Source organism: Bufo bufo, chromosome 7 (genome assembly GCF_905171765.1).
Source record: "Bufo bufo chromosome 7, aBufBuf1.1, whole genome shotgun sequence".
NCBI classification, from domain to species: domain Eukaryota; kingdom Metazoa; phylum Chordata; class Amphibia; order Anura; family Bufonidae; genus Bufo; species Bufo bufo.
This window is the reverse complement of record NC_053395.1, coordinates 12043543-12115631: the sequence shown is the minus strand read 5'-3', so window position 1 is coordinate 12115631 and position 72089 is coordinate 12043543. Positions and strand designations below refer to the sequence as shown.

Genomic DNA, 72089 nt, shown 5'->3' with positions numbered 1-72089 from the left:
GGGCTGAGTAGCCACCCCCATCATCAGGTCGTTTTGGGCTGATCCAAATTATATCTCCTCCCCCTCCCTGTACAGGTGATATACGTGGCCAGGAACGCCAAGGACAGCATGGTGTCCTATTATCACTTCCAGAGGATGAACAGAGGCCTCCCGGACCCCGGCGACTGGGGTTCTTACTTCTCCACCTTCCTGGCTGGAGATGGTGAGTGTCAGTCCTCAAGAGTAAAATAAAGGACAACCCCTGGCAATGGACTATTCCTATATGACGTGAGTGGCACCGCTGATCTCCGCCAGGACATGATCCTCCTCCTACTAGGCAATCGGCCCCAGTAACAGATTTCCTTCTTTTAACAAGTATTCCCTATAAAATTGAGCCATTCCTCTCTTATTCCTCTTGGAAATGTACGAATAAACTGAGGTGCTACCATTCCGCTTGTCAAAAGGGCGCTGTACAATAAGAGTGAACAGAGACCCCCCCCCCCCCCCCCCGTCAACAAGGGGAATGGTAGTACCCAGTTGTCAATGCAGTCATTGAATTCCAGGAGGAATAACAGAGGAATGGTACAAGGCAGAGTTTTAAATATGTTCCAGTTTTTCTTGGTGAATGCAAGTGTTTAATAAAGCAGAGACATCAGGAGAGTGGACGGGCCACATCTGTGATGCAGAGTCTCCTTAACTAAGCTTTTTTTAAAAAAAAAAACTTAAAGGAGAACTCCACATTTGAAGCTACATAAACTGCTGCAAGGATTTGTCTGCTTCACTGGTGTGAATCCAGCGTTGTCACTCCCAATCTGTGTGTATACAAAAGAAGGAAGAGCAGAATCAGATCAAGGCCTCTGGCTCGTGCCCATGGCGGTCCCTAAAACCCACTGCAATGAAATCATAGAATTATTCAGTGATGTCAGCAACGGGGCGGGGCTGTGACAACACATATGTTTATATGATGGAGGTCCCCTTTAATACTGGATTCCCTCTTGTTGTAGTCACCTGGGGGAGCTGGTTTGACCACGTCTTAGGCTGGTGGGAGGCGAAGGATCAGCACCAAGTCCTTTACATCTTCTATGAGGACATGATGGAGGTCAGAGGTCGCACACCGGGGGGCGGGACAAGTCACTTCCAGGTAAATCTGACAATTCTCGCTTTTGACAGAACACGAGGCGAGAGATCGAGAAGGTGAGGAGGTTCCTGGGGAAGGGGCTCTCGGAGGAAGTCCTGGAGGATGTCTACCACCACACCACCTTCCAGGCTATGCGAGAGAACCCCATGGCCAACTACAGCTCCATCCCCTCCTTCGTCATGGACCATTCCGTGTCCCCCTTTATGAGGAAAGGTAAAAGGTCCAATTTCTTGTTAGCCCTGGAGGCGGAGCTGTGACAACTCCCCTGAAAAAAGGAAGTGGAAGCACAATGGGAGAAAAATAGAAAATGACAACAACCATGCCCCATAACAGTGACATCCACAGATGCCCCCATAACAGTGACATCCACAGTGCCCCCATAACAGTGACATCCACAGTGCCCCCATAACAGTGACATCCACAGTGCCCCCATAACAGTGACATCCACAGTGCCCCCCATAACAGTGACATCCACAGTGCCCCCCATAACAGTGACATCCACAGTGCCCCATAACAGTGACATCCACAGATGCCCCCATAACAGTGACATCCACAGTGCCCCATAACAGTGACATCCACAGTGCCCCCATAACAGTGACATCCACAGCGCCCCCATAACATTGACATCCACAGCGCCCCCATAACATTGACATCCACAGCGCTCCCATAACAGTGACATCCACAGTGCCCCCCATAACAGTGACATCCACAGCGCCCCCATAACAGTGACATCCACAGTGGCCCCCATAACAGTGACATCCACAGTGCCCCCATAACAGTGACATCCACAGTGCCCCCATAACAGTGACATCCACAGTGCCCCCATAACAGTGACATCCACAGTGCCCCATAACAGTGACATCCACAGTGCCCCCATAACAGTGACATCCACAGTGCCTCCATAACAGTGACATCCACAGTGCCCCCCATAACAGTGACATCCACAGTGCCCCCATAACAGTGACATCCACAGCGCCCCCATAACATTGACATCCACAGTGCCCCAATAACAGTGACATCCACAGCGCCCCCCATAACAGTGACATCCACAGTGCCCCCATAACAGTGACATCCACAGTGGCCCCCATAACAGTGACATCCACAGTGCCCCATAACAGTGTCATCCACAGCGCCCCCATAACAGTGACATCCACAGTGCCCCCATAACAGTGACATCCACAGCGCCCCCATAACATTGACATCCACAGCGCCCCCATAACATTGACATCCACAGTGCCCCAATAACAGTGACATCCACAGTGCCCCCCATAACAGTGACATCCACAGCGCCCCCATAACAGTGACATCCACAGTGCCCCAATAACAGTGACATCCACAGTGCCCCCCATAACAGTGACATCCACAGTGCCCCCATAACAGTGACATCCACAGTGCCCCCATAACAGTGACATCCACAGTGGCCCCATAACAGTGACATCCACAGTGCCCCCATAACAGTGACATCCACAGTGCCCCCATAACAGTGACATCCACAGTGCCCCATAACAATGACCTCCACAGTGCCGCCCATAACAGTGACCTCCACAGTGCCCCCATAACAGTGACATCCACAGTGCCCCATAACAATGACCTCCACAGTGCCGCCCATAACAGTGACCTCCACAGTTCCCCCATAACAGTGACATCCACAGTGCCCCCATAACAGTGACCTCCACAGTGCCTCCATAACAGTGACATCCACAGTGCCCCCATAACAGTGACATCCACAGTGCACCCCCATAACAGTGACCTCCACAGTGCCCCCATAACAGTGACCTCCACAGCGCCCCCATACCAGTGACATCCACAGTGCCCCCATAACAGTGACATCCACAGCGCCCCCATAACAGTGACCTCCACAGATCCCCCATAACAGTGACATCCACAGTTCCCCCATAACAGTGACATCCACAGCGCCCCCATAACAGTGACCTCCACAGCGCCCCCATAACAGTGACATCCACAGCGCCCCCATAACAGTGACATCCACAGTGCCCCATAACAGTGACATCCACAGTGCCCCCATAACAGTGACATCCACAGTGCCCCCATAACAGTGACATCCAGTGCCCCCATAACAGTGACATCCACAGCGCCCCCATAACAGTGACATCCACAGCACCCCCCATAACAGTGACATCCACAGCGCCCCCATAACAGTGACATCCACAGCACCCCCCATAACAGTGACATCCACAGCGCCCCCATAACAGTGACATCCACAGCACCCCCCATAACAGTGACATCCACAGCACCCCCCATAACAGTGACATCCACAGCGCCCCCATAACAGTGACATCCACTGGACCTTAATGTCTTTTCATTTAAAATCCTTATTTGTACTGCTTCCAATGACAAGCTGTTATGTCCTCTAGTCACCTCCAGATCTGCATTCACAATTCTGTTACCAGAGCCCGCAACATTGTGGGGGTTCTGCTGTTGGGTCATGGATAGAGAAGAACCTCTGTTTCCAGGAGAACCAGCAGAATGTTGACAGCAGCTCTGGCTGTGACTAGAGAACATGAGCCGGTTACCCAGTGATGTGAGGGTCTTACGCCGGCTACTCTTCCTCCAGGTGTGGTGGGAGACTGGAGGAACCATTTCACGGTGGCACAAGATGAAATTTTTGAGAAGGAATATTGGAGAAGAATGGAGGGGACCGACCTGACCTTCCGCACGCAGCTCTGAGGATTAGTGCCCCCTGCTGACGGACATTCACATACCCCGCTGCCCACAGACACCGTCGGGACACTATAAAGTCTATTAACCCTTTGGGTCTGGGGGGGTTATACAGCAGCAGTGTGCAGCCGGGGCTCTCCGGCTGTTGTGGAACTACATGCATTACACGGAAGCTGCAGACTGTTATGGCATGCTGGGACTTCTAGTTCCACGACAGCTGGAGAGATGCAGATCAGAGTTGTACCTGAATATACTGTACGTACCGCCCTGACTGATCCGTCTGTAAGATGATGTATCAATAAATGTATCCAATCCCATCCTGCGTGATACCGTCTGCTGAGCCGCGTATCTAATCCTTTCCTGTGTGATACCGTCTGCTGAGCCGCGTATCTAATCCTTTCCTGTGTGATACTGTCTGCTGAGCAGTGTATCTAATCCTATCCTGTGTGATACTGTCTGCTGAGCTGTGTATCTAATCCTATCCTGTGTGATACTGTCTGCTGAGCTGTGTATCTAATCCTCTCCTGTGCGATACTGTCTGCTGAGCTGTGTATCTAATCCTGTCCTGTGTGATACTGTCTGCTGAGCTGTGTATCTAATCCTCTCCTGTGCGATACTGTCTGCTGAGCTGTGTATCTAATCCTGTCCTGTGTAATACTGTCTGCTGAGCTGTGTATCTAATCCTATCCTGTGTGATACAGTCTGCTGAGCTGTGTATCTAATCCTGTCCTGTGTGATACTGTCTGCTGAGCTGTGTATCTAATCCTATCCTGTGTAATACAGTCTGCTGAGCTGTGTATCTAATCCTATCAGTGTGATACTGTCTGCTGAGCTGTGTATCTAATCCTATCCTGTGTGATACTGTCTGCTGAGCTGTGTATCTAATCCTATCCTGTGTGATACTGTCTGCTGAGCTGTGTATCTAATCCTATCCTGTGTGATACAGTCTGCTGAGCTGTGTATCTAATCCTTTCCTGTGTGATACTGTCTGCTGAGCTGTGTATCTAATCCTCTCCTGTGTGATACTGTCTGCTGAGCTGTGTATCTAATCGTCTCCTGTGTGATACTGTCTGCTGAGCCGTGTATCTAATCCTATCCTGTGTGATACTGTCTGCTGAGCTGTGTATCTAATCCTATCCTGTGTGATACTGTCTGCTGAGCTGTGTATCTAATCCTGTCCTGTGTGATACTGTCTGCTGAGCTGTGTATCTAATCCTGTCCTGTGTGATACTGTCTGCTGAGCTGTGTATCTAATCCTATTGTTAGAGTACCTTTCTCTTCTGAAAATGAAGTTGTCGAGGGTCAAGTTATTCACCGACTGGGAGACAATAACCACACACAGAGCTGGGGTACAGTAGAGTCGGGGTTCCGCTTCCTCAGTGTTTATAAATAAAGACACATACACAAAGCCAATCAGATGTTTACGGTATAGGATGCTGAGCCAATCCGATGTTTACAATATAGGATGCTGAGCCAATCAGAGGTTTACGGTATAGGATGCTGAGCCAATCAGAGGTTTACGGTATGGGACGCTGAGCCAATCCGGTTTACGGTTTGGGACGCTGAGCCAATCAGAGGTTTACGGTATAGGACGCTAAGCCAATCAGATGTTTACGGTATAGGACACTGAGCCAATCAGATGTTTATGGTATAGGACACTGAGCCAATCAGATGTTTATGGTATAGGACACTGAGCCAATCAGATGTTTACGGTATAGGACACTGAGCCATTCTGATGTTTACGGTATAGGACGCCAAGTCAATCCGATGTTTACGATATAGGACGCTGAACCAATCCGATGTTTACAGTATAGGACACTGAGCCAATCAGATGTTTACGGTATAGGACACTGAGCCAATCAGATGTTTACAGTATAGGACACTGAGCCAATCCGATGTTTACAGTATGGGACGCTGAGCCAATCAGAGGTTTACGGTATAGGACCCTGAGCCAATCCGATGTTTACAATATAGGACGCTGAGCCAATCAGAGGTTTACGGTATAGGATGCTGAGCCAATCAGAGGTTTACGGTATGGGACGCTGAGCCAATCCGGTTTACGGTTTGGGACGCTGAGCCAATCAGAGGTTTACGGTATAGGACGCTAAGCCAATCAGATGTTTACGGTATAGGACACTGAGCCAATCAGATGTTTACGGTATAGGACACTGAGCCATTCTGATGTTTACGGTATAGGACACTGAGCCAATCAGATGTTTACTGTATAGGACGCTGAGCCAATCAGATGTTTATGGTATAGGACCCTGAGCCAATCAGATGTTTACGGTATAGGACGTCTCATTTGAGAGCCAAAATAGCCAGTTCTTTTTGGTGAGCTGAGCCCAATGATCAGGATCACTAAAAAGAGTCAAAATGCCCATCACAGCCTCACACGTCCACTTCTCTCCCCTGAGTCCTGGCTTCCTCCAGGTTGCTGCATACATCTCAGACAGCTCCCTTGGGGATAATCCTGCGGCATTACACAGCTCTTTCTTCTGTTTTTCTAGCATCCTCAACATCTGCAACAGGGTGTGGTTTAAGGGGCTCACACGCCCCATTTCCTTGCAGGTGATACGGAGTTGTCTGGGTCTTTCTTATGTGGTAGAGCCAACATAATTCCTCGATGACTCTACCCTCAAAACAAGCACCAGTGCTCGAAAAGCAACTGTGCAGGACATCTGTATGGCAAAATGAAGTTCTTCCACAGGGCCTGTGCTGCTGACTCTGCTGTCTGATCCTGAGTAGGGACAGCTACTTCAAACTTTGTAAAGTGGTCCACGATGACCAACAAGTGCTCATATCCCCTCAGAGATTCCTTCACAGTCGGGTTATCCATCATCACAAGCTGTAGTGGATAATACGTTTGGATATTACCAACTGGGGCCTGTTGGTCCCTGGCCCTGTCCAAGCTACAGCTCTGGCAACTTTCACAAACGCCCATGGCTACCTTCTGGAGATTAGGATGGTAATAGAACCGTTGTAGCTACAAAACGTTTTAGATGGCCCTAAATGTCCCTTCTTCTCGTTCATCATCTCAACAATCCTTCTCACTTCATCAGTAGATATTACCACCTGCCAGGTGGGTTAGATTTCTGTAGGAAGATGGATTCTTCGGCAAAGGACTCCTTCTCGTATAGCCAGGTGGTCCCTCTGCTGCCACAGCTTCTTACCCTCATAGCTCAGGGCCTCTCGCTCCTCCTGTGTGTGTTGGTAGTTGGACTGCAGCCATCCCTTTACTCTGGCGATCTGTTGGTCCTGAATTTGACGTTACTACCATTCTTCACTGGACCCTTCTACTGGACCAACCATCCCAAGCTCTGTCCCTTGGACTGCGATTTATCATACATCTGGGGTCTCATCTTCCTGTCGGTCATCATCAGTGGGTCCAGTCGGACCTTCCACAGGATTTTGGCACAGGACGTCAGCATTAGTATTCTCTCAGCCTGGCCTGTATTGAGGTTTAAAAATTAATTTGCTGAGGCAAGCCTTCCACCGGTGTTCCAGAGCCCCCAACTTGGCTGTGATTTCGGTGAACCAAAGGATTGTTGACAGTTAGCAAAGTGTACTCTGCCCCAGTTACGATGTCAGCAAACTTCTCGGTCAATGCCCAGACCATAGCCAGCAGCTTTAGTTTGAACAAGCTATAATTCTCAGGAATTTTTCTACTCGCGTGTGCAATCACCCATTCTTGTCCATCTTACACCTAGGTGAGCGCTGCACCCAAACCTCACAAGCTCCCATCTGTCTGTAAGACAAAGGGATTGGTGAAGTCAGCACTGGCCAGTATGGGAGCACTGGTCAACCACTTCTTCAATTCTCGGAAGGCATGGTCATCTTCCATATTCCAAAAGAGGGCTGTTCTTTGTCTCCCGAGGCGAACCCCCAGAAAGCAGGGCATACAAAGGTGCTGCCACCTAAGCAAAGTCCTTGATAAACCTTAGTAATTGCTTAACCCTGGGACAGACTGTAATTCGCTACCTTTGGTAGGCACTGGCCACTGTTACGTGGCTCGGACCTTCAAGTCCATGGGTAGGACCCTCTCTTTGGAAACTCTGTACTCAAGACTCTCCGTGAAAAGGTGACACTTGTGGGGTTTTAGCTTTAATCCATACTCTTCCAACTGGGTAAGGACTCTATTGAGTTGTTCCAGATGCTCCTCAAACATGGAAGAGAAGACAATAATGTCATCAAGATAAATAAGCAGGCACTCATGACTTTGCTCTCCCAGGCACAGCTGCATTAACCTCTGAAACGTGGCAGGGGATTATTCACTCCATAGGGCAATCTCAGAAACTCATACAGTCCCATAAATGTTATAAAACGCTGTCTTCTCCCTGTCCTTTTTTGCAACTGGCACTTGCCAATACTCACTGGCCAGATCGAGGGTGGAGAAGTAGTGGGCCTGTGCCAGTGCTGCCAAGTACTCCTTGATTTGGGCAAGTGGATAGGCATCCCACGCGGTACAAGCATTTAGGTGCAGACAATCGACACAAACTCGTATAGTCCAATCCTTCTTCTTGACCAGTACAATGGGAGACACCCAAGGACTTTCACTGGGCCAAACCATTTGACTCTCCTGCATCTGCTTGAGTAGAGCTTTCACTTATTGATATAGCGCCGGTGGGTGTTTTCAGATGGGTGTTGACTCCCATGTTGGGATTTCATGCTGCAGTGTTGGCATCACCCCAAAATCAGCTTCATGCTGGGAGTAGGCAGTAGCGTGCGCTCCTAGAACCCAGAAAAACTGTTCCCACTCTTTCAGAGACATTTAGGTTTCTTCCAGGTGCTGCTGCTCACCGGTCATTGGCATAACATTCGCCTATACTCGACACCGTGTGAGGATGACCACATCAGCTTCAGTAGGCTTAAAACTTTTCTTGGGCATCAAGCACCTCCTGGATAAGATATCTGTTAGCAATCAGGTCCCTAGGGGCCAGAGTCACATCAAAACTATTAAGATTCATACATCTCACCAGCACCCTTCCCCTTTGGACTGTGCACAGGGTTTGACCTACTGCTACCCCCTATCTTTGCAGCACTGGATCCAACATAACATCAGCACCCTGTATCTAAAAGCAAGTCCCTACCAGGGGGGATTGTGAGATTTCATGGCCAGCCCTTACTACTAAGGATATGGAGGGAGGAACCTTCACTGAGTCCTCTATCCCCATCAGTCCCGAAAGGACAGCCTGCACTCTACACTGCTTAAGTGTCTTCTGCAAGGCTATCTATGGGGGTTTCTGGTTTGGGACCCCCTTCCATCAACTCGTCGAGCTCCCTCAGCACGTTCATGCCCAAGATTACAGGTACATTAGGATTCATAACATCCTCTACCACCACCTTCTCTTTCATGGTCCGGCCTCAAACCTCAATGCCTACACACATAACCCCAGTTTGTGAAATAAGAAGGTTATTGGCACCCTTTAACCTCAACCAGTGCGCATCACCTTGACAAACAGCAGCTGGAAAGTGGGTCTCAAAGGTGGGTCGGGTAATAGAGGTGACCTGAGACCCAGTACCAAACAGGACAGTTCAACTCCATTTAACTTAGCTTTGACAACTGGGTTCCCTCCTACTAAATCCAATGCTTCTATGTTGGGGCACACAATGGTGTCTTCTATGATTCAACCACAGGTGATGTTAGTTTAAATCCTCCTGACGTGTTACAGAACCGCGGTGCGGACAGTTTTTAGTTTGTTGACCTTCCTGGTGGAAAGTCCAACATCCTCCCTCTGCAGATCAAGGTCTCCAGCCGAACTGTTGTCTTCTCAGTCTGGGTGGCTTGTTGTTTTGGATCCGCGTAACCACCCGTTCCTCTCGTTTATTCAAGGTGACAAGTATCCCTTTCATTGCTTCCTCTAGTGAAGCCATCCCAGCTTTATCAGGAGTAGTCTGTCCGCGAGGCCACCATCGATGTTTCAGTCTGTTCCTCCTTCTCTAGGATAATGGCCTCTCGAAGTATCCCATGTAAGGTCAGCTGCGGCTCCAATTTCAGGCTTTCTCTAAGGGTCCTCCTCAATGGTTGGCTTCTGAGACCCAGAATAAATTGATCACATATCACTGGTTCAGCACTGGTGAAGGACGCAGCCTGTTCTGTAATGCAGCCATCAGCTCCAGCAGTCCTTTTGCTTATTCCGCTGAAGTCTCATCCTCTTTCTGAAGGCTGGCGAAGAACATCTTTCTTAATACTGCTTCAGAAGACACATCACCATACATATCCTCTAGGAAAACCTTGGGGGATGGGCACTATATTAGTACACAGGGTACGATACCTCTTGGCGCAAAGACACCACCTCAGTGGATAGATGATCAGTCTTTTTCATTGAAACACAAGTGACAACGCGTTTCGGAGCTGATTGCTCCTTTCTTAAGTCTAAAACACAATTGTCAGAATTCACAAAATAAATAAATAAAAAAATATATATAAGAAGATATATAAAAAAATATATATACAGTCAGGTCCATAAATATTGGGACATGGACACAATTGTAACATTTTTGGCTCTATACACCACCACAATGGATTTGAAACGAAACGAACAAGATGTGCTTTACCTGCAGACTGTCAGCTTTAATTTGAGGGAATTTACATCCAAATCAGGTGAACGGTGCAGGAATTACAGCAGTTTGCATCTGTGCCTCCCACTTGTTAAGGGACCAGAAGTAATGGGACAATTGGCTTCTCAGCTGTCCCATGGCCAGGTGTGTGTTATTCCCTCATTATCCCAATTACAATGAGCAGATAAAAGGTCCAGAGGTCATTTCCAGTCTGCTATTTGCATTTGGAATCTGTTGCTGTCAACTCTCAAGATGAGATCCAAAGAGCTGTCACTATCAGTGAAGCCATCATTAGGCTGAAAAAACACAACAAACCCATCAGAGAGATAGCAAAAACATTAGGCGCGGCCAAAACAACTGTTTAGAACATTCTTAAATAGAAGGAACGCACCGGTGAGCTCAGCAACACCAAAAGACCCAGGAGACCACGGAAAACAACTGTGGTGGATGACTGAAGAATTCTTTCCCTGATGAAGAAAACGCCCTTCACAACAGTTGGCCAGATCAAGAACACTCTCCAGGAGGTAGGTGTATGTGTGTCAAAGTCAACAATCAGGAGAAGACTTCACCAGAGTGAATACAGAGGGTTCACCACAAGATGTAAACCATTGGTGAGCCTCACAAACAGGAAGGCCAGATTAGAGTTTGCCAAACGACATCTAAAAAAAACCTTCACAGTTCTGGAACAACATCCTATGGACAGATGAGACCAAGATCAACTTGTACCAGAGTGATGGAAAGAGAAGAGTATGGAGAAGGAAAGGAACTGCTCATGATCCTAAGCATACCACCTCATCAGTGAAGCATGGTGGTGGTAGTGTCATGGCGTGGGCATGTATGGCTGCCAATGGAACTGCTTCTCTTGTATTTATTGATGATGTGACTGCTGACAAAAGCAGCAGGATGAATTCTGAAGTGTTTCGGGCAATATTATCTGCTCATATTCAGACAAATGCTTCAGAACTCATTGGACGGCGCTTCACAGTGCAGATGGACAATGACCCAAAGCATACTGCAAAAGCAACCAAAGAGTTTTATAAGGGAAAGAAGTGGAATGTTCTGCAATGGCCGAGTCAATCACCGGACCTGAATCCGATTGAGCTGCATTTCACTTGCTGAAGACAAAACTGAAGGGAAAATGCCCCAAGAACAAGCAGGAACTGAAGACAGTTGCAGTAGAGGCCTGGCAGAGCATCACCAGGGATGAAACCCAGCGTCTGGTGATGTCTATGCGTTCCAGACTTCAGGCTGTAATTGACTGCAAAGGATTTGCAACCAAGTATTAAAAAGTGAAAGTTTGATTTATGATTATTATTATGTCCCATTACTTCCGGTCCCTTAACAAGTGGGAGGCACATATGCAAACTGCTGTAATTCCTGCACCGTTCACCTGATTTGGATGTAAATACCCTCAAATTAAAGCTGACAGTCTGCAGGTAAAGCACATCTTGTTTGTTTCATTTCAAATCCATTCTGGTGGTGTATAGAGCCAAAAATGTTAGAATTGTGTCGATGTCCCAATATTTATGGACCTGACTGTATAAGAAGATTATATAAAAATGAGAGAATATATATATATATATAAAGGTTATAAATAAAGATAAAAAGCCAAGGTTATGTAGGGGGTCCTATGATTAAGATTATATATAAAAAGTGTATAATTCATAGTATGTATTTCAATGTAAAATAAAAATAAAAATGGAAAGTGCGTATAATTTATACTATCTTCTTGTCTCCGTTCAGTTCATAATATATAATATGTAATAATGATAGTGTGTTAAATTATATGAGAAATTGGGATGTATAAATGACAATAGAAATGATGAATCAATATAAATTCAGAGCAGACGGCTTCATAACAGAAGGAACATGAATACATGGGAAAATAGATGCATAAGTGGCAAAACCTCTGCGCGCATTAGAATGAAGCATTAGTAATATTTGTAGTTATATTTATAAATATTGAATTTGGATTATATCTGTAAATCATTTTATAAATAATTTTAATGCTGCAAAAGTTGAAAAAGGAAAAGGCAGGTACCTGTAGATGAAAAGAATGCATAGTGAAAAAGCAAGAAGAAATAACGGTGGTGGTACCTGTGGGGTCCGTGCCTCCTCATGCAGATGCGAGGAGCGCGCGCCTAAAAAACAGAGAGGAGGGGCGGGGGCTGAGATTGACGGCTCGGACGGGCGGCCAGCTGCAGGGGAGGTTTCGGATGTGCTGTTACATTGCGTGCGCTAGATATCGGTTGTTGTGATGGTGTGTTATTAATGGGGTGGAGGGGGGGCTGGGTACATGTATGGTGGGTAAATTGCAGTGAACAGTCAATGGATGCAAATGATTAAAATTGTGGGATGGTGATGTATGAAGGATGTTTTAGGGAAGGGGTACAGATATAGATATTAGTAGTAAGAGTTAGTGGATGGATTTGCAAATAAGAATGGAAAACTAGAAGCAATTGCTTTCAAGAGATTTGTTTTGAAAATCCAAAACATTTCCTTACGTCTCAAAATCTGAAGGCGGTTATGGTGAGTAGCTGGGATTTGGTCAATAGGTGTTATAGAAAGGTTTGTCGGATCCTTATTATGAGCTTGCAGAAAATGTCTGGAGACTCCATGTTTGGTGGAACCATTTATTATGCTCCAGCGGTGCTCGTTCATCCTTTCCCTCAAGGTCATGGCGGTACGGCCGATGTGCTGCAGTCCGCATGTACATTCCAGTACGTAGAGAACGTAAGTTGAGGAGCAGTTTAGGAAGTAGTTGATATCGAATTGTTCTCCCGTGACATTGCTTGTGAATCTGGAGATTCGTGTCCGACGGTGTCCACATTTGTAACTTCCGAAGAGTTGGGGAAATAAGGTAGTTGGGTGTGGTGTATTCTTTTTATAATCCCGTAACCGGCTGGGGGCGATGAGATTCTTAAGAGTTTGGGCCCTCCTAAAGGTTATCTGAGGTCTTGATTTGATGTGTCTCTTTAAAAAGGGATCTGCTTGCAGGATGGGCCAATGTTTAGCCAGGATGTTCCGCAATATATTGTGGTTCATGTTGTATGTAGTGCTAAATGTAGATTAGAAATTTTCAGATGCTTTCAGATTGTCTAGTTTAGCTTTTCGTGATGTGAGGCACTCGTCCTGAGTGTGATCTTTTGCCCGCTCGTAGGCTGCCTCTATAATCTTACCGGGATATCCTTTATTTTGAAATCTGCACTTTATGGTTTGACTTTGGTTGTTGAAATCTTCATCATTTGTGCAGTTCCTACTGATCCGCTTAAATTGGAAAAATGGGATATTATTTTTCCATTTCTTATGGTGTGAACTTTGATAATCTAGGCAGCTATTACCGTCTACTTTCTTAGAAAACGTCTTGGTTTCTATATCTCTTCCCTTGGAGAAAAGAACCAGGTCCAAGAATTCAATAGCCACAGTAGAATAATTGGCTGTAAAAGTGAGGTTGAAGGTGTTATTATTCAAATGTGCGGTAAAATTGACGGCATCTTCAATGTTCCCGTTCCAGATCAACAGTAGGTCGTCGATGTAACGTTTGTAGAATATCAGTTTATTGCGCCATGGGTGTCCGTTGTAGATATATTGATTTTCGAATAGTCCGATATATATATATGGGCAAAACTTGGCGCGAAACGCGTGCCCATTGCGGTTCCCTTTGTCTATTTGTATATTTTGTTTTCAAATGTAAATATATTGTGATTTAGGATGAACTCATCTAATATAAACTGGCCTTGTAAGTTGGGCAATGTCACTTCCTGTTGGAGGAGATGCTTTATGGCATTTATTCCTGCTTTGCGAGGAAAGTTAGAATACAAAGCTGAGACATCTAGTGTTGTCCAAATATAAGATTCTTCCCATTCCACCTCTTTAAGGAGCGATATTAGGCTTGCTGAGTTCTTTAGTTATGAGTGGAGGTTAATCACATATTTCTGTAGTAGAACATCTACGTAATGTGACAAGTTGCAGGTCAGAGAAGAGATGCCAGAGATGATTGGTCTTCCCAACGGATTATTGATAGATTTGTGTACCTTGGGTAGATGATAAAATAAAGCTAAATTTGGATGATCTACAGTGATATATTCTTTTTTTTTTTTTTGACAGAATATGTTGGTTTTTGGCTTCTTCCAGCAGATGTGTCAATTTTTGGGTGTCATCTTTTATTGGATTTTCGGTTAGGATTTGGTAGTAATCTTTTTCTTTCAATATTCTGTGAGCACGTTTTAGCGCTTTCTAGCACAGCAACAAGGCAATAAAGTCAATTTTCAGGGTTTTTGTACAATTCTCAGAACTTGCAGTACTGTGAAACATGCAATTTGATCCGGTTCTGTTGTGAAACACACAACTGGATCCGGTTCTGTTGGCACACAGCTCGATCCTGTTGGTACACAGCTCGATCCTGTTCGTGACGCCAAAAATGCAATGAGCAGGACCGTGGTACGGTTAGGCGGACGCCAAAATATGCAGTGCGTCCGGATATGGGTATAATAGTCTATGTTTTTTGTTTGTGACGCCAATTGCAGCGTGCGCAGGGTACAGTCTCAGGGCCCTTTAACCACCTCAGCCCCCAGTGCTTAAACACCCTGAAAGACCAGGCCACTTTTTACACTTCTGACCTACACTACTTTCACCGTTTATTGCTCGGTCATGCAACTTACCACCCAAATGAATTTTACCTCCTTTTCTTCTCACTAATAGAGCTTTCATTTGGTGGTATTTCATTGCTGCTGACATTTTTACTTTTTTTTGTTATTAATCGAAATTTAACGATTTTTTTGCAAAAAAATGACATTTTTCACTTTCAGTTGTAAAATTTTGCAAAAAAAACGAGATCCATATAGAAATTTTGCTCTAAATTTATTGTTCTACATGTCTTTGATAAAAAAAAAATGTTTGGGTAAAAAAAAAAAATGGTTTGGGTAAAAGTTATAGCGTTTACAAACTATGGTACAAAAATGTGAATTTCCGCTTTTTGAAGCAGCTCTGACTTTCTGAGCACCTGTCATGTTTCCTGAGGTTCTACAATGGCCAGACAGTACAAACACCCCACAAATGACCCCATTTCGGAAAGTACACACCCTAAGGTATTCGCTGATGGGCATAGTGAGTTCATAGAACTTTTTATTTTTTGTCACAAGTTAGCGGAAAATGATGATATTTTTTATTTTTTTTTCTTACAAAGTCTCATATTCCACTAACTTGTGACAAAAAATAAAAACTTCTATGAACTCACTATGCCCATCACGAAATACCTTGGGGTCTCTTCTTTCCAAAATGGGGTCACTTGTGGGGTAGTTATACTGCCCTGGCATTCTAGGGGCCCAAATGTGTGGTAAGGAGTTTGAAATCAAATTCTGTAAAAAATGACCTGTGAAATCCGAAAGGTGCTCTTTGGAATATGGGCCCCTTTGCCCACCTAGGCTGCAAAAAAGTGTCACACATCTGGTATCTCTGTATTCAGGAGAAGTTCAGGAATGTGTTTTGGGGTGTCTTTTTACATATACCCATGCTGGGTGAGATAAATATCTTGGTCAAATGCCAACTTTGTATAAAAAAATGGGAAAAGTTGTCTTTTGCCAAGATATTTCTCTCACCCAGCATGGGTATATGTAAAATGACACCCCAAAACACATTCCCCACCTTCTCCTGAGTACGGAGATACCAGATGTGTGACACTTTTTTGCAGCCTAGGTGGGCAAAGGGGCCCATATTCCAAAGAGCACCTTTCGGATTTCACAGGTCATTTTTTACAGAATTTGATTTCAAACTCCTTACCACACATTTGGGCCCCTAGAATGCCAGGGCAGTATAACTACCCCACAAGTGACCCCATTTTGGAAAGAAGAGACCCCAAGGTATTCGCTGATGGGCATAGTGAGTTCATGGAAGTTTTTATTTTTTGTCACAAGTTAGTGGAATATGAGACTTTGTATGAAAAAAAAAAAAAAAAAAAAATCAGCATTTTCCACTAACTTGTGACAAAAAATAAAAAATTCTAGGAACTCGCCATGCCCCTCACGGAATACCTTGGGGTGTCTTCTTTCCAAAATGGGGTCACTTGTGGGGTAGTTATACTGCCCTGGCATTTTCCAGGGGCCCTAATGTGTGGTAAGTAGGTAAATGACCTGTGAAATCCTAAAGGTGCTCTTTGGAATATGGGCCCCTTTGCCCACCTAGGCTGCAAAAAAGTGTCACACATGTGATATCGCCGTATTCAGGAGAAGTTGGGGAATGTGTTTTGTGGTGTCATTTTACATATACCCTTGCTGGGTGAGAGAAATATCTTGGCAAAAGACAACTTTTCCCATTTTTTTATACAAAGTTGGCATTTGACCAAGATATTTCTCTCACCCAGCATGGGTATATGTAAAATGACACCCCAAAACACATTCCCCAACTTCTCCTGAGTACGGCGATACCAGATGTGTGACACTTTTTTGCAGCCTAGATGCGCAAAGGTGCCCAAATTCCTTTTAGGAGGGCATTTTTAGACATTTGGATACCAGACTTCTTCTCACGCTTTGGGGCCCCTAGAATGCCAGGGCAGTATAAATACCCCACATGTGACCCCATTTTGGAAAGAAGACACCCCAAGGTATTCAATGAGGGGCATGGCGAGTTCATAGAAATTTTTTTTTTATGGCACAAGTTAGCGGAAATTTATATATTTTTTTTTTTTCTCACAAAGTCTCCCGTTCCGCTAACTTGGGACAAAAATTTCAATCTTTCATGGACTCAATATGCCCCTCACGGAATACCTGGGGGTGTCTTCTTTCCGAAATGGGGTCACATGTGGGGTATTTATACTGCCCTGGCATTCTAGGGGCCCTAAAGCGTGAGAAGAAGTCTGGAATATAAATGTCTAAAAATTTTTACGCATTTGGATTCCGTGAGGGGCATGGTGAGTTCATGTGAGATTTTATTTTTTGACACAAGTTAGTGGAATATGAGACTTTGTAAGAAAAAAATAAAATAATTCCGCTAACTTGGGCCAAAAAAATGTCTGAATGGAGCCTTACAGAGGGGTGATCAATGACAGGGGGGGGTGATCAATGACAGGGGGGTGATCAATGACAGGGGGGTGATCAATGACAGGGGGGTGATCAGGGAGTCTATATGGGGTGATAACCACAGTCATTGATCATGCCCCTGTAAGGCTTCATTCAGACGTCCGGATGCGTTTTGCGGATCCGATCCATCTATCAGTGCATCCGTAAAAATCATGCGGACATCTGAATGGAGCTTTACAGGGGGGTAATCAATGACAGGGGGGTAATCAATGACAGGGGGGTGATCAGGGAGTCTATATGGGGTGATCACCCCCCCGTCATTGATCCCCCTCCTGTAAGGCTTCATTCAGACGTCCGGATGCGTTTTGCAGATCGGATCCATCTATCAGTGGATCCGTAAAAATCATGCGGACGTCTGAATGGAGCTTTACAGGGGGGTAATCAATGACAGGGGGGTGATCAGGGAGTCTATATGGGGTGATCACCACAGTCATTGATCATGCCCCTGTAAGGCTTCATTCAGACGTCCGGATGCGTTTTGCGGATCCCATCCATCTATCAGTGGATCCGTAAAAATCATGCGGACATCTGAATGGAGCTTTACAGGGGGGTAATCAATGACAGGGGTGTAATCAATGACAGGGGGGTGATCAGGGAGTCTATATGGGGTGATCAGGGGTGATCAAGGGTGAATAAGGGGTTAATAAGTGACAGGGGGGGGGTGTAGTGTAGTGGTGCTTGGTGCTACTTTACTGAGCTACCTGTGTCCTCTGGTGGTCGATCCAAACAAAGGGGACCACCAGAGGACCAGGTAGCAGGTATATTAGACGCTGTTATCATAACAGCGTCTAATATACCTGTTAGGGGTTAAAAAAAAACACATCTCCAGCCTGCCAGCGAACGATCGCCGCTGGCAGGCTGGAGATCAACTCTCTTACCTTCCGTTCCTGTGAGCGCGCGCGCCTGTGTGCGCGCGTTCACATGAAATCTCGCGTCTCGCGAGAGGACGCACCGGCGCGTCCACCCAGAAGAGCAGGGCCGCCGCAAAGACGCAATCCTGCGTACGGCGGTCCTGAGGAGGTTAAGATGTTGCAACTCACGTACCAGGTGAGGAATGCCAGAGTGGTGTAATGTCTCTGTGTGGTAGTGGCAATAGTGTCAACGGTGTCTCCTACCTGGGTACGGCTGGACTCCTGGATCCTGGCTCACTTGCAATCAATGAGTGTGTTGCTAGTAGGAGTAATTGAGGAACTTGGTAGCAGTAAATGAGATCCAGACTTGGAATATAATTCAACCTTTCTTTACTGGAGGCAGCATTAATCCACATGAGATACAGCAATAGTCTTGGGTCCCAGCAGGTATTGGCAATGTATGGCAGGGATCAATATCTCTTCTGCTTCTATCATGTGCCTGGGGAATATGGCAGCAATCTGTCTTCTGTTCTGTCTATCTTCTGCTGTGTTGGGGATTGACTAGCTGAGGAGGAATTTGGCTTCTCCTGGTCTCTGGATGGTACTCACAGTTATGCTCACAGGGAATGGCTCTTCCTGGAGTTCTGGAGGTGGCTGCTTACTTGTCACCAGTTGAGGCTGAAGGGCTCAGACTGGGAATGAAGATCTTTGGTCTCAGCCGAGACTCAATCCTGGGTTGGGATCCCTAGAACTGGGAGATCCTATCAGCACAGCCTTCCCCTAGCCGGGGTGGCTGGCACACTAACACTAACTTCCTTTCCTCCCCATGAGGCAGGATGTGGGAACATTCCACACCTCCTGAAAGAGGGGGGAGCTAAACTGGAATGTACTATTCCAGTCTAGATATGCTAAACTGTTACTAAGGTCCTGCTAAACATTGCTGCCACCTGCTGGTGTACATGAAAATTACAGCAAATACATGTAACAGGCATTGCAGTCCGCAATGCACGGGCACCGTCCGTGGGGCAGCCGCATGGGGATCATGGACCCATTCACTTGAATGGGTCCGCGATCCCTCCATTCCGCAAAAAGATAGAGCATGTTCTATCTTTTTGCGGTGCGGAGGCACAGAACGGAACCCCAGAAAGCACTCCGTAGTGTTCTGTTCCGTGCTTCCGTTTCGCATCTCCAGATTTGTGGACCCATTGAAATGAATGGGTCCGCATCCGTGATGCGAAATGACAATGGAATGTTGCCCGTGTATTGCGGATCCGCAATACGGGAACGGGACACCAATGGTCGTGTGAACGAGCCCTAAGGCCTCATGCACACGACCGTTGTTTTGGTCCGCATCCGAGACGCAGTTTTTGTGGCTTGGATGCGGACCCATTCACTTCAATGGGGCCGCAAAAGATGTGGACAGCACTCGGTGTTGCTCCGTTCCGTGGTCCGCAAAAAATATATAACCTGTCCTATTCTTCGGACAAGAATAGACAGTTATATCAATGGCTGTCCGTGCCGTTCCGCAAATTGCGGAACGCACACAGACGGCATCCGTGTTTTGCGGATCCACAATTCACAGACCGCAAAACACAACGGTCAGCATGTGTGATACAGAAACGGAGCTGTGTATCTGAGCCTATGCAATGATACATTGCAACCTGAAGCTCCTCTCTGCCCATACACTGCGCTTTACTATTCCATTATTTTTTTAAAAATATAATAAAAAAATAATATATACATATATATATATTTTTATATATATATATATATTTATATATATATATATATATATATATATTTAAAAAAAAATAAATAATATATATATATATATATATATATATATATATATATATATATATATATACCAGTAACAAATATGGCGGATACTTGACTTCCGCTCTGCCCGGAAGTGTCTCTCTTGTGTTGTAGCTTCAAGAACTCTATGATTTTGACACGTTGCACGTCAGGAAACGTCACCCGGCTGGAGCACCCTGGGATGTGTAGTGCTCTTGGGCGACGTCATCTTGCTTTACCTGAGGAGAGGTTTGGGCCCGGACTACAAGTCCCGGCAGACAGTTCGTCCCTCTGGTAGCTATTGAAGCCGGCTCCTGTGAGCAGAGCAGTCTCCGAGAAGTCAGCATGTCCGGGAAGGTAAAGGTTCGGGCGGCCGCCAATGCGGACTCTATGGTCGGGGCCGTGTCTGTGAATGAGAGGATCCTGAGAGACTGCCATAACCTGTACACCGACCCGGAGAACGGTAAGGCGCTGCACCGAACCCTCTGCTGTGGTAAAGCATCGTCCGGGGCCCAGTGCTTCTGAGTCTGCACATCACTGCCCCCTGTATGTGTGTATATATCTGTCAGTGCCCCCCAGTATGTGTGTGTATATCTGTCAGTGCCCCCCAGTGTGTGTGTATATATCTGTCAGTGCCCCCCAGTATCTGTGTGTGTATGTCTGTCAGTGCCCCCCAGTGTGTGTGTGTATATCTGTCAGTGCCCCCCAGTATGTATGTGTGTGTATATCTGTCAGTGCCCCCCAATATGTGTGTGTATGTCTGTCAGTGCCCCCCAGTATGTGTGTGTATGTCTGTCAGTGCCCCCCAGTATGTATGTGTGTATATATCTGTCAGTGCCCCCCAGTATGTGTGTGTGTATATCTGTCAGTGCCCCTCAGTGTGTGTGTGTATGTCTGTCAGTGCCCCCCAGTATGTATGTGTGTGTATGTCTGTCAGTGCCCCCCAGTATGTGTGTGTATATCTGTCAGTGCCCCCCAGTATGTGTGTGTATGTCTGTCAGTGCCCCCCAGTATGTATGTGTGTGTATATCTGTCAGTGCCCCCCAGTGTATGTGTGTGTATATCTGTCAGTGCCCCCCAGTGTATGTGTGTGTATGTCTGTCAGTGCCCCCCAGTGTGTGTGTGTGTATATCTGTCAGTGCCCCCCCAGTATGTGTGTGTATATGTCAGTGCCCCCCAGTATGTGTGTATATATCTGTCAGTGCCCCCCAGTATGTGTGTGTATGTCTGTCAGTGCCCCCCAGTATGTGTGTGTATGTCTGTCAGTGCCCCCCAGTATGTGTGTGTATATCTCAGTGCCCCCCAGTATGTATGTGTGTATATATCTGTCAGTGCCCCCCAGTATGTGTGTGTGTGTATATCTGTCAGTGCCCCCCAGTATGTGTGTGTATGTCTGTCAGTGCCCCCCAGTGTGTGTGTGTATATCTGTCAGTGCCCCCCCAGTATGTGTGTATATCTGTCAGTGCCCCCCAGTATGTGTGTATATATCTGTCAGTGCCCCCCAGTATGTGTGTGTATGTCTGTCAGTGCCCCCTGTATGTGTGTGTGTGTGTATGTCTGTCAGTGCCCCCCCAGTATGTATGTGTGTATATCTGTCAGTGCCCCCCCAGTATGTATGTGTGTATATCTGTCAGTGCCCCCCAGTATGTATGTGTGTGTATGTCTGTCAGTGCCCCCCCAGTATGTATGTGTGTATATCTGTCAGTGCCCCCCCAGTATGTATGTGTGTATATCTGTCAGTGCCCCCCAGTATGTATGTGTGTGTATGTCTGTCAGTGCCCCCCCAGTATGTATGTGTGTATATCTGTCAGTGCCCCCCCAGTATGTATGTGTGTATATCTGTCAGTGCCCCCCAGTATGTATGTGTGTGTATGTCTGTCAGTGCCCCCCAGTATGTGTGTGTATATCTGTCAGTGCCCCCCAGTATGTGTGTGTATATCTGTCAGTGCCCCCCAGTATGTGTGTGTATATGTCAGTGCCCCCCAGTATGTGTGTGTATATCTGTCAGTGCCCCCCAGGCTGCATATACAGTGCACCCCCCCTCTGCTCCCTTGTTGCATATATATTCACCCCCCACTGGTTGTGGCTTATTTGTTGGTTTCCTCTTCACCCGGTTGTAGACCTGGCACCACAGCGGGCAGACGGGGACTTTCCACTGATTGTATTCGGTTTGGTGACATAGCGCGGGCATCAATGTGAGGACATAAAGCACCGTTCACACTGCGCCTTCAGTAACTGAAAACGTGAACCCGACCGAACCTGTTCTTATCAGTGATAAGTCTGCCCGGTCTAGTCTGCCTGGTGCGGGGCGGCACCCTCTGCGTGCTGGCAGTGCCAGGTCAGTGCCCGTCTCATTCCCCTGCAGGACGCCCCCTGCTGCTCATTTATTACTGCACATAAAGAAGAAACGGCACCCGCCTGGTACTTCTCCCCCACCCCCGCCATACATCTCTAGACGCCCTAGCTGTGTATATATCCCTGGGCCCCCCCCCCTCCCCCGGTTCGATACCCTTGTGACGTCCTGTGCCTCCTCCGCAGGGCTCATCGCTCTCGCCTCTCACCTCGGCCTCACGTTCTTACCTCCGAGGAAGAAGATCACGGTGATGTTAATGGGGAACCACTCCGCCGGGAAGAGCAGCTTCATCAACTGGTGAGTACTGGGGTAACCCTGTCCTCCCCTCAGTCCGGGGGGGGGCTTTTCGCGTGCTGTCCCCCCTCCCTGGCTGGCGCTCTGCGGGGCTGTCTTGGCCGCTCACGGTGTCCCTTCCTCTGCGCAGGTACATAGAGGAGCACATACAGCGCACCGGCGTCGCCATAGAAACTCAAGGCTTCGCGTTCATTACAAGCGGCCGCAAGAGAGAGTCTCTGACGGTAAGCGGGGGAAGTCCGTACGATGGGGGTAGTGGGAGGTAATAATTGTAATGGCGGTCCGGATTATTGCACAGTTACAGGAGTGATGGCAGGGTAGATTGTGAGCTCTTGGGTTTAGGGGGAAACTTTGTGTCTCACGATGACTTCTTCTGCAGGGCGATGCCACCCTTCACCTTTACCCTCACTTCAAGCCGCTGCAGACCTTCCAAGGTAAGGCGAACCCCTTCCCCATGCAGCCGGTCAGTCACCCCTGCCGGGAGAAGGGCGCCCCCCGGTGTCCGTGCTGCTCTTCTGAGCCCTGTCCTCGCTCCTCCAGGTGTGTCCGAATACCTGTGCACCGAGATCTCCACCTCACGGCAGAAGAAGTTTAGTCTCGTGACCTTCGTGGACACCCCGGGCCTGGTGGATGGCGACATGAAGTATCCCTTTAATGTAAATGGGGCCCTCCTGTGGCTAGGTGAGTGTACTGCACATTCATCAGTGGAGGCAGCGCCAAGGCCTGTGATCCGACCGCTTCAGGGAGGTACGTGTCCTGTAATCCAGCATCAGTAGGACCTGTTGGGTCAGGTATTCTGGATTATTGAATGTCACCGCCGTGGTTATATGGTAGAGGAACGACTACATTGATCTGAATGAAGTAATGAGCCACCTTAAAGCAGTCGCCCCCTCTGTCCGAAATAGCCGATAACCTAGAACAACAGCAGGAACATCCCAAAAATGTGGGACCCCCATTGTTGCTGGTAACCCCATTAATGGGCTAGATTATGAAATATTCCAGTTTACCAGACGTAGTTGGGGTTAGCCCCTCCCCCATGACCATGGGGATCGGGGCTGATCGCGGGCCGTGTCTTTCAGGGGAGCTCTGCGACCTGGTGCTGGTTTTCTTCGACCCGATGGGTCAGGCGCTGTGTAAACGCACCCTGGATATCGTGGAGAAGCTCAACGAAAGCCACGGAGACAAACTGCGCTTCTACCTGAGCAAAGCGGACGAGGCCGGAAGTGAGAGTGACCGCCAGGTGAGGAGGCGGAGCCGGTGACATCACTGCTTATACTCCAGTCACATCCCGAGCTGCTGCGTTCATAGGTCTGGTGTCTGCCATTCTGAAGCTTATATCTGGGCTGCTGATACGCCATAATTCTCTACACTACATCTCCTGCAATGCACCAGCCGGACACTGAACCAGCAGAATTATAAATGCAGCTCTGGGTGTGACTTGTGTCTAAACATTGTGTTTTTTATTTTATTTTTTTCGTGTGTCTTCAGAGAGTTCTGATGCAGATTGTCCAAGAGTTGTGTAAGAGGCCCGGGCTGAACAAGTGTGGGTTTGACATGCCGACCATCTACATCCAGAACCCCAATAAGGTAATATTGCCCATAATCCCCATCGTACGATACTGCCCTCTGGTGTCCGCTGTGGTGTTCATAGTCCGCCTCTTTGCAGCCGAGTCGCTGCGTCAATCAGATTGAAGATGTTTGTAAAGCTATTGAGAAAACCATCACCCAGACGTTGCAGACCACACTCAACACTCTCGGGAGAGACTGCCAGAGACTGAGCGAGAGCATCGAGAGCAAACTACAGGAGGATGAGTGAGTGCGGGGGGGTCCATCCTGTGATCCGGCTGGTTGTATCTGGTGCTGAACTTCTCCCCATCTCCCCCTCAGTGACACCGTGTGGAGTAACAGACGTGCCCGTGTCCGTGGCTGTCTCTTTGGGCTGACAGCCTGCCTGCTTCCGGTCTTCCTCTTCGCCTCCATATTGTTTGGTGCCATCCCCCGCAGCTTCTGGCTGAGTCTTCTCGGGTTGTCAGGGGTGGAGACCCTCGAGATCTACCTGGTGAGGATGACCCTAGACTCTGTGTGTTTTTTTTTTTTACTGCTTGCTGTCAGTGAACGGGAACATTCTTGTTTACATCCAGAGGCTGACACTGCCTGTTCAGAGCTGGTATTTGGTACATTGTACTAGTGCAGGGATGCTCAACCTGCGGCCCTCCAGCTGTTGTAAAACTACAACTCCCACCATGCCCTTCTGTAGGCTGTCTGGGAATGATGGGAGTTGTAGTTTAGCAACAGCTGGAGGGCCGCAGGTTGAGCATGCCTGCCCTAGTGTAAAGGAATATCTTCTCCTCGACTGATACATTGCAACAAACTTTCTGGGCAGGAGAGATTTGTGTTGTGTTCATCTCGCATGATTGTTGAGACTGAAGCATTGTACCAAACCCTCAGCCCTGAAAAAATGTTAGGTCAGGATTAGTGTTGAGCGAACTTGTGTTTTAAGTTCGGCGTCTAAAGTTCGGCTTCCGGTTAGCGGAGAATCCCGATATGGATTCCGAATTCCGTTGTGGTTCGTGGTAGCGGAATCAATAATCGGCCATTATTGATTCCGCTACCACGGACCACAACGGAATTCGGAATCCATATCGGGATTCTCCGCTAACCGGAAGCCGAACTTTAGACGCCGAACTTAAAACACAAGTTCACTCAACACTAGTCAGGATAGGTTTTCAGCCGCTGCATGACACCAACAGCAAGCAGAGCTATTGCTGAGGCAGCTGAAATCCAAAGTTGCAGAACTTTTCATGATACAGTCACTGGACGCTGTCCCTTTTAAACCGTTGTACATGGATTTTTGTCTGTATGGGGCCACAGTATGAGCCAGGGGCCCCTCTGTGGACATTGCTGCACGTTCTGCTTGTTGTGTAACTGGTTTCTTCTCATTCTCGCCCCAGTCTCCCCTGCAGACCCTGTGGTCGATGGTCCCGGAGGACTACGTGCTCTACACCTTCCTGGGGCTGCTGCTCCTCAGCCTGATCTTCCTGTTCGTGGCCCAGAGATGTTTCAGGTAACAGACATGTGACGCTGAGGGTTGTACTCCTAGGAAGCTGAGATACGTGCAGCTGTTTGAGTCTTCATGCAGAGTGATGGGAAGGGGATATGCGGAGGCTGCTAACACATCACTTCAGTGCCGACAGCCCCTGTATCTCAGCTTCCTGGACCCCAGTGCGTACTCCATGGCGTTTCCTGTTGTCTGACCTGTGTTTTCCTCCCCAGAACCCGTGAGACTCTTACCAAGAAAGAAAGACGCTATCTGATGGACCGCCGCTGCTATGTCACCGAGGTCGTGGAGCACAAGAGGGTAAGGCGCTCGTCGCGTTCACGGCTGCCGTGCAGCACGTGGCGCCGCTTCTCACCATTCTCCTCCTTGTCTCTGTAGAAGCAGCTGTACGAGGATTACCTGAAGCAGAGCGTGGGCGAACACGACATGATCTGAGGAGCCCCTGCTTTAACCCCTACCATGCCACGGGGGACAAACACAAAACACTATCAGCCGCAGTAACCCCCACAATCCCTGCTCCGATCATGTCACCCAGCACTGGCCGCCATACTGGCCACTGAGGAGTTTACAGTATTGTCCTGAAGGCAAATCCTCTCACCAGCAATAACTATTGATCAGGACGTCTCTCCTTCCTCTTTAATTACAAATCACGGACGGGGATGCATTTTTTAATACTAACTGCACCCCTCCCACCCTCCATGTCTGGACCTGTCTGCCTGCGTGACCGATTAGAGCAAGAAGTTACCCCCCCCCCCCAGGATAGATTTACATCTGCATCACCCATCGGTGTCCTGCAGGGGTTAGAGCCCCCCAAAATGTACGAGGCTTTGCAGTGCCAGAAACTGCTAGATGTAATATGTATAATCCAGATGTAGCAGAGCTGAGTGTTACATAGGACTGCAGGTGACATCTACTACATTATCTTTTCACTGTACATATTCAGCTCTGCTACATCTGTGTACCGTATAGTTTGCTGTATCATGTGTCGATTTATACTCCCTTGATGCTTGGCTCCTGTAGACGGATCATGGTGCTCTTACATAAGCTGAGGAACGGCGCCGGACTCTGTTTTTTGCGCTTTGTTCGGTGCCTTTTTTTTATTGTTACAAATGTGAACTGTGACTGGGATTCTTACACTGCCAGTATCGAGCAGCAGGGGGCGCTCGCTCTGCACTCCATGTTACATCCCCCTCCCCCCATCTGATCTCATCCATATTCTTCCATTTTTGTACAAGAGAATAAATAAGTTATTTACATTGGTGGAGATTTCTTGTGCCCGGGAGAGCGGGGAGCGTATTTCCTGCAGCCGCTGGTCGGAGGGGAGGCGAGGTCGCTGCCACCTAGAAGAATGGTCATCTGCACCACAGGCCACCACCATCATCAGGTTGTCAGGACCTCCGGGGGTCTAGGTTTTGTCACTGCTCTTTACAGGGCCATACGAAGTCTGCAGTAGGGTCCATCCAGGGATCGGTGGTCTTATGTGAATGTAAGGCGTCTTTCACACGAGCGATACGGATTGTGTCCGATCTGTTCAGGAAAAAGGTTTTGCAGCAAGTTCAGGCAGTTTTGTCGGCCATTGCGTTCAGTGTTTCAGTTTTTTCCGTGTGGGTGCAATCAGTTTTTGATGCGTGAAAAAGAACAGAAGAATATCAATCTACATCTCCTAGCAACCATCAGTGAAAAACGCATTGTATCTGGATGACTTCAGTTTTTCACTGCGGCCCCTTCACTTATATGGAACCAGAGCTGCGGGAAAAACTCAGAATATAGAACGTGCTGCGATTTTTCCTAAACGCATAAATGATGCGAGAAATGAAACGAATGGATCAGGATTTAGTCCGGGTGCTATGTGTTTGCTTCATGCACTTAGATGGAAAACTCACAGGTGTGAAGGAGGCCAAACTGTTCTCTGTTGATACTGCTTTCTTCTATGTTTTTTTTTAATTTTTTTTTATTGGTATGGTCTTACTGGTATTTTACGTTTTTCCCCAAATGTCCAGTAGAGATTCTTAGGAAAGATCCTGATGTAAAGGCGCCTAATGTGTAGACGATGTTGGGTCACCTTGCCGGGTGGCGCAGAGTTTAGAGAATGCACGTCACCTAGAAACTATTTCAGTTCTGGGGCTACGTTTTCATGAATGAAGACCCTTGTCCAAGCCTTCATGTCTGAAACCGAGGAGCATGTCCAAAGGACCAAGAGCTGAGACTGAAGACCTGTATCGGTGTGGAAATGGATTCAGAGGAGGAATACCTGACCCTTCACGAGGTGCAGTCTTCATACTCCGAGGAGCCAGGAACTAAAGTGCCCTAAATAGTCCAATGCTCTTCAGATTAGACGTGGACACCCAAGCACAGATGGTGGAACCCGGACGAGGCTCCAGTAGTCTGTAAAATGTTGGAAGTTGTTTTCATTTGATGGAGAACAAGTAGGGATTAGGCAAACAATCTCTTGGTGGATATGACCAACATTCAGGATGGCTTAAAGGATCTGATGGGTCGAAGTGAAAATTGTAAAATTCAGGAGAAGCCATGGAAGTCTCCAAGTCGCAGTGCTCCTGGCTGTACGAAACAGAAGAGGTTCTGCACTCTGCGTTTTTTGGCCATGATTATTCTCTGTTGGGTTTGTTGCTAAATCTACAGCAGGTAGATGGGCAGTCGGCAGAGTCCTTGGGTTGCAGTACTATATCCACAAAATCCCTCTGCTCTGAGAAATCCAAGCCCTTGAAACTTTTTGGTCAACAAGTGAAGGATCTAATGATGGAAAGAAATGGAAATCTTAATCTTAGTCTCATCAGAGGTATTCCAGATCCTTAGATCCTGTGTATCGGAGCTGATGTAGAATGGCTTCCTGTTGTTGTTTTTTGTTTTGTTTTTCTCCCCTTATTGGCAGTCTATGATTCAGGAAGCCTGGATCCTGACTATTATTCATCAGGCGTATTGCTTTGAGTTTTCTGTATTTCCAGTGGACCAATTTATGGAGACCCCTGTCCAGAGTTTGGTATCTAAAGCATAAGATCTTCTAGAAGAAAGAGAAATTACTTCTCTTTTAAATTCAGAGTCCGGAAAGGAGGAACTCCCGAAACCAGGCGCCTCATCCTCAACCTGACATCTCAAAGGAAGGAAGGGGGGGGGGGGAAGGAATTTTGGATGGCGACTAGAAGATTTGAAAGCGAGTCTAATGGAGTAAACACGTACCTGCATACCATAAAATTCAAAGTGGATAATGTAAGATCGGTCACCAGCATTATTCAAGAGCAGGATGGTAAACTGTCTCTAATGTCTGTCCTTCAGGAAGTTTCTGAGGGTTATCAAGATGTGTCCTGTCCTGTCTGTCGGCTTTACTGCAGCTCTGTGAATTTTCACCATTGATTCTAATGGTCGCAGCCTGTGGTGTAGCTAAAAGGTTCAGGGGCCCCAGTGCAAAAGATCAGATTGGGCCCCCCTTCCCTCAGTGCTGTGTGGCAAGGAGCAATGGTGCACCTAGCCTTTTTGCTAAGGCAAAAAATTAAATTGTGCCCCCTCATGCCAGATTGTCAACCTAACCCCTTCCCTCCAGCCCTAATGTTAAATAAATTACATACAGCTCCACCTACCTCTTACATCCAGTGACGTCTCGCGGCACCCCTCCCCCCGCCTCCAGCAGACTAGTGAGTGATTCCATAATGGAGGAGCTTACTAGTATTCTTTTTATAAGACACACTCTGTCTTATAAAGTGAAAAATATGGAAATTCGTAGTGCACCACTGGCAAATGGTGCCCTGTTAGCCCCCCCGACTTAGGGACTTAGTCGGCCCGGTTGCAATCTTGACCACTGTGACCCGTATAGCTGCGCCACTGTGTGGAAGTGGCCTGTAAGTACAGCAACCTGTTCAAAGAATGGAGCAGAGGAGTTTGCCTGCCGTCAGGGAGAACCGCCCTGTTCGTTGCCAGAAGTAAAGTCTACACCCTGTACCTGGAGGCTTATGTGTACAAGTCAGCTAGAGGAGCGCAGTATTAGGAAAAGTGCTCCCCACAATCCATTGTGCCTGCTACCTCCGACCTCCGGCCCATGCATGCTGGACCTGTGATTAGTGCACCAGAACTTGAAGCTTCAGTAAAAATATGTTTTTCATTGTGTCCCGGATGACAGTATCAGACTGCCGGATACATAAACATGACAGGGGCAATGGAAGCAACCAGTTGTCAGTTTATTTAAACGTTTCTAAGAGGAATAAAGTAGGAACTGTGCAGTGCAGAGTTATCGGAAAAGATGCTCCATGATTGCTATATACCAGGGAATGCAGGTAAGTTACTTAGACGTATAAGGCAGGTAAGTGATAAGGGAACCGGTGACCTGTATACATAGAATAAATGCTTCTTGTTCCTCCATTCTTGTCCGTGACGGGTCGCTACCCGCAGATAATACCGTACAGAGCGTAGTCCTATCTCCAGTCACCATTGCCACCAGTGAAAACCGTCACTTTCAGCTTTTTCTGTTCTTTCGGGCTCATGCACACGAACATTTGCTGCCCGTAATGTGCATTGGGGACCTCTATTTGCGACCCTCAACGCACGGGCACCAGTCGTGTGGGCTCCGCTTGTGAATGCAGACCCATTTGTCTGCACTTGCAGTAAGTCGTGCATGTCCTATACACTGCTCACAAAAAGTAAGGGATAGTTGGCTTTCAGGTGAAATTTTTTGAAAACTTAAAAAGTTCAGGCTGCAGTGATATTATATCATGAAAGTTGGGCATTAAGTAGAAGCAGCGATGGTGATTTCCTCATCTTAAACAATTTATAGAAACAAAAGCCCACACCAGTGCTGGGTATACCACCAGTGTCTCAATAACTTGTCCTGTGGCTTTGAGCATCAATTCCAGCTTGACAACGACGTCTCGGGCTGTTCATAAGTCGACTTATTGTCTGCTGAGGCACGGCATCCCACTCTTCTTGAAGGGCGGCCCTCAGGACATTGAGGTTCTGGGGTACAGAGTTACGAGCCTCTACACGGCGACTCAGTTGATCCCATTGATTAATGATGTTCTTCAAGTTTTATGGGCTCATTCACAATGTGTAGGGCAGTTCTGTATTGACCAGACCCACCTGTCCACACTGTAACACCACCACCAAAGGCTTGGCTGGTGACTACAGTGACTTATGCATAGCCCTCTCCTTGACGTCTCCAACATCGTTGGCGGCCATCATTTCTGTTCAGCGTGAATCGACTTTCATCAGTGAACAGCACTCGGGCCCACTGGTCCCTCGTCCAGCGTGGATGCTCCCTGGCCCATACACGATGATGACGCCTGTGCCTGGTGGTGTGATCAGGTACCTTGCAGACCACACTGATGTAAAAGGTTTCAAATGGTCTGACGTGACACTTGGGTGCTTCTCACCTCCCCTAAATGTGCCTAGAGTTGTGTGCCATTCATCATCCAGTTTCGTAGGGCATTGTTAACAATGAAGCGGTCATCAGCGTGGGATGTGGCCACAGAACATCTACTTCTCTGCCTTTCTAGACTCTTCCAGTCTCTCTGATACAACCTGCTGATGACGCTCTAAGCTCAGTGGCAACTTCCGTCTGAGAACATCCTGCTTGAAGCCTCGCAGTGGTCAGCTACTGTTGATCAATTGTTAGGTGTCATCTTGGTCTCATGATGTCAAGCTGTGAACAGCATGATGAGGAGGACTGTTTAAATACCAATTGTAATTGAATCAGGACATTTATTGGGTGATTCATGGATCAATCACCTGTTGTGAATTTTGCCGTTAAGCTCCTTGTTAGAGAACAGCAAGTTGTGCAAAAAGTTTTGAAACATTGAACAGTTGGACATGTGCATTCAGAAGGTTAGAGAAGGTCACATTAAGTTCTCCTGTAAAGGTTAGAGGGCATTTTAGGTTCACCCTGAAATTTCACCCACAAGCCAAATATTCCTAACTTCTTGTGAGTAGCGTATGTTCACCATACTGCAGACTTGGGAGGAATCTGCGATGGTTTTATTATTATTGTATGTGATGTTTCCTATCATGCTATGTGCAGCAGCAGAGGAGGAATTGCGGGAATGGTTAGCAGCAGGAATAGCGCTAACCATCCTGTTCCCCTTCCTCTTGGTAGCAGTGGGCTGGTCCTGCTTCCTGCCAGGAGGGGGAGTTCTAGAGTAGACTAAGAGGAGGAAGGAAGCGCATGCTGGAGCTCCTTCGTCAAAAGCCTGGAATCCTATTCTCCTGTGAGACCCTCCCTTCAGAGAGATTACCGTACAGAGCACATTCTTATCCCGTCACCATTGCGACCAGTAAAAACCGCCACTTTCTGCTTTTTCAGTTTTTTTTCCCCTCGGTTTCTTCATAAGGGGTCATGCAGATGAGCGCGTGTGCACCATACTTCGGACTGCAAATACCGGGTTCACAAAACTAGGGGAACTGGTGGTTCTGTGTAAGATGCAGCAAAATGTAGGACATGTCTTATCTTTTGCGCTGCAGAGGCACAAACCTAAAAGCCCACGGAAGTGCTTCGTAGAGCTTCCGATCTGTGCCTCCGCTCCACAAAAGATGGGTGAAGACCTATCTTTGATCTTATCGTCCAGATCACGGACCCATCCAAGTCCAAACCTGCAAACGGACTGCACACCGCTGGTGCCCATATATTGCGGACCTGCCATTTACGGTCCACAATACAGCAACCGACTCCTTACGCTCGTGTGCATCAGCTCTAACAATAGAAGAAGATATATGTTCACTGTGCTCCAACGCCAAGTGTAGGAGGTTAGTGGTCAGAGGACAATCAACCAAACTTACATCACCATCGACCCCACAGTTTGGGTTTTTTGAACTATAGGGTCTGTAGCAATAAGACAGATGCTAAAATGTGGCCTGCTTTGCAAATACAATACATTACTTGTCTTCTATTGATCCTGAGTTACATCCTGTATTATACTCCCAGAGCTGCACTCACTATTCTGCTGGTGCAGTCACTGTGTACATACATTACTGATCCTGTACTGATCCTGAGTTACATCCGGTATTATACTCCAGAGCTGCACTCACTATTCTGCTGGTGCAGTCACTGTGTACATACCTTACTTATCCTGTACTGATCCTGAGTTACATCCTGTATTATACTCCAGAGCTGCACTCACTATTCTGCTGGTGCAGTCACTGTGTACATACATTACTAATCCTGTACTGATCCTGAGTTACATCCTGTATTATACCCCAGAGCTGCACTCACTATTCTGCTGGTGCAGTCACTGTGTACATGCATTACTTATCCTGTACTGATCCTGAGTTACATCCTGTATTATACTCCAGAGCTGCACTCACTACCTGCTAGAACAACGAACAGAACCGTGAATGCAGCTCTGGACTAATACACTGTTCAAAAAATTACGAGAACACTTAACGCAGTGTATCTCCGGGTCACTGACATTTCTGGGATATCATTTTGTCCAGTTAGGAAGCATTAACAATTGTGACTATTTCAGCTGCTTCGGTGCCGCAGACAATTCCTCTCTCCTCATCCTTCCTGAATATTCTCTAGTTTTGGGTTTTCCTGGTGTCCTTATCTCTTCTGGTTGCAGGAGCCGATATCTGCTGCCCAATCTGGTTGGATCACTCCTGCTCCTCCAGGATGGAACATCCATACATGTCATCCCATGAAGGTTTTCTGAGTCTTCCGGCAATTTCAAAAGTATGGAGACAATTCCAGGACATGAGGGAATCTGGACAGGGTCATAGAAGAGCATCAACCCAGCGTCAAGACTTATATCGGCTTTGTGCAAGTAGAAACGGTAGACCACCAGTCTGCATGTCTGTTACCAAACTACCAGACACAGACCTCGTGAGGGTGACATGAGGGTCCAGCCTCCTGTAGTGTCTGGAGATGTTGTGCCATCTTCATGGGAAGCCTACGTGGATGAACAGACAGAAGCTCCCGTGACCTCCGCTCCATTGGAGGCAGATACCCGGAGCCCTGCCGACCTAGCCAGGCATCTGGAGGCTCCCCGCACCGCAGAACAGGCGACTGAGGAGCCGGAGGCGATTCTGACACGTGGCAGCCAAACGCCACCGCCATGCGGCCCATGGCTGGCAGCGTGGGAAACCGCCATTACCACTGCAGCATCAAGTGAGTGGGAATGGGAGAACTCTTATATATATGATCGTCATCCTTCCAACCCTCCAACACCCATAATCTTCCTTGTCTCCCCCTCGGGCACTTCTCAGGCCTTACAGAACTGAGCGACCTTCATACACGTATTACTTGTATGCCTCCATGTAATCTTTAGTAGGAATAGATCTCCAGACTGGAAATGGTCTATAAAGCGGAGGTCAATATTATAAAAAACGAGGTGCTCTGTCTGGGGGCGAAGGTGTCGTCTGTGGAGCAATCTATGGCTGCCGTGGCCACTAAACAAGACGCACAGGAATCCATTTTAGCGTCTCACACTTTTCAACTGCATTACCTTGCAGATATGTTGGTTGACGCAGAAAACAGAGGAAGGTGAAATATCTGGGTGCGGGGCCTTTCTGAAACGGTGGCGCCTGGGGACTTAGACAATACTTTGCGCTGTATCTTTAATGATCTCTTAGGGGTCCCTCGGGACACACCTTTGGAGCTGGACAGAGCTCATCGTGCATTGGGGCCTAGGTCGGCTGATTCTGACAGGGTTAGAGATGCTATTTGTCGAGTACACCATTATCAACAGAAGGAAGCCATCATGAAAAAGGCTAGGGAGGCCGGTCAGGTGCAATACATGGGCTCCCCCATACAACTTCTTTCTGATATTTCACGCTTCACTTTATTGAAACGAAAGGCCCTGCGCCCCCGGCCGACCCTTCTGCAACAGCGCAAAATTGCATATACCTGGAGATTTCCCTTCTGTCTGCAGGTTCGCTTAGATGGACGCTTGTGTTCCTTCGTCGCCCCAGAGATTTACCGTCCTCCTCTGCGGCACTGGATCTTGCACTAGTGGAGATTTCTGACTGGCCCTCCCTACCGGATGGAGGCAGCACCAATGCCTCAGAGGGAATCCAGACCACCTCGCCGAAAGGTTCGACGTACCACCAGAAGCCAGGACCTGTTGGTTGAGGCCTCCACAGAGTGAGGACATCTGTGAGCCTAGCCTAATATGTTCAGATTAGGACATTTTTGAGAATCGCTCAATATGCCCTGATTTGAAGCTGTCATAAGCTCTGAAAGTAATACTTATGGGAGGCACTTTGTCTTTACCTGTTTGAAATAATGGGAAATTTGCAAAAAATAGAAGACAGCGGCTACACCCACCAATCGGCTATAGATAAGAGGTGCTCACCTCTAAAGCCCTCACCCTAGGCCTGTGTTGCAAAATGTGAGAATAAAGAGATATGAGGGGCACTCTCTACATATGGGATCACACAAATAGTTGATATGACCCAATGGGAGGGAAAATCATTTATTCACAAATACTATAAGCTCTAAAATACAATCCCATAAATGACGTAAAATAGAATAAAATAAAATGGAATCAACTTATCATAAAATTCACAAGAGAGGAAAACGTCCGCTGTATCTATCTGCTCCTGTATTGCAACATCCAACCCAAAGGAGCAGATAGATACAGCGGACGTTTTCCTCTCTAGTGAATTTTATGATAAGTTGATTCCATTTTATTTTATGTCATTTATGGGATTGTATTTTAGAGCTTATAGTATTTGTGAATAAATGATTTTCCCTCCCATTGGGTCATATCAGCTATTTGTGTGATCCCATATGTAGAGAGTGCCCCTCATATCTCTTTATTCTCACTGTTTGAAATAATTGTTTCCCGGTAGTCACAGCTCACGGCCTGTTTACCTGGCCCTCTCGTATTGACCTGTCCTTTGGGGTCTGACGTCTCCTGTTGGGCATCCAGACGGCAGGTCTTCTTGAGCGTGGCATTATCTAGAACGCCTATAGTGTCTACCTTTGAGATACTTCTGCTTTGGCGAGTCGTTTTGAGTATGGGGGTATTCATTTCACTTGATATTCTGTCCTTTCCCCCGTATTTCTAACTGTCTCTTTCTTCCCCTCTTCTTTTTTTTTTTTTAGTTCTTGACGGAGATGACTATCTTGAAATTTGGGTCTCTGAATGTCCGGGGATTCCGCACACCTCAAAAAAGGTCACATATTCTCTATTATATGCATAAACAGAAGGTACAAGTCCTGCTCTTACAGGAGACACATTTGCCGTCACTCCGGGATGGGTCTTTTACACAATGGTATCATAACCCAAGCCCAGACTCAAGATCTAGAGGAGTCTCTGTGGCTTTGCATAAATCCTTACAAGGGACTGTGGTGGATGTTACATTGGATGGAGAGGGTCGCTACGTTTTTCTTAAGCTGAGGATATACTCAACCTTAATCACTGTGGTCAACTGGTACTTGCCTAATCAGAGACAGCTTTCTACTAGCAGGTCTTTCCTGGACCAATTGTCCGATTTCGCGGAGAGACAGGTGATAGTCGGCGGAGATTCTAATTTCACACTAGATCCACTCTTGGATTCCACTACTGGTCGGAGCGCTGCCCCCCCCGCCGGCAACTGAGATCCTTACTTTCTCACCTCCACTCCCTACAGGTGGTAGATTCTTCATCTACAAGGTAAAGATTACACATTTTTCTACACCCCCCCCCGACAAGTCCTACAGTCGTATCGACCTTTTTCTCATCAGTCACCGCACTTTCGCGTGGAGACCTCAGGCCTCTATCGGAGATATTTTATTTTCTGATCATGCCTCAATCTATTTTTCGGTAGAGTTACCTGATGCTGCTCCTAGGCCATGGAATTGGAGGTTAAATGATAACCTTCTTAAAGACGCGGTTTGTGTGGCCGACATTCAGAACACAGTAGGTGATTTTTTACAGATACACGCCACTGACAATACTTCCCTACCAACACAGTGGGAGACACTTAAATATGTCCTTCGGGGGACTTTTATTAAACATGGCACACGACTGAAAAGAGAGAGGGCTCATAAAATCACCAAACTCCTTACCCAGGCCCATAATCTGGAAATGCATCATAAACGAACACTCCCCCTACTGTATATGTTGAATTGCTTAAAGTTAGGGATTCCATTAAAGCAATGGTAGACCAGCAGTATAAAATGTATCGGGATCGGGGGAGACGCTTTTTCTACGAATACGCCACTAAATGTGGAAGGCCCCTTGCCCGTCTTTTGCATCCCAGATCGTCACAAACCTTTATTTCTGATATCAAGAAACCTAATGCCCATTATCCCCATTGTTATTCGATATTTACATTGAGCCCCGTGCTTTGGCCATTAGGCAGGATGATCAGGTTAAAGGATTTGGAACACTAGGAGCGCAAGACCGTATAATCTCTTTATATGCGGATGATGTTCTTTTTTTTTATAGACCACACAGAAACAACTCTTCCCAGAACTATTCAAATGGTTAAATCATTTGGGGAGGTGTCCGGTCTTCTTATAAACTGGTCCAAGACCAGTTTGATGCCAATAGACCCGTTACCACAGAAGGAGGCTCTTGTTACTCAGTTGGACATCGTTGACACTTTTCAATACTTGGGCTTGATTATCGCCCTGGGTTGAAAATTTTGTACAACTTATTTAGTCTGGACGATAAACTGGTGTTGGATATAGATGGTTCATCCTTTTTGAATGATTGGATAGGGAGGACACTTTCTAGAATGAAGATTTCAAATATATATAAACTATTAGTTAAAGCACGGTTTTGTGACACACAGTCACCAGGACAAAGAGCCTGGGAGCTGGACTGTCCGAACACACAATTAGAAGGATGGGGGAATATCTTTGCGAATTTAGGTTCACTATCCCAGAACTTTAATCATGTTCTAGTACATTTTAATATCTGCCATAGATTATACGTCCCCCCTACATGGCTGAATAGATGTGGGCTAAGAGATTCATCTAAGCGCCCTAGATGTGACACCTCAGGTGTGGACTATCTCCAAATGATCTGGACCTGCTCAGAGCTTATAAAATACTGGAATAGTATTAACAACTTCCTTATTTATAAACTTAAAATACGAATACCTTTCGAACCACAAGTGTTCTTGCATAATGAGTTTTCCACAATAATGCTAGCTAGAATTTTGGTTAGCCGGACCTGGTTTGCTCAGCACACTCCAGAACTAAATACATGGATAAATCTAGTTAACAAGGTAAAAAACTACGAGCAAATTCTGTCTGTACAGGCAGAGAGATGTGGATGAGAAGTGGACTAAGATATGGGGCGGTTGGAAGATTTGACTGGTTGTATAAAACTTTATTTATTGAGTTTTTTTCTTTTCTCTTCCCCCCCCCCTCTTTCTTTTCCCTCCCCTCCCCCCCTGTCTCTGCCCCCTTTTTTTGGGGGGGGGGGGCAGGGGGGGAGAGGAGGTGGACGCATCACAGATTCGGGGTGGGGTTGGGATAAGGGGAAAATATATTGAATATGTGGAGTATTTACTTAATTTTTTTGTTTATTGTAACTTGTTCAGATATATTAATAAAGATAATTTAATAAAAAAATAAATAAAAAAAATAAACCGAATGGTGCTATTTCCCACAACCCTATAGAAATTGTGAAGGTGTTTCATTCCTATTATTCACAGCTTTTTTAACATCAAAGGCCAATTTTCTGATTCGGCGCCACCTTCCCTTGGTGCCCGTATAGACGAATACATCTCGGAGACGGCACTACCTACAATATCTGTCCAGGACAAGGATGTTTTGGATAGTGATTTCTCTGTGAGGGCCATTATTAAGAGCCCTGGCCCGATGGCTTCACACCTGCCTTTTACAAATGCTCTGGTGACCTTATATCCCCTTTTCTGACCAGGGTTTTTAATAGTATTGTCCCAGAGTCCCCATTCACTACACAGTCCCTGGAGGCAGATATTAGCATACTACCCAAACCTGGCAAGGATTCTTCCCTGTCCTAAACTATCGACCTATCTCGCTAATCAATATTGACATTAAACTATACTCTAAGATTCTTGCAGATAGGTTGGCCCCTTTACTTCCACATATTATCCACTCGGACCAGGTGGGCTTTGTGCGCGGGACAATACGATTAAAACCTTACTGCTTACAAATGCAGCGCGGTCCAATGCCTCTCCCTTATGTCTGTTGTCAGTAGATGCCGAAAAGGCATTTGACCGGGTTCACTGGACTTTTTTAGATTCTACCCTGAGACAAATTGGGTTGGGGCCTAGGTTCTTAGACAGGATCCGCGCCTTATATTCTCACCCCACGGCCAAAGTGCTGGCAAACGGGCTCTTATCCCCTTCCATATCGATTCGGAATGGCACCAGGCAAGGGTGTCCGTTGTCCCCTCTGCTGTGTGTCCTAGTGATGGAACACCTGGCCAACGCTCTCCGACATAACCCATCGGTACATGGTTTCACGATTATGGGTTCTCAGCATTATACGCAGAGGATCTCCTGCTATAAGTCACTCAACCCCACATATCTCTCATCTCGATACCAAGTGAATTTGAACGATTCGGCCATTTGAGAAACTTTATCATCTTCAATTAAATATTTGGGGATACAAATTCCAGTGGATACGAATCATTTATTTAATTTGAATTATCTTCCCTTACTGGAACGTACATTGAGAGACCTTGCTGCCTTTAACAAAAAGGGCTTGTCTTGGCTCGGTCGAGTAAATGTCCTAAAAATGGACATCCTACCCAAATTCCTATATATCTTCCAGGCCGTCCCCCTAACTCCACCCTCTTCTTTTTTTCAAAGATTGAAAACAGCAATTATCCGATTTGTGTGGGGCCACCTCAGCCCACGGATAGGCTTTTCTACCTTAACCAGACCTAAATCTTCTGGGGGGGGGGGGCCTTCCAGATTCCAAACCATATCATATGGCGGCATCCCTCAATAGGTTATTAGATTGGCAATATCACGGAGCCTCAAAACAATGGGTAGGGTTGGAACAGACCTTCTATTCTCTTCCTCTTAAACATGCCCCATGGATCGCCCCAGACCCGACCACACTTAGATAAACGGAATGCCTTGCTGCGACAGACTCTAAAATTGTGAGACTCTCTGACTCAGAAAGGCATCTGTTCCAGAAGACTCAGTCCACTTACTCCGATTTTTCATAACCCGGCCTTCCTCGCCAGTGTCGGTAGAGACTCTATCCTTGGCATGCAGGCTGCAGATGATCCCCGTTTTCACCATCTCCTCTCAGAGGCTTCTTTTTCTGAGATAACTACGAACATCCTAATACACGGATTTCATGGCTGGAATATGAACAGCTGAAGTCCTACGTCTCTTCCAGGGTGGAGCGGAGCTCTTTTGGGACCTCTTTAGCTGAGACCAAGAAATTGTTGTTACTATCCTCTCCGCCGTCACGTATGTTCTCTCTGCTTTATCGGAACTTACTTACTGACTCTAATAAAGATTTCCTAAGTTTTACCTCGGTGTGGGGGCAGGAATCGGGAACTGACATAGAGCGCCAGACCAGCAGAAAGCTTTTATATTTTCTCACAAGCTCTCTATGGCCTGTTCTGCCCAGGGAAAAAAACTATAAGGCTCTGTCACGTTGGTACAGGATCTTCCCCTCTGTCTCTGAGACATGCTGGAGGTGTGGTAAGGAGGGAGGTACAATGCTGCATATATGGTGGGGCTGCGACTTGGTTAAACCCTTCTGGGACAAGGTTTTTGAAGTATATTGCAGCATCTCACAGAAAACAGTTAGCAATTCTCCCCAGGTGGCGCTCCTCTCCATTCTGCCTGGCTCTATCGCGTCTCAAAAGAAAAGCTTGCTGAGATTTTGCATCTCCGCAGTCAGATCGGTAATACCGCGACACTGGCGCACGACACGCGTCCCTGCTATGATGGAATGGTTCCAGATAATGTTGTATATTGCTAGGATGGAATAGATTTCTTCAGAAGAGCTTGATGAGTCCTCCAAATATCTCAAGATTTGGTCGAAATGGGTCGGCTTCCAGGAATCCCCGGACTTTCACTCCTTACTTACTGCTTGAGTGCAGCGTTTTGTTTTTTCCCCCCTCTTTCTTCGTCCTCTCTCTGTTTCCCGATCTATCTTTCTTCTTTCTCTCCGCTCTGTTTCTAGCTTCTTTTACTTTATTTTTTCTCTTCCTCTCTCTTCAATTTATCTAGTACTGTATATGTTATGCAGCATATGTTGGTGACTATGAGCAGTTGATCATTCCTACTGTACGTCCTGTGTAATACACACCTGCATTTGTATGCTTGAATTACTAATACCTCTTCTGAGGATTGCTTCTTGTATGTAGATATAATGTTTAAAAATGTTCAATAAGAAGTGTTTAAACATAAGGTAGTTTTTGGACAATCGGATTGACACCTCTGGCGGTGTCCAGGAAGGCTAGCCCCGGCAGATCTCCTTCCGCCTGAGCAACCTGTACCTCTACCAACAAGTCAGTGAGTTCCCTGAGCTTCTGGTGGCCCCGACCCACTATTCTGGGGAAATTATTAATTCTCTTATATAAAGCATTTTCTATAGCTTCTATTGACCCATAACACTCATCAAGTCTTTCCCACACCATCTTTAGACCTTTGCCCGGATACTTTATGTTAATGTCGCTGATTCTTTTGGCGTGTTCAGCAGACTCGCTTCCAAACCACTTTACCAAGAGATCTAACTCCTCACTACAGGAAAGATCTAAGTCCCTTATGGCGCTCTGGAAGGAGGCTCGCCGTGCCCTGTAGTTCTCGGGGCGATCGGGAAACTTTATAAGTCCTTTGGTAACCAGCTCCCGTTTAGCAAAGAACTTGGCGAAGTCTATGGCAGCCTGGTTAGCGCCAATACTACCCGGTGTGCTGCTGTTATGCTGCATGTGTGGTGTATCACCATACCTTTTAGGGGTTTCTGGCTTAGGAAAGTCTGTATAATACCGTTCTGACGCGATGGTTGTCCCTTTAAGTCGAATTGAAGGTTGTAGCTTTCATTCTGCAGGGCGGAAGTTGTGGCTGGCATCGCTTTGCCGGATACCGTCCGGCTCAAGGTAGGATCTTTGGCACTTTGTATAAGCTAGCTGATTATACTGGATCATAATTGTCATCTGTCTTTGGATGCTGATGGACATATTCTGAGACGTTCTGTGCTGATTCTTGTTCATCTAGGTCTGGTCCAAGTACTTAGCTGTGTTTCTCGAATTCGGGGAACTCCAAGGCTTCACGGAACTCTGCTTTGGCTACTGCCGCTTCTTTCTCTGCGGCGAGTTTTTCCAGTGACGCTTGCAGGCATGCTGTCTCTTCTTCCAGTGACTATTGCAGGCGTGCTCTCTCTTCTTCCAGTGACTATTGCAGGCGTGCTCTCTCTTCTTCCAGTGACTATTGCAGGCGTGCTCTCTCTTCTTCCAGTAACGCTCTCTTTTTCCTTTGACACTTGCAGGCATGCTCTCTTCTTTCCTTGACACTCCCTTTTTCTTTTGTTGCATCTCTTGTGCAGCAATGGAGGACCTTACTTTGCAGCCTCAGCTTCTGCATGGGCAAGAGCAGCCTTTTCTTGCTAGAGCAGCTTGCCCGTGACCTGGTCCTGTATAATGATGCCTGGCTAGAGGACATTGTCTGCCTTTTTCTGGCTGCTTAATGTCTCTGTGCGGACTCAGTCTATGTAGAAACAGACTTCAGCGTGGTCTGGATCGTGCTGCACTTGCTGGGGGCTGCACTCTCACTTCTTGTGACTGTTTGGCAGCCGCTGCAATCTTATACGCAGGACCGTGTGTGTGATGGCGGTTCCGTATAGTCAGATCCACTATCGCTGGTGACTAGCATCTGTTTTACTGTTCTGTCTTCATACACATTCACACAGTGTGCAGTCTGACATTCAGCATAAACCATTCCGGTCTTCCAAATAAGAGGACTGTTCTTTGTAGTCTAACTTGTTTATTGGTCAACAGGCTGTACTCTCTGCGCGATGTTTGTGAGTGAGAGATTGTACAAGTGTGCGGTAAAACTACACGAATACAAATAACATGTATAAGTATAAAGCATAGGATAGCATGTACTATATCATTACTTTAACACTGAAGAACATGGTAAAATGGCTGCCTGTACATAGTATTACATGTCTAGCTAACAGTACTCACAACTCCCTGAGTAACAATTATAACTAACTGAACAGTTCTGCATAACATAAAATCCCTGAAACAAAGGTAGATCTCTCACCAGATATGCTTTTACAAGGATGGTGGAGTTTGAGAAGGAGACATGCATAGGACAGCTCTCAACTGTGTCCTGGAGACTGGAGACGTCTCTTTCCCAGAATGCTTTGCACTCCCAGAATGCAGTGCACTGCCCACAATGCAGTAGTCTTTGTAACAGGAAAAGCAAAGTGTGATACAATTTAAGACCGCTAGATGGTGCTATAAGCACACTAAACACTTTAGAACTCAAATCCTTTTCTAACCCTGCTGGGCAGAACAATGGTGGTGGGTACAGTTCTCCTAAAATTATCCCGTCCTCCCTGAGGAGTCAGGTTTAAGGTGGAGAGACCCTGACTTCAGCGGTATTATTGTTATACATCAGGGGCGTAGCTATAGGGGGTGCAGAGGTAGCAGTCGCTACCGGGCCCAGGAGCCTGAGGGGGCACATAAACCCTTGTGCCAGATAAGACACTGGCATTATAGAAAGTGCATACTGGTCAATTTACACGTCTGGCTGGAGGGAAGGGGTTAGGTTAAGAATTTGGCATAAGGGGGTGCCCTTTCAATGTTTGCCTCGGGCAGCAGGAAGGCTACGTGCTCCACTGCCCCAGGCCAACAAGCACTAAGAGAATGGGGGCCCAAGCTGAACTCTTGCACCAGGGCCCGTGAGCCTTTAGCTAGGCCCCTGTTATACATGAGATACTGACATAACTAAATAACTGAATCCACGGATCTGTAAATCTCATAGAGCCACATTTCATTCACCGGAGATCATAGATCACACATCAGGTGATGAGACATTTTACATTTCATTGCATCTCAAAAGAGTTCTTCCGGGGCCCTGTCTACCATTGTGTAGCTCCAGCTCTACTTTTACGTCTGGGAAGTGACGAGACAATTGCTGGAGTTTTGGGAGAGGAATGTGGCCCCGTTCTTGTCTGATGTAGGGTTCTCGATGTTCAACAGTCCTGGGTAGAGATGAGCGAATCGACTTCGGATAGTACATCAGAAGTCGATTCGCTGAAAACTTTGTACTAATACTGTACGGAGATCCCGCTCCGTACAGTATTAGAATGTATTGGCTTTGATGAGCCGAAGTTATTACTTTTGCAAAGTCTTGCGAGGCTTCGTGTAATAACTTTGTGAATTATTACTGTAAAAAACCTTGGAACTGAACCCAAGTTCGGTATTAAGGTTTTTTACTGTAATAATTCCCGAAGTTATTACACGAAGTCTCACGAGACTTTGCGAAGTAATAACTTCGGCTCATCAGAGCCAATACATTCTAATACTGTACGGAGGAGAAGCTCCGTACAGTATTAGAACGAAGTTTTTAGCTAATCGACTTCGGATGGTACATCCAATGTCAATTCAATCACCTCTAGTCCTGGGTCTTCTTTGCTGGATTTTCCATTTCATAAAACACCAAATGTTTTCTCTCGGTGAAAGGTCTGGACTGCAGGTGGCCGGTTCAGCACCTGGACTCTTCTTCCTGCTGTTGTGATGGACGCAGGATGTGGTTCAGGGTACTTTACACTAGCGTTTAAGTTTTCCGGTATTGAGATCCGTCATAGGAGCTTAATACCAGAAAAAAAGCTTCAGTTTTGTCCCCATTAATTGTCAATAGGGACAGAACTGAACTGAACAGAACAGAATGCTTTAAAATGCATTCCGTTCCATTTAGTTGCGTTCCCAGACCGGAGAGCAAACCGCAACATGTTATATTTATCTTTCCGTCCTGGGATGCGGAGAAAGATGGATCCGGCATTACCCCCAATGCAAGTCAATGGAGACGGGTCCGTGTTCTCTGACCCAACATAAAACAGATGACTTTCAATGGAGTTAATGACGGATCCGTGTTGGCAATGTTAAAGATAATACAACCGGATCCTTTCATAACGGATGCAGACTGTTGTATTATCAGTAACTAAAGTGCTTTTGCTGGACCCTGCGTTGTCTTACTGAAATATGCAAAGTCTTCCCTGAAAGAGACGTCTGGATGGGAGCAGATCTTCTTCTAAAACCTCTATATACTGTTCAGCGTTGATACAGCCTCTCATAGGCACTAATGTAAACCCACACCATCAGGGATGCAGGCTTCCGATAATAAGCTGGACGGTCCCTTTCCTCCTGAGTCTGCAGGACACGGCCTCCATGGTTTATAAAAAGAATTTCACATTTGGATTCATCAGACCACAGCACAGTTTTCAATTTTGCCGCAGTCCGCCGTGTTTCTGGATCGTGGCTTCTTCTTTGCATGATACAGATGTAACTCGCATTTGTGGATTGCACAGTGAACTGTGTTGACAGACAAATCTCACGTTCATCATCTGATAGGTTTTCTATGATCTTCTGTGGATATAATATGAATCTATGACATTTACACATCATCCTGTTATATTATGTACTATTATAGTTTCATACTATTATACTACATATTATATTCTGCCAGTGGCCGGGAGGAGGATGGGGACAATGCTGGTGCCAGTGTTGCTGCACAGTAATGTTTGTTTGGAGCTCCTGGAGACGGATTTTGTGTTGCACTGTTTTATTTTGTGTTGCAGAGTGACAATGCTGGAGAGGTATTTTATGATTCACTGGAATATTCAGCACTGCTGAGGAGGTGTACTGTGCTGCACTGTGGTATGTGTGGCTGCAGAGGTATAATGTGGTGCAATATGGTATTCAGCACTGCTGAGGAGGTGTACTGTGCTGCACTGTGGTATGTGTGGCTGCAGAGGTACAATGTGGTGCAATGTGGTGTTAAGCACTGCTGAGGAGGTGTACTGTGCTGCACTGTGGTATGTGTGGCTGCAGAGGTATAATGTGGTGCAATGTGGTATTCAGCACTGCTGAGGAGGTGTACTGTGCTGCACAGTATGTGGTATGTGTGGCTGCAGAGGTATAATGTGGTGTTCAGCACTGCTGAGGAGGTGTACTGTGCTGCACAGTATGTGGTATGTGTGGCTGCAGAGGTATAATATGGTATTCAGCACTGCTGAGGAGGTGTACTGTGCTGCACTGTGGTATGTGTGGCTGCAGAGGTACAATGTGGTGCAATGTGGTGTTCAGCACTGCTGGGGAGGTGTACTGTGCTGCACTGTGGTATGTGTGGTTGCAGAGGTATAATGTGGTGCAATGTGGTATTCAGCACTGCTGAGGAGGTGTACTGTGCTGCACTGTGGTATGTGTGGCTGCAGAGGTATAATGTGGTGCAATGTGGTGTTCAGCACTGCTGAGGAGGTGTACTGTGCTGCACTGTGGTATGTGTGGCTGCAGAGGTATAATGTGGTGCAATGTGGTATTCAGCACTGCTGAGGAGGTGTACTGTGCTGCACTGTGGTATGTGTGGCTGCAGAGGTATAATGTGGTGCAATGTGGTGTTCAGCACTGCTGAGGAGGTGTACTGTGCTGCAGTGTGGTAAGTGTGGCTGCAGAGGTACAATGTGGTGCAATGTGGTGTTCAGCACTGCTGAGGAGGTGTACTGTGCTGCACTGTGGTATGTGTGGCTGCAGAGGTACAATGTGGTGCAATGTGGTGTTCAGCACTGCTGAGGAGGTGTACTGTGGTATGTGTGGCTGCAGAGGTATAATGTGGTGCAATGTGGTGTTCAGCACTGCTGAGGAGGTGTACTGTGCTGCACTGTGGTATTATCACGGTCGGCGTGACTATCACATACGTGACACAGAGGGAGGGAACAAGGAAGGCCCTGCCCAAGTGAGAGGGAAGGTGGTGACCCCTGACTCACCTAGCGGCTGGCACCTGGCTGCCCTGACGTCCCTTGACGGGTTCCTCACCCGTACGCCGATCACGTGCCTAAAGCCCTGGCTTTCCCTAAGCTGAGCCCTAGGTAGTGAACAGGGCGATGGGAACACTAGTCCGCACCACTAGCTCTAAAGGAAAACACCAAGGGAAGGACAGACAATACAAACTCAACATATAATCCCAGGTGGGCGACAACAGGAGACAACAAGAAGCCCAACAGGGATCCGGAGGGTAGCACTCTGGAACGACAACCAGGATTCACAACTCCAGTGGGTCAGTATAGATGTCCAGGCAGGAAGCTCTATAACTGGCAACTAGAGAAGTGTGAGGGGAGAATATAAGGAGGTTGGGAGTGGTAGACAAGAAACAGCTGAGGAGGAGAAGCTACGGATCCCTGATTGAGACAAAAAGGATAGCAAGGCAAACACAGAAAACAATCACTAAGAAACAACGTGATCTTTAGATATAGAGCGCGCAGCCACCCGCTGCGACCTCCTGACCCCGGGTATAACGGAGTCAGACGTGGCTCTTGATACCCTCGTGACAGGTATGTGTGGCTGCAGAGGTATAATGTGGTGCAATGTGGTGTTCAGCACTGCTGAGGAGGTGTACTGTGCTGCATTGTGGTATGTGTGGCTGCAGATGTATAATGTGGTGCAATGTGGTATTCAGCACTGCTGAGGAGGTGTACTGTGCTGCACTGTGGTATGTGTGTGGCTGCAGAGGTATAATGTGGTGCAATGTGGTGTTCAGCACTGCTGAGGAGGTGTACTGTGCTGCACTGTGCTATGTGTGGCTGCAGAGGTATAATGTGGTGCAATGTGGTGTTCAGCACTGCTGAGGAGGTGTACTGTGCTGCACTGTGCTATGTGTGGCTGCAGAGGTATAATGTGGTGCAATGTGGTGTTCAGCACTGCTGAGGAGGTGTACTGTGCTGCACTGTGCTATGTGTGGCTGCAGAGGTATAATGTGGTGCAATGTGGTGTTCAGCACTGCTGAGGAGGTGTACTGTGCTGCACTGTGGTATATGTGGCTGCAGAGGTATAATGTGGTGCAATGTGGTGTTCAGCACTGCTGAGGAGGTGTACTGTGCTGCACTGTGGTATGTGTGGCTGCAGAGGTATAATGTGGTGCAATGTGGTGTTCAGCACTGCTGAGGAGGTGTACTGTGCTGCATTGTGCTATGTGTGGCTGCAGAGGTATAATGTGGTGCAATGTGGTGTTCAGCACTGCTGAGGAGGTGTACTGTGCTGCACTGTGGTATATGTGGCTGCAGAGGTATAATGTGGTGCAATGTGGTGTTCAGCACTGCTGAGGAGGTGTACTGTGCTGCACTGTGGTATGTGTGTGGCTGCAGAGGTATAATGTGGTGCAATGTGGTGTTCAGCACTGCTGGGGAGGTGTACTGTGCTGCATTCTCATCATCATGAAGAAGGATAACTGAAAGCTTCTCGGCCAAATGAGAAACCTATAGCCAAGAACAGACATGTAATGTGTGTATAGTAATACTGGTGCCTTGTTATGTGACAGATGGGACTTTAGTCCACCAAAGGCACTAGTGACGAGATGCGACCTCTACCTCTGCACCCGTAGGCATGTTGTGGTGTGCCCCTGAGGCATGTTGCCCCTCTCCTTCATGCTACATTACATTCATATTTCTCATATTATTATATATTAGTAATAGGTATATAATAATGTGACTATTGAAGCTTGTAGTTCTAGATATTACCACTAGGTGTCTGTTTGCTCTCTACCAGCTATGACACACTGTAGTGTATTCAGCACTCCAGCTGTTGTGAAACTACATTTCCCAGCATGCTCCATTCATTTCTATGTGAGTACAACTTGCTCTGCTCTGGAGCATGCTGGGAAATGTAGTTCCACAACAGCTGGAGTGCCGGAGTTTGCCTCCCCCTGTGCTACAGTGTGTCATAGCTGGTAGAGAGCAAAGTGACACCTAGTGGTAATATCTAGAACTACAAGCTTCAATAAAGCTGTGAATTTAAAGGGAACCCGTCATCAGAACTGCCAACTGAGCGATTTACAGGTTCCCACTGTTCAAGCGGTCGGCTTTTAGAAACTGCGCCAGAATGCAGGCGATTCATATTCTACAGCCACATGGCCTCCTTAATGGCTTGGAGCCTCACTGGTCACTCATGAGATATACACTGCTCAAAAAAATAACACATCCTAGATCTGAATTAATTAAATATTCTTCTGAAATACTTTGTTCTTTACATAGTTGAATGTGCTGACAACAAAATCACACAAAAATTTAAAAATGGAAATCAAATTTTTCAACCCATGGAGGTCTGGATTTGGAGTCACACTCAAAATTAAAGTGGAAAAACACACTACAGGCTGATCCCACTTTGATGTAATGTCCTTAAAACAAGTCAAAATGAGGCTCAGTAGTGTGTGTGGCCTCCACGTGCCTGTATGACCTCCCTACAACGCCTGTGCATGCTCCTGATGAGGTGGCGGACGGTCTCCTGAGGGATCTCCTCCCAGACCTGGACTAAAGCATCTGCCAACTCCTGGACAGTCTGTGGTGCAACGTGACGTTGGTGGATAGAGCGAGACATGATGTCCCAGATGTGCTCAATTGGATTCAGGTCTGGGGAACGGGCGGGCCAGTCCATAGCATCAATGCCTTCGTCTTGCAGGAACTGCTGACACACTCCAGCCACATGAGGTCTAGCATTGTCTTGCATTAGGAGGAACCCAGGGCCAACCGCACCAGCATATGGTCTGACAAGGGGTCTGAGGATCTCATCTCGGTACCTAATGGCAGTCAGGCTACCTCTGGCGAGCACATGGAGGGCTGTGCGGCCCTCCAAAGAAATGCCACCCCACACCATTACTGACCCAATGCCAAACCGGTCATGCTGGAGGATGTTGCAGGCAGCAGAACGTTCTCCACGGCGTCTCAAGACTCTGTCACATCTGTCACATGTGCTCAGTGTGAACCTGCTTTCATCTGTGAAGAGCACAGGGCGCCAGTGGCGAATTTGCCAATCTTGGTGTTCTCTGCAAATGCCAAACGTCCTGCACGGTGTTGGGCTGTAAGCACAACCCCCACCTGTGGACGTCGGGCCCTCATATCACCCTCATGGAGTCTGTTTCTGACCGTTTGAGCAGACACATGCACATTTGTGGCCTGCTGGAGGTCATTTTGCAGGGCTCTGGCAGTGCTCCTCCTGTTCCTCCTTGCACAAAGGCGGAGGTAGCGGTCCTGCTGCTGGGTTGTTGCCCTCCTACGGCCTCCCCCACGTCTCCTGATGTACTGGCCTGTCTCCTGGTAGCGCCTCCATGCTCTGGACACTACGCTGATAGACACAGCAAACCTTCTTGCCACAGCTCGCATTGATGTGCCATCCTGGATAAGCTGCACTACCTGAGCCACTTGTGTGGGTTGTAGACTCCGTCTCATGCTACCACTAGAGTGAAAGCACCGATTCAAAAGTGACCAAAACATCAGCCAGGAAGCATAGGAACTGAGAAGTGGTCTGTGGTCACCACCTGCAGAACCACTCCTTTATTGGGGGTGTCTTGGTAATTGCCTATAATTTCCACCTCTTGTCTATCCCATTTGCACAACAGCATGTGAAATTGATTGTCACTCAGTGTTGCTTCCTAAGTGGACAGTTTGATTTCACAGAAGTGTGATTGACTTGGAGTTACATTGTGTTGTTTAAGTGTTCCCATTATTTTTTTGAGCCGTGTATATTAGACGTGAATGGATCCTTAAAAGAGGTTCTGTCATCTGAGAGCGGCCGACTCATCTCGCTAGGATATGCAACCAGTGTCAGATAGGAGCCGGTCCCAAAGGTGGGACCCACAGCTTTCTCCAGAGCGGCCCCCATCTCAGATAGTAATGACATATCACTAGGACAGTGGTACTCGGGTAGTTGTTGTAAAGGTTCACCTTGGTCTGCCGGAGGGTGAGGGTCTGAGCCGCAAAAAAAAAAAAAAAAAGTTCTGCCCCCTAGATGGCTCCCCCACATTTATGCCTCCCTCATAGTGATGCCCCATTTAGGAGTCACTCACACAACCATATGTTTGGACCTCATTTTGCAGATTTGATGCGGACCCAATCATTTCAATGGGACCCCAAAAGAAGCGGACAGCGCACCGCGTCCTGTCCACATCGTTATATTTGTTCCACAAAAAATAGAAGGAACATGTCCTATTCTTGTCTGTTTTTCACGCCGCTCTGCTCTGTTGTCTGAGCGCAGCAGGGGCGATGGTGTCACCTGAAGGTAGAGAAGGATCCAGCGTATTGTATGAGAAAATCAATCCTTTATTGTAATAAATCGCATATAAAAACCCCGCATGTCCGTGCTCTCCGCTGACGCGTTTTGACTGACAAGCGATCTTACTCCTAGAATAGACATCCGCATCCCCGGATTATATTTGGGGTAAGCCGGCTCACCATAGTGTGCACCCCATCAGCACAGGGCTCATTACTGGGAGGGATGGGCGACCCCACACACAGCATCACCGTTCAGTAAGGGACAATACAAACATCATAAAAGTGACTGGAAGCAGGAAAATAGTAAAAAGCCTAAATCGCAGTCTACCGCGTTCTAAACCTGAACGGACTACAGAATATCCGCTAGTAACAGGTCATCGTATCTCTGCCGCAATTAAACCTGCAGGGAAATAAGTGTTTATGGTTAACACCCAAAACCGTCACGCTGTAATAGGTGTCGCTGGACGTCCCTAGTGATGATGTCACTACGCGGGGCTTGCACTGAACTACAGGCTCCCTGCTTCACCACTGCGTCCTGAGGGGGCAGATACAGCTGAATGTGGGACATGCAGGGGGCTGGACCGCGGTCTGCCCCTGAGCTAGGATATTCAGGAGATGGGAGAAGATCCCGGAGGTGGCGCCCACCCCCGACATTAGTGCCACCCCCCAGAGATATACCACCAGTGTCTGAGATGGGTAAAACCTTTTAACCCTTTAAGGACCAGGCCATTTTTAGCAAATCTAAACAGTGTCACTTTATGTGAAACCCTTTGCTTATTCAGGCCATTCTGAGATTGTTTTCTCGTCACAGATTGTACTTCATGACACTGGTAAGATTGAGTCAAAATATTTCATTTATTAAAAAATATACAGTACAGACCAAAAGTTTGGACACACCTTCTCATTCAAAGAGTTTTCTTTATTTTCATGACTATGAAGGCATCAAAACTATGAATTAACACATGTGGAATTATATACATAACAAACAAGTGTGAAACAACTGAAAATATGTCATATTCTAGGTTCTTCAAAGTAGCCACCTTTTGCTTTGATTACTGCTTTGCACACTCTTGGCATTCTCTTGATGAGCTTCAAGAGGTAGTCCCCTGAAATGGTCTTCACTTCACAGGTGTGCCCTGTCAGGTTTAATAAGTGGGATTTCTTGCCTTATAAATGGGGTTGGGACCATCAGTGGCGTTGAGGAGAAGTCAGGTGGATACACAGCTGATAGTCCTACTGAATAGACTGTTAGAATTTGTATTATGGCAAGAAAAAAGCAGCTAAGTAAAGAAAAACGAGTGGCCATCATTACTTTAAGAAATGAAGGTCAGTCAGTCAGCCGAAAAATTGGGAAAACTTTGAAAGTAAGGGCTATTTGACCATGAAGGAGAGTGATGGGGTGCTGCGCCAGATGACCTGGCCTCCACAGTCACCGGACCTGAACCCAATCGAGATGGTTTGGGGTGAGCTGGACCGCAGAGTGAAGGCAAAAGGACCAACAAGTGCTAAGCATCTCTCGGAACTCCTTCAAGACTGTTGGAAGACCATTTCAGGGGACTACCTCTTGAAGCTCATCAAGAGAATGCCAAGAGTGTGCAAAGCAGTAATCAAAGCAAAAGGTGGCTACTTTGAAGAACCTAGAATATGACATATTTTCAGTTGTTTCACACTTGTTTGTTATGTATATAATTCCACATGTGTTAATTCATAGTTTTGATGCCTTCATAGTCATGAAAATAAAGAAAACTCTTTGAATGAGAAGGTGTGTACAAACTTTTGGTCTGTACTGTACGTGGAGAGTGTGTGTATGACTGCGTCCATGTACGTGGAGAGTGTGTGTATGACTGCGTCCAAGTACGTGGAGCGTGCGTGTATGACTGCGTCCATGTACGTGGAGCGTGCGTGTATGACTGCGTCCATGTACGTGGAGCGTGCGTGTATGACTGCGTCCATGTACGTGGAGCGTGCGTGTATGACTGCGTCCATGTACGTGGAGAGTGCGTGTATGACTGCGTCCATGTATGTGGAGAGTGCGTGTATGACTGCGTTCATGTACGTGGAGCGTGCGTGTATGACTGCGTCCATGTACGTGGAGAGTGCGTGTATGACTGCGTCCATGTACGTGGGAGAGTGCGTGTATGACTGCGTCCATGTACGTGGAGAGTGCGTGTATGACTGCGTCCATGTACGTGGAGAGTGCGTGTATGACTGCGTGCATGTACGTGGAGAGTGCGTGTATGACTGCGTCCATGTACGTGGAGAGTGCGTGTATGACTGCGTCCATGTACGTGGAGAGTGCGTGTATGACTGCGTCCATGTACGTGGAGAGTGCGTGTATGACTGCGTCCATGTACGTGGAGAGTGCGTGTATGACTGCGTCCATGTACGTGGAGAGTGCGAGTATGACTGCGTCCATGTACGTGGAGAGTGCGTGTATGACTGCGTCCATGTACGTGGAGAGTGCGTGTATGACTGCGTCCATGTACGTGGAGAGTGCGTGTATGACTGCGTCCATGTAAATGGAGAGTGCGTGTATGACTGCGTCCATGTACGTGGAGCGTGCGTGTATGACTGCATCCATGTATGTGGAGAGTACGTGTATGACCGCGTCCATGTCCGTGGAGAGTACGTGTATGACCGCGTCCATGTCGTGGAGAGTACGTGTATGACCGCGTCCATGTCCGTGGAGAGTACGTGTATGACCGCGTCCATGTCCGTGGAGAGTGCGTGTATGACCGCGTCCATGTACGTGGAGAGTGCGTGTATGACCGCGTCCATGTACGTGGAGAGTGCGTGTATGACTGCGTCCATGTACGTGGAGAGTGCGTGTATGACTGCGTCCATGTACGTGGAGAGTGCGTGTATGACTGCGTCCATGTCCGTGGAGAGTGCGTGTATGACTGCGTCCATGTCCGTGGAGAGTGCGTGTATGACTGCGTCCATGTCCGTGGAGAGTGCGTGTATGACTGCGTCCATGTATGTGGAGAGTGCGTGTATGACTGCGTCCATGTACGTGGAGAGTGCGTGTATGACTGCGTCCATGTCCGTGGAGAGTGCGTGTATGACTGCGTCCATGTCCGTGGAGAGTGCGTGTATGACTGCGTCCATGTATGTGGAGAGTGTGTGTATGACTGCGTCCATGTCCGTGGAGAGTGCGTGTATGACTGCGTCCATGTATGTGGAGAGTGCGTGTATGACTGCGTCCATGTATGTGGAGAGTGCGTGTATGACTGCGTCCATGTACGTGGAGAGTGCGTGTATGGCTGCGTCCATGGCTGCAGTATGAAGGTGCAGAGGCTGAGATGCTTGTGGATATGTAGAGGTTAATCAGACGGGTCTTATTACAATCGCAGCGCAGGTTGAGTTGAATATAATTTCCGTCATCAGTTGATAAAAACAATAAAGTTTTGCTAAAAATGTCAGTAAATAAAAAGTCACAAAATCGCCGTATGAGAGGAAGTGTGTAAGTGTGTGGGGGCCCCGTACAAATATTTACTGTGGGGCCCAGTCAGTTCTAGCTACGCCTCTGACTCAGATAGAGATGTATGGATGTGAGTAACGATGGGGGTTGTAGTCTCTTCTCTCTCCTCCCAGAGTCTCTGGCGCCGTTCTGACAAAATATATAAAGGTGACGACAGCAGAAAACGGAGGTCACCAGATCGCCGTGTCACACACCGCATCTCACCATAGTCTCCGACCTCCGCAGCTCCAGCTGTTGTGTCACTACAACTCCCAGAATGCCCCGGTCACTTCTAGATTCACAGCTGAGCAGGTGTGCATGCTGGGAGTTGTAGTCCTATAACAGCTGGACTGGGGGAGGCTGCTGCCCCCAGGGCACAATGTGCCAGGAAAACATCACAATCTTCCTCATTCTTAGCCCCTCCCACTACCCGTTCCTGCAATATATACAGTAGTGTACTGACATGTGAGGTACGAGGTATAAATTACAGCTCACACCTCATATCAGTACACTGCTGTATATACTATATATCTGTACACACCCATCTATTATACCTCGTACCTCACATATCAGTACACTGCTGTATATACTATATATCTGTACACACTGCATCTATTATACCTCGTACCTCACATATCAGTACACTGCTGTATATACTATATATCTGTACAAACTGCATCTATTATACCTCGTACCTCACATATCAGTACACTGCTGTATATACTATATATCTGTACACTGCATCTATTATACCTCGTACCTCACATATCAGTACACTGCTGTATATACGATATATCTGTACACACTGCATCTATTATACCTCATACCTCACATATCAGTACACTGCTGTATATACTATATATCTGTACACACTGCATCTATTATACCTCGTACCTCACATATCAGTACACTGCTGTATATACTGTATATCTGTACACACTGCATCTATTATACCTCGTACCTCATATATCAGTACACTGCTGTATATACTATATATCTGTACACACTGCATCTATTATACCTCGTACCTCACATATCATTACACTGCTGTATATACTATATATCTGTACACACTGCATCTATTATACCTTGTACCTCACATATCAGTACACTGCTGTATATACTATATATCTGTACACACTGCATCTATTCTACCTCGTACCTCACATATCAGTACACTGCTGTATATACTATATATCTGTACACTGCATCTATTATACCTCGTACCTCACATATCAGTACACTGCTGTATATACTATATATCTGTACACACTGCATCTATTATACCTCGTACCTCACATATCAGTACACTGCTGTATATACTATATATCTGTACACACTGCATCTATTATACCTCGTACCTCACATATCAGTACACTGCTGTATATACTATATATCTATACACTGCATCTATTATACCTCGTACCTCACATATCAGTACACTGCTGTATATACTATATATCTGTACACACTGCATCTATTATACCTCGTACCTCACATATTAGTACACTGCCGTATATACTATATATCTGTACACACTGCATCTATTATACCTCGTACCTCGCATATCAGTACACTGCTGTATATACTATATATCTGTACACACTGCACCTATTATACCTCGTACCTCACATATCAGTACACTGCTGTATATACTATATATCTGTACAATCTGCATCTATTATACCTCGTACCTCGCATATCAGTACACTGCTGTATATACTATATATCTGTACACACTGCATCTATGATACCTCATACCTCACATATCAGTACACTGCTGTATATACTATATATCTGTACAATCTGCATCTATTATACCTCGTACCTCACATATCAGTACACTGCTGTATATACTATATATCTGTACACACTGCATCTATTATACCTCGTACCTCGCATATCAGTGCACTGCTGTATATACTATATATCTGTACACACTGCATCTATTATACCTCGTACCTCGCATATCAGTACACTGCTGTATATACTATATATCTGTACACACTGCATCTATTATACCTCGTACCTCACATATCAGTACACTGCTGTATATACTATATATCTGTACACACTGCATCTATTATACCTCGTACCTCACATATCAGTACACTGCTGTATATACCATATATCTGTACACACCGCATCTATTATACCTCGTACCTCACATATCAGTACACTGCTGTATATACTATATATCTGTACACTGCATCTATTATACCTCGTACCTCACATATCAGTACACTGCTGTATATACTATATATCTGTACACACTGCATCTATTATACCTCGTACCTCGCATATCAGTACACTGCTGTATATACTATATATCTGTACAATCTGCATCTATTATACCTCGTACCTCGCATATCAGTACACTGCTGTATATACTATATATCTGTACACACTGCATCTATTATACCTCGTACCTCGCATATCAGTACACTGCTGTATATACTATATATCTGTACAATCTGCATCTATTATACCTCGTACCTCGCATATCAGTACACTGCTGTATATACTATATATCTGTACAATCTGCATCTATTATACCTCGTACCTCACATATCAGTACACTGCTGTATATACTATATATCTGTACACACTGCATCTATTATACCTCGTACCTCGCATATCAGTGCACTGCTGTATATACTATATATCTGTACACACTGCATCTATTATACCTCGTACCTCGCATATCAGTACACTGCTGTATATACTATATATCTGTACACACTGCATCTATTATACCTCGTACCTCACATCAGTACACTGCTGTATATACTATATATCTGTACACACTGCATCTATTATACCTCGTACCTCACATATCAGTACACTGCTGTATATACCATATATCTGTACACACCGCATCTATTATACCTCGTACCTCACATATCAGTACACTGCTGTATATACTATATATCTGTACACTGCATCTATTATACCTCGTACCTCACATATCAGTACACTGCTGTATATACTATATATCTGTACACTGCATCTATTATACCTCGTACCTCACATATCAGTACACTGCTGTATATACTATATATCTGTACACACTGCATCTATTATACCTCGTACCTCACATATCAGTACACTGCTGTATATACTATATATCTGTACAAACTGCATCTATTATACCTCGTACCTCACATATCAGTACACTGCTGTATATACTATATATCTGTACACTGCATCTATTATACCTCGTACCTCACATATCAGTACACTGCTGTATATACTATATACCTGTACACACTGCATCTATTATACCTCGTACCTCACATATCAGTACACTGCTGTATATACTATATATCTGTACAAACTGCATCTATTATACCTCGTACCTCACATATCAGTACACTGCTGTATATACTATATATCTGTACACCCTGCATCTATTATACCTCGTACCTCACATATCAGTACACTGCTGTATACACTATATATCTGTACACACTGCATCTATTATACCTCGTACCTCACATATCAGTACACTGCTGTATATACTATATATCTGTACACTGCATCTATTATACCTCGTACCTCACATATCAGTACACTGCTGTATATACTGTATATCTGTACACACTGCATCTATTATACCTCGTACCTCACATATCAGTACACTGCTGTATATACTATATATCTGTACACACTGCATCTATTATACCTCGTACCTCACATATCAGTACACTGCTGTATATACTATATATCTGTACACACCGCATCTATTATACCTCGTACCTCGCATATCAGTACACTGCTGTATATACTATATATCTGTACACACTGCACCTATTATACCTCGTACCTCACATATCAGTGCACTGCTGTATATACTATATATCTGTACACACTGCATCTATTATACCTCGTACCTCGCATATCAGTACACTGCTGTATATACTATATATCTGTACACTCTGCATCTATTATACCTCGTACCTCACATATCAGTACACTGCTGTATATACTGTATATCTGTACACTGCATCTATTATACCTCGTACCTCACATATCAGTACACTGCTGTATATACTATATATCTGTACACACTGCCTCTATTATGCCTCGTACCTCACATATCAGTACACTGCTGTATATACTATATATCTGTACACACTGCATCTATTATACCTCGTACCTCACATATCAGTACACTGCTGTATATACTATATATCTGTACACACTGCATCTATTATACCTCGTACCTCACATATCAGTACACTGCTGTATATACTATATATCTGTACACACTGCATCTATTATACCTCGTACCTCACATATCAGTACACTGCTGTATATACTATATATCTGTACACACTGCATCTATTATACCTCCTACCTCACATATCAGTACACTGCTGTATATACTATATATCTGTACACACTGCATCTATTATACCTCCTACCTCACATATCAGTACACTGCTGTATATACTATATATCTGTACACACTGCATCTATTATACCTCGTACCTCACATATCAGTACACTGCTGTATATACTATATATCTGTACACACTGCATCTATTATACCTCATACCTCACATATCAGTACACTGCTGTATATACTATATATCTATTATACCTCGTACCTCACATATCAGTACACTGCTGTATATACTATATATCTGTACAATCTGCATCTATTATACCTCTTACCTCACATATCAGTACACTGCTGTATATACTATATATCTGTACACACTGCATCAATTATACCTCGTACCTCATATTTCAGTACACTGCTGTATATACTATATATCTGTACACACTGCATCTCTTATACCTCATATATCAGTGCACTGCTGTATATACTATATATCTGTACACACTGCATCTATTATACCTCGTACCTCACATATCAGTACACTGCTGTATACACTATATATCTGTACACACTGCATCTATTATACCTTGTACCTCACATATCAGTACACTGCTGTATATACTATATATCTGTACACACTGCATCTATTATACCTCATACCTCACATATCAGTACACTGCTGTATATACTATATATCTGTACACTGCATCCATTATACCTCGTACCTCACATATCAGTACACTGCTGTATATACTATATATCTGTACACACTGCATCTATTATACCTCGTACCTCACATATCAGTACACTGCTGTATATACTATATATCTATATACACTGCATCTCTTATACCTCGTACCTCACATATCAGTACACTGCTGTATATACTATATATCTGTACATAGTGCATCTATTATACCTCGTACCTCATATTTCAGTACACTGCTGTATATACTATATATCTGTACACACTGCATCTCTTATACCTCATATATCAGTGCACTGCTGTATATACTATATATCTGTACACACTGCATCTATTATACCTCGTACCTCACATATCAGTACACTGCTGTATACACTATATATCTGTACACACTGCATCTATTATACCTTGTACCTCACATATCAGTACACTGCTGTATATACTATATATCTGTACACTGCATCCATTATACCTCGTACCTCACATATCAGTACACTGCTGTATATACTATATATCTGTACACACTGCATCTATTATACCTCGTACCTCACATATCAGTACACTGCTGTATATACTATATATCTATATACACTGCATCTCTTATACCTCATATATCAGTGCACTGCTGTATACACTATATATCTGTACACACTGCATCTTTTATACCTTGTACCTCACATATCAGTACACTGCTGTATATACTGTATATCTGTACACACTGCATCTATTATACCTCGTACCTCACATATCAGTACACTGCTGTATATACTATATATCTATATACACTGCATCTCTTATACCTCATATATCAGTGCACTGCTGTATACACTATATATCTGTACACACTGCATCTATTATACCTTGTACCTCACATATCAGTACACTGCTGTATATACTGTATATCTGTACACACTGCATCTATTATACCTCGTACCTCACATATCAGTACACTGCTGTATATACTATATATCTGTACACACTGCATCTATTATACCTCGTACCTCACATATCAGTACACTGCTGTATATACTATATATCTGTACACACTGCATCTATTATACCTTGTACCTCACATATCAGTACACTGCTGTATATACTGTATATCTGTACACACTGCATCTATTATACCTCGTACCTCACATATCAGTACACTGCTGTATATACTATATATCTGTACACACTGCATCTATTATACCTCGTACCTCACATATCATTACACTGCTGTATATACTATATATCTGTACACACTGCATCTATTATACCTCATACCTGTTAGCGCAATTCATGCGCTTCTCCTTCTTCTTTGTGTGGTGCCAAATCAATTAGAAGAATAAGTATGTGCATGCCATACAGCTTTATAATGAGACCAGACACGCTAGGGGGTTTCATGAAAGCATCTTCTCATCTTCCTTGAGCCCTGGTGGAAGAGCAGGCGAGCGAGCCTTTTATTCACAGTACATTCACTTAAATAGCAGACATGACATCACAAAAGGGGTGTTCCTTAAGAAGAGACTATTGGCTCCTTAACCTGATAGGAGTGGTTTCACTGAGTCTATAGGTGTATTTGAAGACTGTAATGTAATCCCCTCTTTCCCCCTCCCTCATTGACCTTCTCATACATATGGTTTGCAGCCATCTAGTGGACAGAAATGTGTACTACAGAATATTCTCATTATATATGCGTAAAATAATAAATCCTTCTCTCACAAATCCCTCCTTTTGCGGGCAATAGACCAGAGGTGAACAGGCAAAGTGAGGTACTCTCCCAACGCCCTAAACAGCGAAGAGCTGGACTTTCCTTATTGCTTCACCAGGTCCCCTCAACTCCCTTTCGGGTTTGCCTTCACCTTGTCCTATTTACCCCGCAACCATCAACAAGGTTTTATTTACTTAAAGATGGAATAATCTGTGTCTTTGACAGGGGCACAGCACATTAGTGTGGGCATGGATGTATTATACATTTTCCAAACCAATTTTCCTAAAATGTAGAACTATATGACAGCCCATTAAAACCAAATTCTAATAACATTGTAGTCACTGAACCAGTTCCCAAAACATTATTCTGGCCATGATATTAATTTCAGAATTTTTCCCATCAGTTCATTTGATAAAGTTCATCAGTTTCTTCAGATCCTTGGTGATCCTTCCATCAGTTTCTTCAGATCCTTGGTGATCCTTCCATCAGTTTCTTCAGATCCTTGGTGATCCTTCCATCAGTTTCTTCAGATCCTTGGTGATCCTTCCATCAGGGGCAGTGTTGTCCGGGATGTAGATGCAGCAGTTCCTGTAGACCCCTCCTTTTTCTGCTGTCAAGGACCAGTCGGTTCTGTGGAGTCATCACTGGAAAAGAGCTCAGTTGTTCCACCATTCCCTTAACAGCATCACAGATATAATTCACAAATCTCTGTTGATGACAATACATATGTTAATCCAATCAAAAAAAAATTATTATTTTTATTTTTACTAATCATGGGAATTAATGATTAGAATCCTGCAACTATCTGACTTTTTGCTTTAAATGAATCAGAAACTCTTCTACAGATTCCTATGGCATCTATGTATAAACGTGAGTCAAAGGATGTAGGGATTGACCTCCTTAGTCATGACCGGACATTGTTTTCTGATTTGATCCCACTCAGGAGGTGAGAATAGAACAAATGGCATCAGTACCCGATCAGGACTTGATCAGGGCACATTGACCACTTCATTCCACCTGCATCCCGGGTCGGAGTTTCAAATCTCCACACAATCACCAGATATCTGCGTTTTGATAATTTTAGTTCATGAATTATGTAAGAACAATATCCTGGAGGGAAAACACCAAAGGGCTTTCCTGTATAAATCCTGTCTCTAAGGTCAGTTTGTCATTATATTTTAAATTTGGCCAAATATTTAATGTCAATTATAGGTAAGGATGTAGGAGCCACAGATGCTACTGAACTTTTGAGGTTTCTCTCTCTTACCAACATTCTAGATTTGCCTAGGGGATCTTTGTCACTTACACATGCTCCTAACACATATATCCCCAAATCCTGTTGTATAGGATTTCTAATGGACAGGAACAGAGGATTACACTCATCATGTTTACAACTGTTTGGTGGGGTTCCCTTCAGGATAGTCTTTCTTTGCAACAAACCTTCAGCTTTTCTGACTCTAGAGGTAGTTTCCACTGGTTTATATTTCTAACACTTTAGACTAGTACTCCATTCGGTTAATCTCCAATATCCACAGTTGGTATGGTCATATCTAAACACAATTACCATAGACTGGGTCAGTCCCTGTCACACAGATGTACTTATCAGACCAAAACCAAGTGTCCTATCTGTCATCTGTCTTACAGTCCACTATACTGCAAAAGTCAACTTAGTTGTTCCTGACTCATCTTGATAATATATCACCGTTGGAATTTGATTTGACTGTGATTTCCCCTTTGTACAATATGGAACAAACAATAAGGCATGAAACAACATTATGGCTCTTATAGTCCTGGCACTTGATTGCAATACGATCAGTTTTTCCTTGCAATTCGACAGCAGTGGCGGCGGTTATCAGGACTTGATGTAGATCTTCAAACCGTAGCTCTAGGACTTTCCACCCGTCTCTTGTTTCACCAGTATCCAATCTCCTGATTGTGAAGAATGAATCGCTTCTATACAGTCTGGATTCTAGGAAACAACTAAAACTTGGAAATACACATTAGACAATAAATTGTGCAACAGACAACATCATTTGGAAAACTACTATGCTGCATCTGGAACTATTGGGGAAATAGACACCTAATCCAGGAGCATTCCCAAAGAGCACTTCATGAGGACTTAGGCCTATCTTCCGGTTAGATGTATATCGGAGGAAGAAAAACCCCAGGGATAGGTACTCTCACCTCAGTCAGTATCTTTTAGCTGTAGCCTTCGCTACAGGCCAAATCTCCGAATATCCTGGAAAGAGATCAATATAGACACAGACATATTCACACTGTTCCACCTTTGTTCTGAATGTAGTCAATCCGCAGTCTCTGAAATGGGTAAGATGACCTTGGCATATGCCTTCCTGGAACTCCCATAGTTTTCCCATCATTATTACAGCATTCACCTAGTGGCAGAATTGTTGAACCCAGGAGTCATCCACCACAGAACCCAATCACACCTTCTCTCTCTCGATTTGCCCATGTTCTAAATCCATCCTCTTTAGGTAGAGTGCCCTCTGAAGGAAGAGTTTATTACCAACTCTCCAGAGTCCTATTATCACTTCTACCTTTATCCTTTGATGTTTCCTTTCAGCCTCTGTAGCCTTTATCTGAAAAAGGCAAACTTTTTGGAAATCCACTGGCCTTAAGCCATCCTGTATCACACAGATTTCCACTTAGCGTAGACTTCAGGTAATAATGTAACCTCTACCTTCTGAGGCAGTATCAGGGCATCAAACATCTTTCATACACTCAGCATTCATTATTGATGGGCTTACCCATGGATCCAACAAAATCTCTGCTTCACCAGATTAGACTATAATAACGAGTGATACCGAAGGCATACCTGGATGTTAGCAGTCTTACCCTCAGCCATCTTACCAACCTCAGCGAGTGTCTTCAGCTCTGTCTCCTGCACTACCATTGCTGGACGGAGTGGTTCTTTCTTGACAAAATCAGATTAAGTAGGAACAGCATATCCTGTTCGAAATGATCCATCTTCCAGGAACCTGAAATGTTCTACCAGAAACTCAAAAATGTGGTTATTAATTGGATACATTAAATTTCAATTTTTATATTTTTATTTACTACTCCCAGAAAGCACTTTTTATTTTTATTTACAGAGGTGGGAAAGTATTTGTATTTACTACTCCCAGCCTCCCCCCTTCCAGATGCAGCAGAGTGATCGGATCTAATTTTGCACACCCTCAAGACGGTGATTAATTGGTGAGAGGAGTAGGAATTGCATTACTAGATGCTCCTACACATGTGATACTACCCTCAGTCATGAGAGATCATGGAACATGTTTGCTATGAGGCAATGTAATTAGATCCCAAGGATTATATAAATAATAGGGATCCAGTATTTGATTCTGGGTTGTTAATTTCCTATGGGTGTTTCATTTGAATGGGCTGAACATTTGTCTTCCTCCCACAGGCGAGGAAGTGGGCAAGTACATACAAAGTCTTCCCCCCCCCCCCCTTGTGGGGAGGACTGATATGCAGCCACCCCCGCCTTAGGTCTTTGTTTGATTTAACTTTAACAATATGACAAAATAGGGACAAAATTAACTTCTCTCAAGCCTAGCCAACACTAGACCTTTCTAGATGATTCTCAAGATCATACACAAAGGCAGCACTTAGGATTTTCTCATGCATAGATAAAGTAATCTCAAAAATCCAAATCCACCCAACTTTCCTGGAGTCTAGTGAACACTTTCTCCACACACTCTGTCCTGATGACAATGTGACTGACTGATGATCTAAACACTTCCTCCCAGACTCACTGATCTTCACTATGCATTAAATCCCCAGCTCTACATTGGACTCAATTTTCTAAATCTCATAAATAATATGAGAAAACTCTCCATATTTTAACTAATTTTCTATAAAGCAGCATAAGTAAGTTCTCTGAATTGGGAATTCTATTCATCATGGCAAAATTGATGTTACTACTGGGTGTGGTATAATGATGCAGATATCCCTACACTTTCACTCATACCTGAATAAGGACTTAGAATGGGTGCATCCTTAGATTGATAGGACACTTCCAACTAGCATCATGGGAATATTTCTAGTAGTCATCATAGGGGCAATTACTGCAGGTACATTTTTAACTGATGGGACATACAATTGGGAAGGGTTATTTTCAGACATCACTGGATATAATGCAGTGTTGGAAACTGATAGGATTGTATCCTGTCTTTTGAGATCCACAAACAAACAAACATGTTACTCGCACACACACTCATCCCCCATAAGGCCTAAGGAAAGAGTTTTTGGGGGATGGGGAAAGGCTAGAGGGAGCAGAAGGCACAGTGGGTGGTGCTGATTAGCACATTCCAGCACCTGGAGTAGAGGAGGGGTTGACAGAAAAAGCAATAGGTAGTCTTTGATGGACCACAAGACCCAGGATTACTTTTTTACAACACATGTGGTGGGGGGGAAGGGAATGCCGCATGGCCAACTCTCTTTGTTCCCTTACCACACCCAAATCCTCCATTTTACTATAGCAATTACTTTCAACTTTCCATATACAGTTTTCCACAAACTTTAATTTAATCTATCTCCTACTGCATTTGCAACATCTAGGGGGAACTTTTACACAAAACTGCATATTTACGGATAATACCGGAAATCGCTGCTACTTAGTATGACAGAATGCTTTCAACTTTTATTTCTAACTGAAACTTTTCCTTTCTTTTCTCGCATCAACTGAGCCGCTGTTAATATCTCTTTTCACTCTGTCCTGCAACATTAGAATTTCCCATTATTGTAGTTACACGAAGATCAAACAATTGCTACTTATCAAACCCGCAAACTTAAGCGTAGTTGCACAAAGATTAAACGGAATCCGATCATTTTAAGTAATCGCCACCGAACCCACTAACTCAAGCGCAGTTGCACAAAGATCAAATGATATAATAGTATTGACCCCACAATCTCTCAAAGTGAAGACCCCTCGTCAATTCACCGGGATACAAAATCTTAATAACTTCCAATTGCCTATGAGACAATTGGTATTAACCCTTTTCCCAAAGTTCTCGTCAGAACCTTGACTGGGAACTAATTCTACGTCACAGGATATCCGGCTCAGCTGTCTAACAATTTCCGTTTAGTTTCAGCATGTTCTACCACACAAAGAAGTAATATTTCAACAGGTTCTTTCTAACGGACAGATCAGCTATAACTTGAACCCTTTTATCGCGATAACACCAATTCAACTCTTGAGAAAACACAAAAGCGGAAGTTACAGAGGAGATTTGTAAGAAATAAAGCTTTCTTACCTTGCCGGCATGTGATCTCGTCTGATGGTTCCGTTTAAGTCGCTCTCGTGGCGTTTGAATCGGAAGTTACGCAAGCTGTCTGCCCCACGTTGGGCGCCATTTTGTTAGCGCAATTCATGCGCTTCTCCTTCTTCTTTGTGTAGTGCCAAATCAATTAGAAGAATAAGTATGTGCATGCCATACAGCTTTATAATGAGACCAGACACGCTAGGTGGTTTCATGAAAGCATCTTCTCATCTTCCTTGAGCCCTGGTGGAAGAGCAGGCGAGCGAGCCTTTTATTCACAGTACATTCACTTAAATAGCAGACATGACATCACAAAAGGGGTGTTCCTTAAGAAGAGACTATTGGCTCCTTAACTTGATAGGAGTGGTTTCACTGAGTCTATAGGTGTATTTGAAAACTGTAATGTAATCCCCTCTTTCCCCCTTCCTCATTGACCTTCTCATACATATGGTTTGCAGCCATCTAGTGGACAGAAATGTGTACTACAGAATATTCTCATTATATATGCGTAAAATAATAAATCCTTCTCTCACATACCTCACATATCAGTACACTGCTGTATATACTATATATCTGTACACTGCATCTATTATACCTCGTACCTCACATATCAGTACACTGCTGTATATACTATATATCTGTACACACTGCATCTATTATACCTCATACCTCACATATCAGTACACTGCTGTATACACTATATATCTGTACACACTGCATCTATTATACCTCGTACCTCATATATCAGTACACTGCTGTATACACTATATATCTGTACACACTGCATCTATTATACCTCGTACCTCACATATCAGTACACTGCTGTATATACTATATATCTGTACACACTGCATCTATTATACCTCGTACCTCACATATCAGTACACTGCTGTATATACTATATATCTGTACACACTGCATCTCTTATACCTCATATATCAGTGCACTGCTGTATATACTATATATCTGTACACACTGCATCTATTATACCTCGTACCTCACATATCAGTACACTGCTGTATATACTATATATCTGTACACACTGCATCTATTATTCCTTGTACCTCACATATCAGTACACTGCTATATATACTATATATCTGTACACACTGCATCTATTATACCTTGTACCTCACATATCAGTACACTGCTGTATATACTCTATATCTGTACACTGCATCTATTATACCTCGTACCTCACATATCAATACACTGCTGTATATACTATATATCTGTACACACTGCATCTATTATACCTCGTACCTCACATATCAGTACACTGCTGTATATACTATATACAGTTGTGTTCAAAATTATTCAACCCCCACTAAAATTGAGTGTTTTGGCCAGTTTGACATTGATTTTGATCATTTCAGTCATCTTGTTTACAATTAAATCAAAGAGGCACTTGTAAGTCAGACAAATATAACATAACATTTATAATGAAATAACCACAAATGTATTTTCTGTGCTCACATCATTATCAGTTTCATTCAACCCCCAAGTGACATTCAATCTTAGTACTTAGTACAACATCCTTTTCCAATTATAACAGCTTTTAAACGTGAAGCATAGCTTGACACAAGTGTCTTGCAGCGATCTACGGGTATCTTCGCCCATTCTTCATGGGCAAAAGCCTCCAGTTCAGTCACATTCTTAGGCTTGCGTGCTGCAACTGCTTTCTTTAAGTCCCACCAGAGGTTCTCAATCGGATTTAAGTCTGGTGACTGCGATGGCCACTTCAAAATGTTCCAGCCTTTAATCTGCAACCATGCTCTAGTGGACTTGGAGGTATGCTTGGGATCATTGTCCTGTTGAAAGGTCCAACGTCTCCCAAGCCTCAGGTTTGTGACGGACTGCATCACATTTTCATCCAATATCTCCTGGTAATGAAGAGAATTCATGGTACCTTGCACACGCTGAAGCTTCCCTGTACCTGTAGAAGCAAAACAGCCCCAAAGCATGATTGACCCCCCACCATGCTTCACAGTAGGCAAGGTGTTCTTTTCTTCTTAGGCCTTGTTCTTCCTCCTCCAAACATAGCGTTGATCAATGGGCCCAAACAGTTCTAATTTTGTTTCATCAGTCCACAGAACACTTTTGTGGTTTGTCCACATGACTTTTGGCATACTGCAGTCGACTCTTCTTATTCTTTGGAGACAGCAAGGGGGTGCGCCTGGGAGTTCTGGCATGGAGGCCTTCATTACGCAGTGTGCGCCTTATTGTCTGAGCTGAAACTTCAGTACCCACATCTGACAAATCTTTTTTCAGTTCCTCAGCAGTCACACGGGGACTTTTCTCCACTTTGCGCTTCAGGTAGCGCACAGCAGTCGAAGTCAGCATCTTCTTTCTGCCACGACCAGGTAACGTTTCAACAGTGCCCTTTGCCTTGAATTTGCGAATGATGCTTCCTATGGTGTCTCTTGGTATGTTTAACATCTTTGCAATCTTCTTATAGCCATTGCCCTTCCTGTGAAGAGAAATCACCTCTTCTTTTGTCTTCCTGGACCATTCTCTTGACTTCACCATGTTTGTAAACATACCAGTAAATGTCTAGAAGGAGCTGGGTATCACAGTCCTTTTACATCTGCCTAATTGGTGCTTATTATGCTTGATTGCTGCTCCTTGACATCCACAGGTGTTTTCAATACCTGATCGAAAACACTTGAATGAACCTCTGTTCTTAAGAGTGGTAGTCTTTAAGGGGTTGAATAATTGTGTCAATGAAGAAATCACAAAAAAAACATTTAACACTGTATTACAAAAACAATTGATGTCATTTTAGTTGCATTTGGTTCTTTAAAAAGTCCTTGTAAGATTTCATTCTGAACACAATTACAAATGTACACTAAATTCCCTAAAACCCTTTACAGCATTGGGGGTTGAATAATTTTGAACACAACTGTATCTGTACACACTGCATCTATTATACCTCGTACCTCACATATCAGTACACTGCTGTATATACTATATCTGTACACTGCATCTATTATACCTCGTACCTCACATATCAGTACACTGCTGTATATACTATATATCTGTACACAACGCATCTATTATACCTCGTACCTCACCTATCAGTACACTGCTGTATATACTATATATCTGTACACACCGAATCTATTATACCTCGTACCTCACATATCAGTACACTGCTGTATATACTATATATCTGTACACTGCATCTATTATACCTCATACCTCACATATCAGTACACTGCTGTATATACTATATATCTGTACACTGCATCTATTATACCTCGTACCTCACATATCAGTACACTGCTGTATATACTATATATCTGTACACACTGCATCTCTTATACCTCGTACTTCACATATCATAACACTGCTGTATATACTATGTATCTGTACACACTGCATCTATTATACCTCGTACCTCACATATCAGTACACTGCTGTATATACTATATATCTGTATACACTGCATCTATTATACCTCGTACCTCACATATCAGTGCACTGCTGTATATACTATATATCTGTACACACTGCATCTATTATACCTCGTACCTCACATATCAATACACTGCTGTATATACTATATATCTGTACACACTGCATCTATTATACCTCGTACCTCACCTATCAGTACACTGCTGTATATACTATATATCTGTACACTGTATCTATTATACCTCGTACCTCACATATCAGTACACTGCTGTATATACTATATATCTGTACACAACGCATCTATTATACCTCGTACCTCACCTATCAGTACACTGCTGTATATACTATATATCTGTACACACTGCATCTATTATACCTCGTACCTCACATATCAGTACACTGCTGTATATACTATATATCTGTACACACCGAATCTATTATACCTCGTACCTCACATATCAGTACACTGCTGTATATACTATATATCTGTACACTGCATCTATTATACCTCATACCTCACATATCAGTACACTGCTGTATATACTATATATCTGTACACTGCATCTATTATACGTCGTACCTCACATATCAGTACACTGCTGTATATACTATATATCTGTACACACTGCATCTCTTATACCTCGTACTTCACATATCAGTACACTGCTGTATATACTATATATCTGTACACACTGCATCTATTATACCTCGTACCTCACATATCAGTACACTGCTGTATATACTATATATCTGTACACACTGCATCTATTATACCTCATACCTCACCTATCAGTACACTGCTGTATATACTATATATCTGTACACTGTATCTATTATACCTCGTACCTCACATATCAGTACACTGCTGTATATACTATATATCTGTACACACTGCATCTATTATACCTCGTACCTCACATATCAGTACACTGCTGTATATACTGTATATCTGTACACACTGCATCCATTATACCTCGTACCTCACATATCAGTACACTGCTGTATATACTATATATCTGTACACACTGCATTTATTATACCTCGTACCTCACATATCAGTACACTGCTGTATATACTATATATCTGTACACTCTGCATTTATTATACCTCGTACCTCACATATCAGTACACTGCTGTATATACTATATATCTGTACACACTGCATCTATTATACCTCGTCCTCACATATCAGTACACTGCTGTATATACTATATATCTGTACACTGCATCTATTATACCTCGTACCTCACATATCAGTACACTGCAGTATATAATATATATCTGTACACACTGCATCTATTATACCTCGTACCTCACATATCAGTACACTGCTGTATATACTGTATATCGGTAAACTACATCTATTATACCTCGTACCTCACATATCAGTACACTGCTGTATATACTGTATATCTGTAAACTGCATCTATTATACCTCGTACCTCACATATCAGTACAATGCTGTATTTACTATATATCTGTACACACTGCATCTCTTATACCTCGTAACTCACATATCAGTACACTGCTGTATATACTATATATCTGTACACACTGCATCTATTATACCTCGTACCTCACATATCAGTACACTGATGTATATACTACATATCTGTACACACTGCATCTATTATACCTCGTACCTCACATATCAGTACACTGATGTATATACTATATATCTGTACACACTGCATCTATTATACCTCGTACCTCACATATCAGTACACTGCTGTATATACTATATATCTGTACACACTGCATCTATTATACCTCGTACCTCACATATCAGTACACTGCTGTATATACTATATATCTGTACACACTGCATCTATTATACCTCGTACCTCACATATCAGTACACTGCTGTATATACTATATATCTGTACACTGCATCTATTATACCTCGTACCTCACATATCAGTACACTGCAGTATATACTATATATCTGTACACACTGCATCTATTATACCTCATACCTCACATATCAGTACACTGCTGTATATACTATATATATCTGTACACACTGCATCTATGATACCTCATACCTCACATATCAGTACACTGCTGTATATACTATATATCTGTACACTGCATCTATTATACCTCGTACCTCACATATCAGTACAATGCTGTATATACTATATATCTGTACACACTGCATCTCTTATAACTCGTACCTCACATATCAGTACACTGCTGTATATACTATATATCTGTACACACTGCATCTATTATACCTCGTAACTCACATAT

The 72089-nt window shown here is 44.9% G+C and overlaps 2 protein-coding genes and 1 long non-coding RNA gene across 3 annotated transcripts in view; all 3 read left to right on the top strand.

Moving 5' to 3' along the window:
• Nucleotides 1-4110, top strand: part of LOC121007573 (sulfotransferase 1C1-like) — a 5679-nt gene extending 1569 nt beyond the window's left edge. Inside the window, exons 4-7 of the mRNA XM_040439603.1 lie at nucleotides 76-202; nucleotides 984-1078; nucleotides 1150-1330; nucleotides 3693-4110. Of these exons, the coding sequence (XP_040295537.1) occupies nucleotides 76-202; nucleotides 984-1078; nucleotides 1150-1330; nucleotides 3693-3805 (516 nt within the window). The 3' untranslated portion in view covers nucleotides 3806-4110. The remainder of the gene's footprint in view (nucleotides 1-75; nucleotides 203-983; nucleotides 1079-1149; nucleotides 1331-3692) is intronic.
• A 16123-nt stretch (nucleotides 4111-20233) lies between these two features.
• On the top strand, nucleotides 20234-27030 carry LOC121007569. The gene is made up of 12 exons (XM_040439598.1): nucleotides 20234-20538; nucleotides 22614-22725; nucleotides 22853-22946; nucleotides 23102-23156; nucleotides 23263-23403; nucleotides 23802-23962; nucleotides 24211-24309; nucleotides 24389-24534; nucleotides 24610-24781; nucleotides 25674-25786; nucleotides 25996-26080; nucleotides 26159-27030. The coding sequence occupies exons 1-12, from the start codon at nucleotides 20421-20423 to the stop codon at nucleotides 26213-26215; spliced, it is 1353 nt and encodes a 450-aa protein (XP_040295532.1). The 5' UTR covers nucleotides 20234-20420; the 3' UTR covers nucleotides 26216-27030.
• Nucleotides 27031-28984: 1954 nt separating this feature from the next.
• On the top strand, nucleotides 28985-51388 carry LOC121007587. The gene is made up of 4 exons (XR_005780439.1): nucleotides 28985-28996; nucleotides 42536-42540; nucleotides 42839-42844; nucleotides 51049-51388. It is a non-coding gene; the product is annotated as an uncharacterized LOC121007587 (long non-coding RNA).
• The last annotated feature ends 20701 nt before the right edge of the window (nucleotides 51389-72089 follow it).

Bases quoted from the DNA above. Each gene is read 5' to 3' on its own strand.
- LOC121007569 (XM_040439598.1), top strand. From the start codon at position 20,421: ATGTCCGGGAAGGTAAAGGTTCGGGCGGCCGCCAATGCGGACTCTATG. The intron at 24,782-25,673 runs GTGAGGATGACC...TTCTCGCCCCAG, and splicing joins AGACCCTCGAGATCTACCTG to TCTCCCCTGCAGACCCTGTG. The intron at 26,081-26,158 runs GTAAGGCGCTCG...TTGTCTCTGTAG, and splicing joins AGGTCGTGGAGCACAAGAGG to AAGCAGCTGTACGAGGATTA.